At 58.7% G+C, this 61,896-nt stretch overlaps 4 protein-coding genes and 1 pseudogene across 10 annotated transcripts; 4 read left to right on the forward strand and 1 right to left on the reverse strand.

The window, feature by feature from the left end:
• Positions 1-10,278: 10,278 nt before the first annotated feature.
• Positions 10,279-12,211, forward strand: LOC308508173 (homeobox protein MSX-3-like; the record flags this gene model as incomplete). The annotated part of the gene is made up of 2 exons (XM_081074549.1): positions 10,279-10,492; positions 11,085-12,211. 2 exons carry the CDS (start codon positions 10,279-10,281, stop codon positions 11,495-11,497), a joined length of 627 nt encoding a protein of 208 aa, XP_080930675.1. The 3' UTR covers positions 11,498-12,211.
• Positions 12,212-19,982: 7,771 nt separating this feature from the next.
• ZNF511 (zinc finger protein 511) lies at positions 19,983-23,653 on the reverse strand. The gene is made up of 6 exons (XM_081073857.1): positions 23,485-23,653; positions 23,222-23,295; positions 22,717-22,918; positions 22,401-22,525; positions 21,113-21,259; positions 19,983-20,380 (listed from the first exon to the last, which is right to left on the reverse strand). The coding sequence occupies exons 1-6, from the start codon at positions 23,635-23,637 to the stop codon at positions 20,302-20,304; spliced, it is 780 nt and encodes a 259-aa protein (XP_080929983.1). The 5' UTR covers positions 23,638-23,653; the 3' UTR covers positions 19,983-20,301.
• Positions 23,643-41,456, forward strand: TUBGCP2 (tubulin gamma complex component 2). Of its 2 annotated transcripts, XM_081073855.1 has the most exons (18): positions 23,643-23,737; positions 26,845-27,030; positions 27,894-28,022; positions 28,744-28,920; positions 30,034-30,193; positions 31,102-31,309; positions 31,486-31,685; positions 31,981-32,170; positions 32,572-32,717; positions 34,068-34,248; positions 34,555-34,735; positions 36,776-36,948; positions 37,155-37,283; positions 37,546-37,666; positions 38,249-38,392; positions 38,880-39,008; positions 39,554-39,717; positions 41,027-41,456. In XM_081073855.1, exons 2-18 carry the CDS (start codon positions 26,881-26,883, stop codon positions 41,160-41,162), a joined length of 2,718 nt encoding a protein of 905 aa, XP_080929981.1. In that variant the 5' UTR covers positions 23,643-23,737; positions 26,845-26,880; the 3' UTR covers positions 41,163-41,456. The 2 variants fall into 2 exon arrangements, with proteins under 2 accessions (XP_080929981.1, XP_080929982.1); XM_081073856.1 differs by lacking the exon at positions 23,643-23,737 and having other exon boundaries at positions 27,925-28,022.
• A 1,941-nt stretch (positions 41,457-43,397) lies between these two features.
• Positions 43,398-55,255, forward strand: ADAM8 (ADAM metallopeptidase domain 8). 5 transcript variants are annotated; one of them, XM_081074554.1, is made up of 24 exons: positions 43,431-43,719; positions 44,529-44,632; positions 45,642-45,718; positions 45,865-45,943; positions 46,022-46,098; positions 46,379-46,562; positions 46,827-46,889; positions 47,090-47,158; positions 47,408-47,577; positions 47,680-47,761; positions 48,043-48,194; positions 48,308-48,485; positions 48,790-48,879; positions 49,041-49,230; positions 49,321-49,402; positions 49,732-49,894; positions 50,336-50,413; positions 50,880-50,964; positions 51,412-51,526; positions 52,050-52,245; positions 52,619-52,684; positions 52,847-52,897; positions 54,008-54,085; positions 54,501-55,255. In XM_081074554.1, the coding sequence occupies exons 1-24, from the start codon at positions 43,674-43,676 to the stop codon at positions 54,549-54,551; spliced, it is 2,526 nt and encodes an 841-aa protein (XP_080930680.1). In that variant the 5' UTR covers positions 43,431-43,673; the 3' UTR covers positions 54,552-55,255. The 5 variants fall into 5 exon arrangements, with proteins under 5 accessions (XP_080930681.1, XP_080930680.1, XP_080930678.1 ...); XM_081074555.1 differs by lacking the exon at positions 54,501-55,255 and having other exon boundaries at positions 43,398-43,719; positions 54,008-54,272; XM_081074552.1 differs by lacking the exons at positions 43,431-43,719; positions 44,529-44,632 and having other exon boundaries at positions 45,399-45,943.
• Positions 55,256-55,781: 526 nt separating this feature from the next.
• LOC308508211 (sperm flagellar protein 1-like) lies at positions 55,782-60,086 on the forward strand (annotated as a pseudogene). Its single transcript has 6 exons — positions 55,782-56,175; positions 57,216-57,369; positions 57,637-57,706; positions 57,989-58,073; positions 58,161-58,263; positions 59,928-60,086. The product of its transcript is annotated as a sperm flagellar protein 1-like (transcript).
• Positions 60,087-61,896: the final 1,810 nt, after the last annotated feature.

Consider the following 61,896-nt stretch of genomic DNA (forward strand, 5'->3'; position numbering starts at 1 on the left):
ACTCAGTAGCCTTCCACCCCCAGGCCTGGGGAAGGAATGCAGCGGGCGAGCAGATGGGCAGACATAGCGTTAAAGTGTCCGCTCAGCTGCTCGGTGTTAAGTGGTCTTTTATACCAGGATTAAATTAGACACTTGACTGTTAATGTCCCTGTGTCTTAGATTGTTTTCAAATGTAGCAAGTCCTGGCCATGACCCATCCCAGGTGCACACCACTGCCTGTGGTCTTTGATCAAGAGGCATTTCCCAGGACCCCATCAGGTCCTAATTGGCCCCTACATCTCTGCAGAGCTCCTGATTGCAGCTCCCCACCTCCCACCCACTGGGGAGTAGTGGGGGGCACTGGGTCAGGTGTCATAGTCCTGAGGACACTCCAGCTGCTGAATGACCTGTTAGGCAAGAGCAGATAACATCCCTCTGATCTGAGCACCAGAGTGATCACCTCATACACACATACACGTACACACACATACATACATGCACACATACATGCACATGCACATACACACATACACACACATACACACACATACACACACACACACAACCATTTAGAATGAAACCCAAAGTCCCAACCATGGGTTTCATGACCCTGTGGTCCTTGCTGTTATTTCCCTCTCCGGCCTCACCTCCTCCCACTGTGTGGCCCTGCTGGCCTTGTCTCTGTCCCCATGGCACTTCTGCGTCAGAGGCTCTGCTCAGATTTCACTTGGGTGCTACCAGCCTAGCGTCTCCCCAAATGTGGGAATGCACTGGTGTAACCACCTGGCTCCTTGCCACTCTCATTTACTCTGTCCCTAGAAAGGTCAAGGCACTTGCCCAGAAGCCGCTGTGGAGATGGACAGGGCCCAAGTGGCCTGAGGCCCTCCTTCCCCTGGACCAGGCCTGGGGGGACCGTGAGGGGCTAGCTGTGGGGCTGACCCTCTGGGGCTGGCCTATGTGGCTCTCACACCAAGTTATCACCTGAGCTTGGCCATCAGCTCAGAGACACACTTCCTCATGGACTTCTCGAGGCAGGGTCCACATTCAGCGTGGATGGAAACACCAGAACCCCCTAAGGTCCCTACCTGGTCCCGACCTGCCCGCCCAAGGTGGCTGGGGAATCACATACTCTGGTTTCTTCAGGTCCTGGACCTCCTGTGTGTGTGGGTCCTGGAGCCAGAACCGCAGGGCCCCGGAGGCCAGGCTCTAGGTCCTGAGGCTTCCCGTGTGGTCTTCTTCCGCCTGCCTGCAGGGATCTGAGGCCTGACAGGATTAGGCCGGATTACAAGCCCCAGAAGCCTCTTGCCTTGGCTCAAGTTTGAGCAGCCCTCCCAGGCAGTGCAGTCCCCGCTGCAGGGAGGGCCAGAGAGGATGGAGGGCGCCTCTGGGACCCCACTCATCAGTGGGCGGGGGCCTCTGTCTGCAGGGCAGACTTGTCAGTCTTCTGACCCAGAGCCCCGCCACTGGCACCCTCCCCACTCAGGGCCCAGGCAGCCAGAGCGGGCAGCATGGGCTCCGAGGCTCAGGACAGGGATGGCCACGCCCCTCCTGCCCTGGGAGCAGCCGGACCTTTTCTGTGAGGCTACCCACCCTCCCCAGTGCCTCTGGGCCTGGCTGCCTGGGGAGGTGGGGAAGTGGGCAGGGGCCCTGATGGCCAGAGAGATGGACTGCTTTGTAAATTTGCTTCCGCTTATGTAGGGGAGACCAAAAAGGAAACTGAGACCCAGAGACATTAAGATGCCAGGTCAGGCGTCACCACCCCGCAGCAGAACTCGGCCTAGAAGCAGGAATGCAAGTCCCAGTCTGGAGGCTGCATGCACGAGCCCTGACCCCCTTCAGCCCCCTAGAGTCCTGTGTGTGACCAGCGCTTGGGACGTGTCTGTTGTCCTCAGCTCTGAGCTCCAGGAAGGTGGGGAGACCAGAGGCTGCACAGGGCTGGGCGATGCAGGGGAGTGGAGCTCGGGGTGGACAGGGCTGAGCCTTGGGCACCCTCTCCAATGCCACCTCATGCCCACAGACCTCAGCATCTAGAACCTTCCACCTGTTCCAGGTGTGACGCGCTGGGCTATCCAGGCATCTGCCCTGAGGCCTGGACAGGTGGGTGTTCAGCATCCCTGTGGGGTGGGGTCTCCCAGGCACCCTCCCCCCACCTCAGGCTTCTTACCACAGGTTCACAGTCTGATGTTGCTAAATTACTGGGGAAAAGGAGGTCTTCCCTTGGGATGGAGAGAGAAGATAACAGAAGACCTTGGAAGGAAAGGGAAATTACCCGTGTTGAGGCTGTATCTGTTCTGAAACTCCGCGGTTTTGAAAGTCAGTGCACTAATAGTGAGAATTCACCCAGGAACTAGTTTGGCCCTCAGGCTGTGGGTTTCTTCTCTTCCCAAGCTAGAGAACTCTGAAGGGACACACTCCCTGTGTGTCACTGCCCGGCCGCCCTGCTCAGGCCAGCACCCCTGTGAACCACTCTGTCCTGAGACCCTGCCCTGGCCTTCCATGAATCACTTCTAGCTTCTCTGGACTCTGGAAACCACAGGAGTGAGGATTTCAGCTCCAAATTCCAGGCCCAACTAGAAAACTACCAAGAGGCCCTCTGAAGTCCACATGGAGATGCGAGCTGAGTGCCTGCGGTGGCCCCTCTGTGGCGTGGTCCCGGCATCTGGCCGCTCTGCAGCAGAGAGCCGTGAAGCCCGTGGACTCCCCAGCACAGCCCACCACCCAGGCTCAGCCAGACCATGAAGAGAACTCTGAGGCCGACTGCCCAGCCCACGTGGTGAGCACAGACAGGTCTCCTGAACACGTTCTTTCGCAGCACCCACAGAAGCTTCATAAACATCTGAAGCCGAACGCTGAGTCAGACTGAAAGGTTGAAGAAAAAGGCTACAAAAGTGCCACTTTCTGCTCAGAAATCTGCGACGTGTCCACGACCTCCTCTGGGATCCGTCCAGAGCAGCCCAGCCCACACACCTGGGACAGTCATACCACAGTGAATATGGTGTTTGGGCGACCCAGGGGTAAGGGGGCAAGTGACATCCTTCTTCTGGGGCCTCTTGGGTGGGGCTGGCCCAGCTGACCTCCTTGGGAAGTGGCCAGGCTGCCTGGGCACCTGCCTCAGTGTCCACACCAGGGGCTGCAGCAGGAGGAGCCAAGAGGAACCGTTGTCCTCTCCACATGAGCCCTGCCAAGCCCCACTGTGGTGGGGGGGGGCATGTTACTCCAGTTTAAAAAATCCAGGTGGGTGGGGTGGAAACAGAGGCAGGAGAAAGGCGCCTGCTGCTTTGTTTGTTTTCTGAGCCTTCTCTGTGCTGGAGTTGCTGGTTGAATCCAGAGTCCTTCCAAGTCTGGGCTTTTACGCTCTTTCTGCAGGAGGCTCAGCCCTGGCCTCAGCTTTACCAGGATGTGCTGGGCACTTGGGACAAAAGAAATCAATTCTGGGTTCTCCTAGCAGCTAAGCAATCCACTGCCCTGAAGCGATTTTCACAGCCGGCCAAGAGCAATTGTATTTTCCAGCTCATTAACCGGGTGCTTTGTGCACACAAAGCAGGGGCAGTCCCCAGGCCCCAGCCAGATGCCTCCACCAGGAGTGCTGGCCTCCCACCGGATTCCACAGGTCCTCCCGCTTGGAGACCAGGCCGCCTATTGTCCCCAGAGGTACTGACTGTTTACTCAGGCCTTCTGAACACTCCTCCTACATTGAGGGCATTGTGGGGTGCCCAGATGACACCCTAAACATGATTAAAGAGGCCGGGTGCACAGCAGAAATGAGGATGTAAACTTCCTAGTAAAGCTGCCCTGGGTGTGTGGGGGGGGGGCAGGGGCTGCAGGCAAAGCAGGGAGAAAGCCTTCCGGAGGGCAGCACGTGGCCCAGCTAATGACCCTCTCCCTTCCCAGGGGTGGGGTCAGGCCCAGGAAGGCCCCTCTGTGTATCCCGCAGGTGGGGTTTGGAGTGTCGGGCACGCAAGTTCTGTCATGAGAGTCCTCTCAACAGTTAGACAGCTGGGGGGCGAGCAAACGGCTGCCTCAGGTGGGCCAGGGCAGCCCCACCCAACCCAATCGCTCCCCTTCCCCTCTCCAGAGAAGCAGCTGCCCATTTCCATCCAGACCCAGGACCAGCCCTCACCCACGGGGCTGAGGTGGGAGGTGAGCCCTGGTACCTGGCAGCAGGGGAGGGGTCCCTGCCAGTTTTCTCTGCAGCACCAAGGAAAGCAGTGAGAGCCTGAACCAGGTTAGCCTTCTGCCTTCCCTCTGCCTCAGGACTCCTGGCTGGGACCCCAAGCTCCAGCTGTCACTTCCTCTACTGTTGACATGGGCCACACCATCCCTCAGCCCAGGTGTCACACGCATATGTCCATGGACTTCCCAGAGTCCTTGTAGTAGGCTTGAAGGTGACAGGGAGGCAAGACGGGCCCCGGGACACCCCTGTCCCTCCTCATGCTGCCAGAATCAAAGCCTGACCCCAGCCCCAGCCCACAGCCCCAGCACCTCCCCTCACCTGCTTTCCCATCACGCCCTACAAGGGCCCCCGCTGCCTGCCGTCTTCACCTTTCTGGGCAACTCCCACCAGCTCCTTCTCAGCCAGAGGTTCCTGACAAAGGACTCTTGCCCAGAGAGACCTTCTGTGTGGACTGCATATTCCAGAAATGGCCGTAACAACACACATTCTTCTGTTCCCTAGGCTCTGGGTAGGTCTTTGTAACGCCCAGGAGAATGGTGATGGAGAGACACTGAGGGCTTCTGAGGCTTCCACCTGGATCACTCTGGGCACCATGGACCCCCTACCCCACCCCAAGTTCTGTGGCCCCCTCCTGTAAGCATGGAGGCCCTGGTCTCTGATCTCAAAATCTCTCACTCTCCCAGTCTTCCCTTTCCTCCTTGCAAGTCAAGGGCTGTACAAAGACTGCCCTGCACAGCCTGCCCCCAGGATGGACCCTGAGCCTGGGCCCAGGCGCGAGAGAGCACCATCTTGCTGGCCTCCCTGTCGTTTCTGCTCCGAGCGGTGCAGGTGCACCAAAACTTGTAACTACATGGAGAAACAGAAAAGACGCTTTCCATATTATTTAAATCTCTTTAAAGATAACTGACCGTTTAAACAAATGATATCAATGTAGTGTGGGTTCATAGCAGGCAGAAGTAAAACATCTGACAACAAGAGCACCAGGGTCTGGAGGCAGAAATGGAGCTCCCGGCACCACTGGGACGTTCTGGTGCTAGGCACCAAGTGGGATGATCTCACGAGCAGATATGTTTTGGTAAACTGAAGATGGATACTGTCAACCCTAAAGCAATACTGAAAGAATTACAGCTAAATAAGCCAACAAAGGAGATGTGTTGGAATAATAAAAAAACATTCAAGTGACCAAAAAGAAAGAAAAAACTGAACAAAGAACACATGGGAATTTGTAAAATAATTAGTAAAGTGATAAGTACACCAAATGCAAATGGTCTAAATTCCCAATTAAGAAGCAGAGGCTGTCAAAGTGGATAAAAGTGCCAGACCCAACTAAATGCAGCCTACAGGAAGCACTCTTTAATGATAAAGACAGAACAATGTTAAAAGTAAAAACATGAAAAATATATTCAATGCTAACATGTCAAAAGAAAGTTGGAGTTTCTATTCTAATACTAGACAAAGTTGACTTTAGAGCCAAGAAATGACAAAAATGAAGGTCATTCTATATTGATAAAGGAGTCAATCTGTCAAGAGGACATAACAACCGTAACAATTAGGTTCAAATATTTATGAACCTAATAAGACAGGTTCAAAATACATGAAGTGAAAAGTGGTAGAACTGTAAAGAGAAATAGACCAACTCACAGTCACTACTGAAGATTTCAGTAAGTACCTCTCTTTCAATAATTGATTGAACAAGTAGGCAGAAAAATCAGCAATCGTGCAGAAGATGAGAGCATATCAACCAACTGGACCCAATATTTGGGTCCATATTTGGGGCCATAACACAAGTCTCAATAAATGGAAAAAGACTTATGGGAGACAGTGTGTTCTCTGACCACAATACAAGTCAACTGAATATCAACAAAGAAACATCCCTGGGAAATCCCCAAGTACTTGGAGACTGAACACACTTTGACCTGGGGTCAAAGAAGAAATCAAAAGGGAAATTAGTATTTTGAACTGAGTGAAAATGAAAACGTATTAAAATTGTGAGATGCCACTAAAGCAGTACTTGGGGAAAATTTATAGTACTGATTGCTGTATTAGAACAGAAGAAAGGTTTAAAATCCATGACTCAGCTTTCCCATTAAGAAACCTGAGAAAGAAGAGCAAACAGAACCCAAACAAAGGAAACTATAAAGATCACAGTGGAAATCAATAAAATAGAATGCAGGAAACAATAGTTAATGAATCTGAGAGCTGGTCTCTTGCGGTCAATAGCATTGATAAGCCTCAGGCTATTTGGAGAGCGGGCACAAACTGACTCTTGCGTGCCTCTCAGGTCACCTTCACACACAGTCCTGCTGTGTGTAGCCTGTCTGGAGCCCTGAAGCCCTGGGTCTGATTACTGTCCTCTGTGGGGCCTTATTGCTGAGAAGCACCAAGCCTGTAGTGGCAGCTTGACTCCCATTTCCAAAATCATCCTGCATGCTTCTTATCTTCCCTTGAGTGGCATTGCTTTCTCCCACCCCACACCCTCCTTTGTTTCAAGCATCTCCAAAGAAAAGTTGAAAATCCTCAAAATAAAACAAATACTAACAATTCAGTAATCCCAAAATGGCATCCTGTAAGCACCTGTGAAGCTTCAGACTATTCTCCCAGCCACCTGCTCCACCCACACCTGGACCCATGGCAAGCCCTTCCCTTCAGCTGGTCTGCTGCTGTCCTTGTGCCCACTCAAGGCCCTCCAGCCCCACCCAGTCTCTGCAGTTGGAACCCCAACAGCTAGTTCCCCAGGAAACAGCACCCCACCCCCGCTGACACAGCCAATGGGTGCACCAGCCGCCTCTTGGCTCAGCTCTGCAAGGCAAGAGGCCGAGTGGGAGCAGGACAGTTCGCCAACCTTAGGACCTCATGTCCCACCTACACCCCCTTTAGCACACCTGCCAGCTGATGGAGCTAACATCAAGTGGTCCCTCCCTGGCCAGAGTCATCGGTAAAGTGTTATTTGTGTTTGGAGCAATTTCCCAACAAGTTGAGAAGGAAAAAGTCAAAGACTCCAACACAAATGTCTTGGGGGAGGGGAGTGGCCCCACCTTTCGAGATGAATGGGAAGCTGTCCAGTGCTGCAGCTGACAACAGCGACAGAGAAGGAGGGGTACACTGGTGATGCCCAACGTGCTTCTCGGAGGTTACCGTCTGGGAGGCACAGCCTACGGAAGAGGCCTGGAGCACGTGGCCCTGCTCTGGAGAGAGACCCAGGAGTCAGCTGCCCGCACAGCAGGCCAGCACTGGTCCCATTGTGCACAGACTGCTGATCACCACTGGCCATTAGACAGCAGAGAAAGTCTGCCCAGCTTTTTCCCATCAAGAACTGGACATGAGTCATCCATATCCAAAAGGGGCCAATCGTTTTCTTCCATCCCAGGGCGCTCTCTGGCACAGGCTTTCCATGACCTCACATCCCCAGCATCAAACACCCACCTCCACCAAGATTTAAGAGGAAAGAGGGCATTTCTGTTCTAGTCCTGTCCAGTGGCTGCATAAATCCTATGAAACAAACTCCATTGTCAAGCACCGTCTCATTGCACTGGCTCCACTGTGGAGCCCTAGCCAGGCTCCCAAACATCTCCTGTCTGCAATCGCCACTCATTTCTGGAAGCTGAGGGTCTGTGTGTTCTCTACAAAGACAGTACCAAAAGAGGCCCCGAAACATAGGAAAGAAACACGACTGGGCCTTTGCTTGAACTTCCGTCCCCTCAGGACTCAGAGCCAGCAGCAGCTCACTGTGGGAGATACTGCCACTCAAACTGGGGACAGTATCTGCCAACATGTGGGTGCATGGATCAGTCTTCGGGGTTTGGCCGCCATTTCAGAGGCACACCTGGGACACAGATGGGGAGAGTGGGTCTCAGCACCTCAAGAAGAGGCAGCTGTGCCCAGCCTCCTGTCCACACAGCACACCTGGGCTGTGGGAGGCCAAGTGCCTACAGGCGTGTTTGTCCCTCTTGGTGGCCAGAGACACTATCCAGGCGACCTTCACACATGGGATGTGGGTTTCTGCACCCAAAGCCACCACGCTGACAGAAGTGGGGTCCCTTCTCACCCCTAGCACTACTGGCCGGCCTCCTCTCCCAGGGCCTGTCCTGGCCAGGCCCCCCTGGGGACTGGAGATAGTGCTGTGCTGGAAACCTGTTGGTGTTGAGTGCTGGGATCTGAGTTCTCCCAGCCAAGCTCCCAAGCCTGAGACTCTCCCCTCGCCAGCATCCTCCCTCCCTTCCCCGACCCCCTGCTGGTGCAGGTGCCAGTGGGGGCGCCTGCTCAGCACTGGCCCAGCCTTGCTCTGGTGGGAGGAACAGACACTAGTTCACACACCCTCAGGGAAGGGCAAGGCTGTCCTGAAGGTCGGCACTCAGAACCCCAAGCTTCCCCCAGGCAAGCAAAGCCACAGCTCAGGCCTCCACACACCCACCCAGACACCACCTTGCCAGCGTCCTGAGCGGATGTGGGCCAGGCTGGGGCAGCTGGTTGTCATCCTTATTAAAATTCTTCTTCAAACACTCCCGGTGAGTAGCCTGCTGAAGATAAACTACCAGGAGAAAGGCCTTCAAAGAAAATGCTTTAAAGATGCAATTATCTTCAATCAACCCAGAACATCTTTATTACATTAGAAAGGGGCAATCCATCTTGGAATACAGAAAGAGCTGATCCAGCCAGACACGAAGCCTGGCCGAGGGCGGGTTTCAGGGCCTCTTCCGCCAAGCTTCTAAATTTGCATGGAGAGAAAACTTTCTAATTGAATTTCTCTGGCTGAGCTGGACGGTAAACTGTCCCCCAAAGCTGGATTTCAGTAAAGCAACTTTGGTATTTCAAAAAATAAATATAAATCGATTGAGGTTGCTGTTTCTGTGTTCTGGGATATTAGTAGAACATTGAGTCTTACCGGCAAAACAATCTCATGATTTATTCTAAAACATAGGGAGAGACTGCAGAGCGGCCCCTTGTCTGCAGGACCCAAAAAGGTTTTAAACCAAAGACTGGTCCAGTTTTGGGAAAAGGACCCGAGTGAGCGCAGCTCTCTGCCGGCCTCGGCTCCTCCCCGCGTCCTGGGTGCGCAGGGCGTCTCCGGAGCAGCCCCGTCCGCCCCGGTCTGTCGGGAGCCCTGCGCTGCCAGGCCCTCCTGGCAGTGCTTTTCCCAGGTCCCCGGTCCCACGACGATTTGCGGAACAAGTGCGGAGCGGGGGAGACTGACGGTGAACCCAACACCTGGCGACAGCCTCCGCACTCCTGTCAGGAGCCCCGCCCGTGTCCCGAGCCCTGCGTCCGCGGCGGTAGGAGGTCCGGTGCCGTCGCCATCCCCGCGGCGCCGCCGCTGCCCGGGCACCGGGCCGTGGGATGTCCGGGCAGCGCGAGGGGCAGCCCCCGTCCTGATGACACTCGGCAGCTACAAGTACCTGAAAAGCCACGCGGGGCTAAGGGCACTGCGGACCCACCTCGAGGCGATGGAAGCCGAGTGGCCAGTCCAGGCGCGGGGTCCGTCAAATGCGGCCCCAGGGTTCGGAGCGAGTAGAGTCTGCGCCAAAGCGGGCGCGCGCAGAGGGTTCCGCCTCCGGGCTGGGGCGCCGCGGAGGAGCAGCCGGCGAGCGACAGAGGGGCGACACTGCCAGAAGCGCCGTCGCCACGCCTTTGATCGCGCCAAGCTCTGCGCAGCGAAGGATCCGCGCACGGTCGACGGCGGGTGGTCTGACCGCGACTCTGCCAGACCATGCCCGCCGTGGGCTTCTCCGGGTGGTGCGGCCGGGGCCAGCTCCGCGAGCTCCCGGGGTACCCCAGCGCGTCCTGGACCAGAGGGGAGCCGGCCAGGCTCGCAGCGGTCGGGAGAGGCGGGCGGGCGCTGCGAGCCGGACAGGGGCGCGCCAGAGGGCGGGGGCCGGGGTGCAGGGGGCCAGGCAGCGGCCCCGCCCCTCCCAACCGTTTCGCCCCCTCCACCCCAGCAGCAAAGCCAATGGACGCCTAGGTCCCTAATGCAGCGGCCGCGGCGATTGGACAGCGGCTCATGAAAGGGGCGACGCCTTTTTATAGGGCACAAAGGGCGGGGTCGCCGCCCAAGTCCCCGGCAGTCCCAGGCTCGCTGCGACACTTGGCATCTGCGGGGTCCCGCCAGCCCCGCGCCCGCCGGCCCGCGCATGGCCCCGGCGTCGCTCGTCATGGACCTCTCTGGGCTCAGGACGTGTGACGGGGGCCACGCCGGGCCCGGCCGGCTGCCATTCAGTGTAGAGTCGCTGCTGGAGGCGCAGCGCGGGCTGGCGGCGGAGCCCGCGGGGCCCTGGGAGGAGAGGCCGCGGGACCCTGCGGAGCCCCGGGCCCGGTCCCCGCCGGCCGCCCGCTCGTCCTCCCCACGTAAGTGTCCTGTCGCACGGGCCTGGGCCGCGAGACAGCCCGCCTGGCCCAGGCTCGAAGGACCAGGGCGGGAGGGGCGCTATCGCTTGTACGTTCGGAAAGTAGCCACTGACCGCCCGGCCTGAGTGCGAAGAAAGAAGCCAACCCACCTGAGGTCACCCGAAGCCTTGGGTGCGCGCAAGCCCTGCAGCCGCTTCGCGAGCAGCCATGCTGCCACCCTATTCTGGGGGGCAGTCGCCACCCCACGGTCCCGCGGCTTCTTGGCGCCCCTCTCCCCGGGTGCGTCTCTGCGATGGTGAACTTCGGCTCCGCGGAGCCCTGGCCGCTGCGCTCACCGCTCAGTTCTCGCGGCGGCCTCCAGCCCAAGCTTCCCGCTTCTCCAAGTGGGCCGAGTTCCCTCCTCCCTGGGGTGCTCCTCCCCCATGCCCGCGCCGTCTCCCGGTGCCTTGCTTCTCTTACTCCTGTGGCGTTTGGGGTGTCCTCTCCTCGGAGGGCCGCGGTCACAGAGCCGCGAAGGGGATCCGGGAGTATCGGAAAGCGGAGCGCACTGCCAGCATCTGAGCGCACGCTTTGTGCTTCCTTTTCCTTCCAGGCGCCCCCAGCCCTCCACCCTGCGCCCTCCGAAAACACAAGAACAACCGCAAGCCCCGGACGCCCTTCACCACCGCACAGCTCCTGGCGTTGGAGCGCAAGTTCCGCCAGAAGCAGTACCTGTCCATCGCCGAGCGCGCCGAGTTCTCCCACAGCCTGAGCCTCACTGAGACGCAGGTCAAGATCTGGTTTCAGAACCGCCGGGCCAAGGCCAAGAGGCTGCAGGAAGCCGAGCTGGAGAAGCTGAAGCTGGCGGCCAAGCCGCTGCTGCCCGCGTTCGCCCTGCCCTTCCCGGTGGGCACCCACCTGCACGGCTCCCCGGACGCTTACGGCGGCGCTGCGGGCACCCTGCCGCAGGTGCCCGGACTCCTCGCCCGACCGGTCACCGCCTACGGCGTGTATTACCTCTCCTAGGGCGGCCTGGACACACGCCGCGACCCGGCGGTGGCCTGGGGTCCGCCGGGCGGGCGGGCGCAGGGCGGGGAGATGGGTCCCGCCGAGGAGCTAAGTCCTGGCCGCGCCTCGGTCCTCGCGGAATCTGCCGCGTCTCGTCGGTTTTTTTGTTTTGTTTTCCAGAGTTTTTTCAGTTTTTGTTTTTGTTGATACAATGTTGTAACTGATGCCTAGAGCCTATTTGCGGGTGTCTTACAAATATTTAAAAACTTTAAAAATCAAGTTCCTACTAGACAAACTTTCCTTGAAGACTGAGAACCTAGCTTCGTACAGCACCCGCGGAATGGGCCGAGGTAGAGCTTCGTCCTTTGCGCACAGCAGCCGCGAAAGCGTTTCGGAGGGCGCTGTGCGGGTCGCCTCCGTCCCTTCCCGCCTGGAACCACCGGCTCTGAGACCTCCCGGAATCGTTTGCAACAAAGAAGTGAGAAAGACCCTTTGGTGCCAGGACGCCCAAGCGAAACGCGCGGAGTGCTTTCGCTAAGCTTGTTACTGTCGTGGCAGAATGCGAACGTCGACGTTTATTTTAGGGAATTTTTCCCGCGTTCATTTAGTTTTTATTTACTAGAGAACATTGGGGAGCCTGAGGCAGACGCTGTCTATGGAGCCTGTGTCTAGTGCAGTGTGTGGGGGGCGTCTCTGAGTGTGTGTGGGGTTTGAAGTGTGAGTGTGGGGGCTGTCCACGCAGGGAGGCCGGCGGCAGAGGCGCGGACTGGGGCTGGAGCGCGACCGCTTAGCTCCGCGGGCCCCAGACCCGGAGAGACGCCGCGGGCGGGCGGGCTGGGGGGAGGCGCCGGCGTGGTCCCGAGGGCCTCGCGCCGCCTCGGCTGTTTCCTGGGCGCCGAAAGAGGAAAACGGCGGTCTGCCTTTCCGGAGGTTCCGCCGGCCGACCCCAGCCCCGCTGCTCAGGACGGGGACAGTCAACGTCCCAGCGGATGGATGGATGGATGGATCGCAGGGCTTCGGCCCCTGCGCCCGCCCGCACCCGCGTCCGAGCTGCAGCGAGGACGGGGACTCGCAGCTTTTCTCTGAGGTGCTGCCCCACAGGAAACAGCTTAGAAAAGTCCGTAAGTCAAGGTCTTGTTGCACTAACTGGCCTGTTAGTAGCCATCCTTCTCCCTGTGTTTCCTGGAAAAATGAACATTCAGTGGAGCTTAGAGGGAAACTGATCCAGTTCTTGAAGTGCAAGCTGCGGAAAGTGAAGGCTGGTGATGAGCAGGGCCAAGGGGGCAGCAGCTGCCCGTCCTCCCCAGGTGTGCAGGCATGTCCCAAAGCAGTGCTGTTTAAACTCAGAGCCCAACTCCAGTCACAATCATCACCAGGGGGACAGAGCCACCCTGAAAAAATGCCAGAGAGGGCGGGCAGGGCCGAGGGGATCGGAGAGTCACAACCCACCATCAGCCGGCCATCGTCTGCACCTGCCAGACCTTGTCTGTTGCTTTTTAAAGCCACACAATACTTTGATCTTCTTCTCACACCTGAGGTTCCTGAGAGATGCCCACCAGGAAAGTCAGGATCAACTTGTGCAGCCAGGACAATGCTCCCTTTAAAATAGTCTGAGGACTGCTGATCTCCATTTCTGACCAAGACACCCCCCCACCCATGTCCCCCACTGGCTGAGCTGGTTGGCCACCCGAGGGTGAGTGAGGCCTGTGGGGGCCCCTGACGTGTGACAGCCCCCAGCAGAGCGCTCTTGTGGTTGTGTCTGGCTGAAGTAAACTTGTCTAGATGAGGCCTCTCCCACCCTTTCAACCCCCTTCTTCCTGCACGGTTGCTGCCTGTCCTCCTCTGATTGGGTCCCTGAACACCTTGGGCCAGACTCCGGACTCTGCCCACATACCAGCCATCTCCTTCAGCCAATGTGTTTCCGAATGGAAGGTCTCCAAAGCCCCGAGGTTGCCAGGAGCTACCAGAGCCATTCACACACCACGACCCTCGTCAGAGGACAGACACCTCTAATTACAGAGTCCTGCCCCCCTCCAGGCCCTTTCATCTGCTGCTAGTGGACTTGGAGACCCCAGCCCTGTCCCTGGGAAACCACCTGGACCAGGGGACGGGAGAGCAGTTCAGGGCAGACCACACCTCTTTGGGGGTGCAGGGGCCACTTGGTCTGGAAAGGATAAGGACGGCGTTGTGCAATGAGGGCCCTGGGTGACCCCTGGTAGGACCAAAGTGGGGAGAGTGGGACGGTGGAGGACCCCAGAGAGAGGACACGTGCCAATTGGGTTTCTTATCAGTCTCATTAAGTGAGTCACATAACAAGTAGGCCTTGCTGGTGTGGGTGACCAGAACCCTACCCGAGCCCTGGAACACAACCCTGGGATCCTACGTCAGTGTCACGCTGGAGAAGGGAGCAGGGCTAGGCTTGGTCAGGCTCCTTCACTCGGTTCCTGGGTGAGGATTGGGCTGGGCCCCTAGGGTCCCTTCGTGGCACAGCGTCAGCCCTCACTAGCCGCAGTTCCTCCCGTGCCAGCCTTGCCTCCAGTCCGGGTGTATCTTAGCCCACTCCAGGTGTGGACCCCAGGCCATAGGTCCTGGGCCTGTGGACCACTCAGAGGGTGGGGCCAGCTCAGTCTCGGTCAGTATTTCTGGAGGAGGGTCAGACTGCCAAGGTCTGACTAGAGTTCAGCTGGTCATAAAGAAGCAGTTGTCTGGAGGAAGGGGAATTCCTCGTGTGACTTCTAAAAATGAGACACTGGGGGCTTTTTAAGCTGGGTGTTGGGGATGCGGTGCCCACCAGGAGATATGGTTTTGCAGACGCTTTTGTACGCATGAAGTATTTCACGACAAGAATGCACTACAGGGCAGAACTTCATGCCAACTGACTAAAGGCCATTTCTGCATCACTGGCTCTCGGCTGGGCTCTTCGGCCCCAGTGCCTCCCCGTCCTAAATCTGAGTGCCCTCAGGAAGTGTTTCTGTACAACTGGGCCACACTGTGCCTTCCTGGTGTGATGACACATAACGCTATCCAGACGGACTAAAGTTGTGGTACTTTCATCTTAACTTTTAAAGCATTGTCTCCTTTACCTCAACATACACTGTTTTTGCTATGTCTGATATTCTGTACTGTAGGCTGTATTTCCATCAATTAGACCATTAAGAAAAATAACCTTGGGGCTGGTCCAGTGGCACAGGCTGGCGGAGCGCCGTGCTCCTAAGGCTGAGGTCAATTCCCACACGGGCCGGTGAGCTGCGCCCTCTCCAGGTAGGATTGTGAACACCGGCTCTCCCTGGAGCTGGGCTGCCGTGAGCAGCTGGAGGTTGGTGTGGGCTGCTGTGTGCTGCCATGGGCGACCATGAGTGGCCAGCAGCCGGGGAGAGCTGCCGTGAGCTGCTGTGAGCGGCCAACTGACAACTGGCAACTGACTGCCTCAGCCAGGGGGAGCACAAGGCTCATAATACCAGCATGGGCCGGGGAGCTGGTTCTAAAGAAAAAGAACCATGTGGCATAAGCTGATGTGGCCAGTGGTGCCAACATTTAGATGCTGTTTTTTTCCAGGTCGTACTTGAAATTTTGTACAATGAGGAACCACATACTCACCCCTTCCCCAGTGAGCCTATTTTCATGTGGGTTGGTGAAAGCTGCAGGGGTGTGGCGGGTGGGGGGCAGAGCCCTAGGACCTGCAGGAGGCAGGGGAGGCCTCGCCTTCTTCTAACCTCGGTGAGCAGTCCTTTGGGTTTTCTGTTAAATGGAGCCAAAACTGAACAGTGACACACACTTATCTCTCGTTCTTGTCTTCACTGCCCGCAAACCTGGAAGTGGGAGGGAGGATGCCCCCTGGGGCAACAGTCTATGAGCCTCGTCCTCTCCATCTTGGGTGGACACTTGAGGCACGTGCTACAAGGCTCCTCACAGGTTTCCAGTGGACGGACGGAGCCGCACCTGCCCACAGAGGGGCCACTCAAACTATGTACCCCTGGGCACACCGCCTTCCTTCTTTCACTCTCCCCAACTCCCCACGCCTATTACATAGGATCGGTTCTCAGAACAAACCACCTAAGCTCGGGCTCAGCTTCTGCAGGGAGTCTACTGAGTCAATCAGACCAGCCTCAGTACCTGGCTGTGGGGCACACTTCCGTCAGGAAACGCCCAGCGCCTGGGTCACTCTTTTGCCATCAGCACGTGCTTTGACACCACGACTCAGTTACCACTCCTACAGTTCTTGCAGAAAAAGTAGGAGAAATTCTTTATTTTTCTTGATCTCCCAGTTTTAATATGATATCTGTTCCTGATGTCCTCCCAAAGGTAGACAATGAGGTTTTAGCTTTTTTTTTTTTAAGGGGAACAGGACTTTATTGGGGAACCGTGTGTGCTTCCAGGATTTTTTTTCCAAGTCAAGTTGTCCTTTCAGGCTTAGTTGTGGAGGGCGCAGCTCAGCTCCAGGTCCAGTTGCTGTTGTTAGTTGCAGGGGGCACAGCCCACCATCCCTTGCGGGACTCGAGGAGATGAACCAGCAACCTTATGGTTGAGAGCCCACTGGCCCATGTGGGAATCGAACCGGCAGCCTTTGGAGTTAGGAGCACGGAGCTCTAACCGCCTGAGCCACCGGGCCGGCCCTGAGGTTTTAGTTGTAAACATATTTGACACATTTTGTTTGAGTGTAGTTATTATTCTTAATGCTCCAGCTGTGTGGCCTTTGGCCGGCGACCGCCTGACAATGGCTCCCAAGCTCGCCCAGAGCTTTCTTCACTGACTCCTGATTTCTGAAGTCTAACCCAGGCTTTCAGTAGAGCTATTGATTTAGCAAATGTGGAATATGCATTATGACTTCATAGCAACACTTCTAATTCAAATTTAGGACTACAGGGTTTTTATTTGCTTCACGGATCTTAAATCTACATCTTTTTCCCATGCCAAAGAATGTCAGTCTCAACACTACTCGGCTGTCCTGGGACTTGGGACACTTGAGTGGTTTTCAGTCTTTAGCTATTAAACATGTTACTGAATAAACGACCTTTTGAGTAGGTCTTTTGCATTTTCACCACAGCATGTTCAGGACACATCCCTAGAAGCAAGGTGTCTGGCTCAGGGTGAGTGCAGAAATGACTTTGTTGGCTTTGTGACACTCTCCTCGGGCTGCAGCATTCAGCCTCCCTACTAACAGTGGATGGCATGCCGTGTCCCCACAGCCGAGACAACAGAGTGCCATCAAACCCAGGATTTTTGTCAACTGGATGTATAAGAAAGGGTGTCTTGGTGCATTTTCTATTTCTCTTGCTGTGAGTGAAAGGAGGGGTCTGTTTCTATCACTCAGATGTTCTGCTTTGGCTAAACGTTGTGTTAAGGCAACACATTATGGATAACATGGGTTGGTAGTGAAAACTTACACCTAGTAATTTATTTTAAAGTGGTCGTAGTTTGGGAGCACCTCCAGTCACATGTCAGACGCCAATACTAATATTTTTGGTTAGATCCCAGAAGTGACAGGAAATTCTAGAGGTAAAGTTCCAAGAAATATAAACTCACAGCCAAAAATCATAAATTCACTAGGAAACAAGGTACCACGAGTGAGTCAGCAGAAAAAAAAAGAAGAGTCCAACCCACTGTCTTCAGATACTGATACTATTAATCGGATACTATAAGTTTAATATGCTTAAAAAATAAAATGGATTGAAAATGTAATGAAAGTAAGCTATAAAAATCCAGCAAATTAGGGGCGGCCCATCAGCTCAGTGGGTTAGAGCGCAAGCTCTTAACAACAAGGTTGGCAGTACGATCCCCACATGGGCCACTGAGCTGCACCCTCCACAACTAGGTTGAAACAACTACTTGACTTGGAGCTGATGGGTCCTAGAAAAACACGCTTAAAAAAAATCCAACAAATTAAAAAAAGCAACATAGAACTTATGTAATTGAAAATCATAATTACAGTAATTAAATGTTAAAAACTTCAACAGCACATTTGATTCAGCTGATAAGAAAATCAGTTAACTGAAAAGTAGATCTGAAGAAATTATCCAAAATGTAGCAAAGACACATAAGGAATGGAAAATACAAAAGAGCTAATAAGAAACACAGAAGACAGATTAAGAATGGATAACGTAGAGTTAGTTGTTGTGGAAGGAGAAGGAACAAAGAATGGGTAGAGGCAACATCTGAAAAGATAAAAACCTAGATAAAAAGCCAGTGAAGAGCGACCAGGGTGGCCAGGTACCCCACCACGGCAGAAAGACAAACCGTCCGCTCAAGAACGAGACTGACGGCTGAGTTCTCGCAGCTGCGATGGAAGCCGAAGGCAGTGGGATGACACCGGTCCATGCTTGGGGACAACACTGTGGCCAATCCTGCATCTTTCAAGAACAAGACCGTAAAACACTGTCGGGCAAACAGAATTGAGAATATTTGTTACTCCTGATTGTCACTATAGGAAATTCTAAAGATACCTGGTAGGCAGAGGAAAGTGTTTCCATATGGAGGGTCTCAGAGGCAAGAAGACATGACCGGCAAAGGACATGCTGACACGGGTAGAGCTACATAACACTGACAGCAGGGAACCACAGCACTGGCGTCTTGTGGGGTCAAGGACAGAATCTAGGGGACAATGCACGACTCTCAGAGTGCACATGCCATGAGAGGTGGGGCCTGAGGGTCTATGGTCGTCCCATTTGGGGAAAGAAAGGTGTTGATGGATCTTAGACCCCAACACGTTAAGTATTCCCATTACAATTTTGTGATGACTACTGAAATAGTAACTAGAGGAAGCCTAACTTCCCAAATAACGGAATGAGAAGAGTAGCGCTGCCATCTGAGATCAGGCACACAGGGACAGAGAGAGAAGGCCTGACGGGGCACGGAGCGTTTGCAGCACAGACCTCAGAGGACACCCGGGGACACGGACTCTAGGTCCAAGGGAGACTCTGAGGAACTCAGCACGTGTTGGTGGGACCCACGCTCACTGTGTGAAAGCTGACACCCACGTCCTGCCACTCCCACTCCCGCTCCCGCGGGGACCGAGCACTGCACACACTAGCTAGAGAACTTGGGTCACCCCGACGGGTCCTGGTCTCCACATAAGTGGTGAGTTTCACATAACCCCAAGGATGCTGAGCATGCGTCCCAAGGTGAGCAGACCAGCGCCAACTTAGTAACCTCAAGTGCTGCGAGCACATGCCGGCCAGCCCTGCAGTGTGACCCATGCCCTGCAGACCAGCTCCTGTCCCCGTCCTCAGAGACCCCAACACTGTGACCCGTAAACCAGGCCCAGGTTTTGCAGCAGGTTTTGTAGGCACCTCCTCAGAACTGGTGTTTCATCGCTAACATTCTTCACACTGAAGTTTTCCATTCCTTGCTTTTCAGAATAACGGAGACATTAAACAAGTAGCTTCCTAGGTAGGGGTGACGCTACCATTGAGCCCACGACTAGCAGTGGAACAGCCTGTGAGATGGCGAGCACACATGTGGACAGCGGAACTTGAGCGGCATGTGCTGCCATAAAAGGAGACTGCGGTGTGCAGGAGGGGGTGCCAGGGACACGAGCGAGGTCTCCGAGGGAACATGCACAGAGGAGCAGTGTTCCAAACATCAGCGTTCTCCTCAAGCACCAAAGATAGGACCCAGGCAGCCGAGGCTGGTCCTTGCGCACCCTAGAAAGTCCTCTAGGTTGTCCTTGGTACCAGGACCTCTACTTAAGATTTGGGCTGTTTCCTCGATCACTTGGTCAGCCCAAGAGTCGAGTGCGTGAAGCTGCTGGTGTGATGGGCACCGCCCTCCACACTCCTTCTCTCCGGGTCTCGGCGGCTCTGGATGTGGCTCAGCACTGGGGCAGCAGCCTTTGTGCCCAGACACACCAATGATCCAAACGCAGGGCCCAGAACAGGAGAGGCTGGTGACATGGGAGGGGGGCCATGCTCCTGCTGGTTGGGCCGGAGCCCTCAGGATGGCACAGCAGGGAAGCACCACAGGGGATGAGGCCTCGGGAGGGAGATCCTGCCGGGGGTCCCCACTCCATCAGGCCTGGTCCCGAGAGCCCTTCCTTTAGCAAAACAGCTGGTCCCACCATTTCTGCTTTCCCCGCCATAGCTCGGTGTGTCTCTGGCAGTGTGCTCTCTCTAGCTACCCTGTGATCACCGATGAGGGGACTGCACAACTCAGAACGCTGCTGTTCCTGCCAGCCAGGCAGCCAAGCTCTGGCGTGGGCCCCCTTCCTGGGGCTGGGGCAGGGGGATACCCCAGCTGGCATTCCTCTTTCCAGCACTGAGTGCCCTGCCTGAGGGCCTGGGAGGCAGCCTTCTCAGGCTCTCACTGCCCCCAGTTGGGGTTCTGTGTGGGGAAGGGTGGCCTGGAATCTCTCCAAAAGCCATGAGCTCTCAATGCGGTATCCGGCATCCTGCCCAGCCACCCCACCAGAGACACCACAACTTCATCATCAATCTTGCTGAAAATGTGCAGCCACCGCTCGTTTCCCTGTCTAGTCCAACAACACAGAAATGACGAGAAAGAGACCATTAATGAAAAACCTTTGCTTTACATGCTTAGAAATGACACTTGTGGGGTGGTTCCTGTAAAGGGAGCTGGGCTGGTCTGCACATCTCAGCCACCGGAGCATGACTCAGCGTCGTCAGGAACCCATGTCTCTCACTGCTGACAATGGCTATCGGCGTCATCGGCCATCCCCAGGGGACTGAGACACAGACACGACTGCAGAGGCCTCGTCTTGAGGTGGCCGCGGCAGGTGAGAAACAGAGCTCGCCACTGACACCACGTCCACAAAGGGTACCTGTCCTGCCTCGGGCTGCGCTCAGGCCTGCGGGTTTGTGTCTCGGTCGTCACTGCTGATTATTTCTTTTCTTGGTGCTTTTAAATCCTCGTGCTGCGCCTTGCCCAAAACAGATGGTTGAAGGGATCCTGAAATGGAGAAAACCGTCGTACTAAAGTGGATCATACCCTGTGCAATAAGCAGCCAATTCATAAGCAGCCTGTGCGTGTTTGCTTCTTGCTCGGGAATGCTCCCTCTGTGGAACATTCCAGACAGTAGCTCTTCCTCTGTGCAGACTCTGCTCCCTTCAGCTGGCGGGCTGCCTCTGACCTGCGTCCTGTGGGAGACTGGCTGGGACGGCATCACTTGGAGAACGTGGTGTGGAGGCCAGCTCCAGCCAAGCTCCTAGCACTGACGCCCTGTCACCCTCCATGTGGTGACACCCTATCTAATCACCGTACTCACTTGCTGGCCAAAGTCCAGGCAGCTGAGGACGTAAGTGCATCTTCCTGTCGGTTTGGATTCGTTAGCAATTTTTTCATTTGTCCAATATTTTTCCCCAAATTAGATTTGAAATCAAGTTTATCCCAATAAAAGCAGAGTTAAGAGCAGAAAGACAGACTCGCAGGTTGTAACTGGAGTGTTACAACTGAGATTCTCTCTATCCCAATTTAGGCGAAAGGGGGCCGTGCTTTGCATGCCTGAGCTGAGGGCATCGGAAAGCAGTCTGCAGGCACAACTGCCCCAGACAACAGGGAAAGTCAGGCTGCCCACACCCTAGGCAGGGTCGTGTCTCCTGAGAGCACAACGGCCGCTCACACCCAGAATTCTCCCCGTAAAGCAAACATGCAGACCTGGCTCCAGAGACACCAGCTACTGACCTGTGGCCGTGGGTCCGCCTCTCACCCCTGGGTTCTGCAGGGGGCGCGGTGTGTTCAGAGCAGACTTCCATGTCTTCCCCTTCCAAAGGCAAGCCGCCCTCCCCCAGGGCTCCTGCCGACTCCTGCAGGGCAGCGGGTGGGCCTGGGCTGCGGGAGGTAGAGGGTGAGCGGTGGCCACGCCTGTCCCCAGAAATGAACTTACCAGGAAGAAACTATTTTTTTTTGCAAAGATATTTCAGAACTATTTTGGCATAGTGTAATTTTTAGGCTATCAGGACAAGGACAAAGGCTATAGCAACATTTTAAGTGAATGTTTATATGATAAATGCCACACGTTGTGAGTTTAAGTAGAACAATTACACTTTGCTTTTTAGAAATAGTATTTTTACGGTGCCATGTGGCAAATACCAACAACAGATGCCAAGTATCTTTTCATAACAATCAGTGAGAAATTTTCTAAAATTAACTACTATAGTGCGAGTCCCCTCCCTACTATGAGTGTCTCAACCCAGCATTACTGGGTGTTTCTTCTTAAAATGACCCCTCAGAAAGGAGTGCATTCCCTTATACTCAAGACCTTATAACAATCTCTCACATTGCAGAGGGTTCTCACAATTACTTAACTTTAAACAGCAAAGTCCAGTTTGCAGAAAACAAGTTAGTCTGAAAAGACTTCAATTAATGTAATTTTAGATAGTTACGAAAGTTCACGTGAAAGAATCAGTTTAAAAAACAGGCAAAGAAATGTGACAAAAATTTAAGAATTATTCCTGGAGGCATTTCCCCACAGTGCTGAACAGTAAGAGTAATAAATGGCTTTGTTGTCACGTTAATCAACATACCAACAGGACAAATGAAACACCAGAGGGCCTCACAATGGTGGGGAGCGGGGGAGAGGGGTGCTGGTACAAATTCCCAAAGGCCCACATCAGCATGTGATGTGGGAGCAGAGCTGATGTGTGGGTGCAACTGAGGTATCACCTTGTGCAGTGAGTGCAGACAAACAGCGATGCCTCTGTCCCAGGAAGACACTGTGAGGGCGCCCGACAGGCCCAGTACAGAGCCCACGAAGCCAGGCTCTCCCCTTTCTGCCCTCCCTCTAGCAGGGGTGGCCATGCATAACCTGCCTCTATTTGTTTAACCCACATTGATTAACAACTTGTCAGGGTTTCCATTACCTGCAGCCAAGCATGACACTAAAATGACCCTGATGCTGGACTAAGGCGTCGCTTCCTTGAAGTCTAGACACTCAGAAAGCTCTTCTGAGCTCAGTGGTGGCCACACGTACCCCCTGCTTTTCTTTGGTTTATCAAAGCGGAAGTCTGCAGGGTAGAGGTGACGTCTCACCAGGTGATCCTTCCTGTCTTTGCTGGTCTTGAACTTCTCTGTGCAGCCTTCCACCAAGCACTGATACTAAAACAGAAATGGTGTCACCGCCATCCTGACCCCCAGCACCCTCCCCCCACATCCGGAAGGGCACAGGGCTGGGGGCCAGGGGCGGGGAAGGTGCCCCCAGCCTTGCCCCCGACACGGAGAGCTGGGAGCTCTGACCCACCCAGGCAGACAGCTTCAGTGCAAGCCCCTGGGATGACTGCCTCACCCACCATGGCCTGCCTCTCAGCCAGGATCTGGAACAAGGAGTCATGCCACTCCAGGATGTGGACGTCCAGCAGGTGTCCCGAGGGGAAGGCCCGCTTGCAAAAGGAGCACACATTTCTGTGCACAGCATGGTAGTGGTGCTCATAGGCCTCCAGGACGTCGAACACCTGGCAGCAGCCCGCCACCTGACAGGTGAACTCAGGCACCCTGGCAAAGGACACGGCTGCTGACAAAGAACGGTAGGCTTCCTGTCCACAACTTCCCTTTAAGTGGCCTTATAAAGCTCTGGATGATTCTCATGCAACCTCGTATCTTACTTTTTTAAAAATTAAAACTCCACAGGTCAGCTAGGAGGTGGGGAGACCAAGCAAGCGGGGCTTGGACCGCGGTCCTGGCAGAGGGCGCGGGGGCAGGTCACCAGGGAAGGGCAGGCTTGAGGGACGGGTGGCCCGGCCCAGAAAGGGGTGAGGTGGGGGACCAAGTGGGGTGGCGCTGCCCAGAGCCGCTCACCTGGGCCTCTCGGGGGGCCCCGCCACCTGCGTGAGCACGTCCTGGAGGTAGAGGTGCCGCTGCACGTCCCCGTCCTGTGGAACAGACGTGTCCCGGACCCACAACTACAGGCCCCGCGCCCCCAGACCCCGCCCCCTCAGCCTTAGCCCCGCCCCGCGCACCCAGACCCCGCCTCCCTCGGTCGTAGCCCCGCCCAGTACCCGCCCCCACGGCTGTATGCCCCGCCCCTCGACAGCGGCCCTCGGCTTCCTCGGCCCACGCACCTCGAAGAACTCGTGCTCGCGCGGGAAGCGCACCCCACGCGCCGCGAAGCGGAAGGGGGCGGCCCCGGCCGAGGGGTCCCGCTGCACGGGAAGCGGCTCCGTCGCCCCGGGTCCCGCCAGGAGGCGGGCGTGCAGCGCGGGCGGCAGCTGCATCTCCAGGCGCCGGCGACGCCCCGGGCGGAAGCGGACGTGACGCAGCGGCACTTCCGGGCTGCGCGGCGGCTTTGGGCGGGCGCGGGCGGCGGCGGCGGCGGTGAGTCGGGGCCCGGGCTGCGCGGGCAGGGCCGCGCGTGGGGCGCCGCGCTCCCCAGGTCCCCACGGTGCGGGCTCCTCCGCGGGGAGGCCCGCGCCCCTCGCGCCGCGCACGGCGGCCTGTGTCGTCCCGGGCGCGGAGCGGCCCCGGCCGGAGCCCGGGCCTTCGCAGGACTCGCGCCTCCGGTGCCGCTCGGCGCCCGCCGTGTGGCGGCCTCCGCTGACCGCGCGGCCGTCGCTGCGTCCCGCCTTGCGCCCGGGGTCCCGACGGCCGGGGCCGGGGCCGGGGCCGCGCGGGAGGCGGGGTGGCTGCGCGCCGGAGGCCGGACGCCTGGCGACACGGTGCCCCAGTCGGTGGGCGCGCGGCACGGCCCCGGGGCCCGCCCCCCGCCGTGGACGGGGAGCGCGCGGCGGCGGGGAAGCCGGGGGTCTGTTTCTTTGAGAAACGAAAGTACGGTCATTAAACACCGCGCTTCGTTCCGGCGGTGGGGGGCTGGTGGCTCCGTCCCCGCCCGGCTCCTCGCGCCCGGAGGACGTCGGGGCAGAGCCACTCTGTTTTCGTCTCTTGGCTTTCCTGTCTCTGGAAAAGCCTTGGAGCTCTTGACGCTTTTCACAAGTTCTGAAACGTTTCTCAAGGCGGGGAGACCGTGAGCGCCGAGCTCTCCACGAAGACTCGGTCCCTTTGCTCCGCGCGCCCCGCGCAGCCCCGGGGAGCTGTGACTGCCCCGCACGCCCGCCCCCACTCGCGCGGGGACAGGTGACCTCTGCGCAGGCAGAGTCCGTGTGTCTGGTAGGGTCACCGTCCGACGGTCAGGCGAGCTGTTGCGAGGAAGCGTCCCGAGTTGTTTTGGGGGGTGCCGTCGGCGGTCTGGGCGGGACCCCTGGCGGGGGCTGGCTCCCCTGGCCCCCTGCCCGCTGACTTCCAGGCGGCGTGACAACCACAAGTTACTGGTGCCCACTCCCCGGGCCCTGAGGGCGGGCACTGCCTGCTGGGGAGAGCCACAGCTCGTGCGGGCGGCGGCCGAACCCACAGGGGACAGCAGGCCCTTGTGCTGTCACGTGTGCTGTGGGTGTCTGCTTTTCAAGACAAATGTAAAGTTTCATGAAGGTAGTTTTTAAACATTCACTTACGTGATCTGTCTTCAGGAGGGCTCTCTCCACCTACTCGTGTCTGGGGGAGGGGTTTTTCTTCTGGAGGCAAATGCAGTGTCTTTGCCACCTGTGTGACTGAGTGGTCCTCTGTCCAGTTTTGCAGGACAGCCTGCAGCCCTTGGGAAACCTCCTAGGACGTGGGGGAAACCGGTTGGTTGCCCTTGGATTCAAGGGACCATCAGTGGGGACGTCCTGTATTGTCTTTGTGTTTTGCCGGTAGTTGGCACAGCCTCGTTCAGGGCCCTCTGACGGTGGTTTAGGGTGCCGTGGGAGGCAGATCGTTTTCCTTCTGTAAAAGCATTTCTCAGGTAACAACGGACGGACGGACGGCCAGGTGGTTGGCCTTTTGTAGCAACAGCAGCAACTACTGACCCGCTTTTCTAGTAACAGCGCAGCAACGCTCTGTGTGCAGGCTTTGTAAGAATGGTGGTGCTCGCTCCCCGCAGCAGCGTTGTGGTAGGGCTCACCACTCCTCACCCCTCCTCGGGGAGCTTAGGGAGGACCCGCCCCCCGGGCCCTGCTGCACCTCACTCCACACCTGCAGTTGCTGTCAGCACCTCCTGTGAAAACTGCGTGTGCTCGAGACACACACGGGCTCGTGCCTACCGCTCTGCCTTCTGTGTGGAGACGCCCTGCGTCTGGCCAGTATGTGGCCGTTCTGTGCCGTGCAATGTGATGCTTATGTTCAGGGAATGTATTTTCCACCCACAGGATTGTGGGGTGTGTGCTGCGTCTTCTCCACCTGACGTGGCTCGTCTTCACTGGAGCTGTTAGCATAGGGGTTCATTGCCTTTTTTGGGTCCCAGAGCCTTTGAGAATCTGTTGAAAGACCCTCAGGAAATTCACAAATTATTTTGCTTATGGTTCCACGGGTTCGTGGGTCCTAAATTAATAACCGTGTGTGGATACCTTGAAACGTGTGTGAAGCATGTGCAGTTTGCTCGTGTTTATTTTTTGACTGGCTAATTGCCTGTGTATGTCTGGCTACTCCCCTTTTACCGGAGCTGTTGATGATAATGGCTAACTGGCCCAGTCACCAGTGGGAGAGCAGAAGCCTGTGCAGGCCACTGCTGTCCCCTTGGGGACATGGGTGTGGAAGTCCCCTTGCAGTCTGCTGCTGTCCGCTTACTGGGACCTCAGTTGTGGCTTTGACTCCACAGGGTTATGTATGCAGTGGTGAGACCTGGGGTATCTGTCTGGTCAGCAGGGCAGATTGAGCTGAAGTGGAACCCCACCCAACTCAAATGCACAGGAAATGTATAGCGATTTTACCAAAAGCATCTGCATAGAGAGTCAACCTTAGGCAAGAAAAGGAAATGTCCTGGGTGCCAGAGAGCAGAGAGTACACAAAACCAGAGGTGCAGGGACCTGCAGCAGAACAGCAGGCTCTGAGAACCAGGTGTGGGCCTAATGGGCTGGAGCTGGGGTCTTAATATCCATGCTCGGATGGGGACAGTGGCTTAGGCTGTGCAGAGCTCCCTGCAAGACCAGGACCCTGAAGGGCCAGGACCACTGTGTCTGCGTAGCTGGGACTAGAAAGCTCTGTCTCCCAGCCAAGGGGAGCACCTCCCCGCTGGCTCGTCACCCACGATGAGGTGGGCCCAGGCCTGCGAGTCCACACTCTCTGCCTCCACCGGCTCCCCGAGCTGAGGCGTGGGCCTGGAAGCTGGCCCGAGCGAGGGAGACCAAGGGTCCCAAAGGGAGCATGCCACTGCAGACTGTTCCCAGTAAGAAATGTCAGACCACACGAGTGCGCGCCACCTGGAGGGAACAAAGCCTCCGAGGAGACTGTCAGCCAGAGGCCCTGACGGCGGCGTGGTGTCCAGGAGGCAGGTCCTGCAGCCCGCGGGATGACCTGGTTTCTCAAAGGCCTGATATGGGCCAACTTGGATTCCTTTCAACATTTTTTTATTTGTAAGGTTTAGTTTTTATAAACGGCTTTCCTCTGACCTTTAGGAGAACACAGTGTGATGTTGTCTCGCAGCCACGACAATGAGTGAGTTTCGCATTCACCACGATGTCAACGAGCTGCTCAGCCTCCTCCGTGTCCATGGAGGGGATGGGGCCGAGGTTTACATCGACCTGCTGCAGAAGAACAGGACCCCGTATGTCACCACCACCGTGTCAGCACACAGTGCCAAGGTGAGGGCCCCTGCCTGGTGGTGTGCTCCACACACAGCTCCTCTACCCGAGCAGTGGCCACGGCGGCGCCCGTGATGGTGTCGACGGGCCAGCATTTGCCAGATGCTCCCTGGGGGCCGCGTGTCCCGCTCAGCGCAGTGGCTTTGTCCCCTCGTCGTCCCTGTTGTCCGTCAGCCTCATACCCTGAGTGGACGGGGCTCGGGGAGCCCTGCTGTCGGGCCCTCCTCAGCGCCCAGACTTGGCACCTCAGTTCTCTGACAGCTGTTCCCACCGTGACATAGACGTCCCTTGGGATGAGAAAGGAAACTCCTGGATTAACCGCACTAATCCCTTTAAAGTGGATTTTTTCTTTATTTAAAATATATGTAACTCAAAATTATAAATCTGCAATAAAAGCTAGTTTTAGAACCTATTTTAAAACACATTGTGAAGTTTCATTTATTTGAACAGCCTCTCAATGGCACGAGCATGATTAGAAAAATTCAGAGTGGAATAGAGTTTAGGACACAAAGTTGTATTTAATTTATTGTAATAGGGGGCATTATAAATCGGCGAGAAAACACAGCCCCTGAACCTGTACATATTAATAAATGGGAGCAGGGTGAAATAAGTGTGTAAACTACTAGGAAAAATAAAAGTGGTTATCACGTGACCTACAGCTTAGGAAGTGTGGACTGAGAGAAAGCATGTGGTTTACGTGTTCTGTGCGGGAAACGTGTCTGACGAGTCTTCTCTGTCTTGTCTCGGAGAGAGAGGCTTATTTAGCCTCCTGGATTTCACTCGGTTTTGGGGTTAATTTTCTGGGATATATTTTTAAAGTTCTATACTGTTGTCACTAAATCACTTGTGTTTGTGCTTTTGAGGTTAAAATAGCAGAATTTTCTCGTACTCCAGAAGACTTCCTAAAGAAATACGATGAACTGAAATCTAAAAACACACGGAACCTTGACCCACTAGTGTACCTGTTGTCGAAGCTGACAGAAGACAAGGAGGTGGGTTCTTGCGCTTGATGTCGGGGGCTTCCTTGCAGTTGTTCTGACAGGTGTGGCACAGGTGAGGGTCACCTCCAGGTCGGCTGTCACTGGTGCCACTTCCTGGCGTGGCCACGTCCACTCTTAGGGATGCGTTCCCTGCTTCACACCAGCATGTAGGCTGGCACCTAGGGATGTATTTACGGTGCGTCAGCGTGAGACTAACAGTGACAAATACGAGAAGTACTGACGATATTCACGAGGGCGCTGCTCTTTTTGTTGGCTCATGCTGTGCTTTTTGTGGTACGTGTGACACTGAGGAAAGCACGTGTGGGTCTGGAGGAGCCGGGCCCTTGGGAATGTCCAGGAACGCATCAGGTCCTCCCGCGTCACGAGCCCAGAGGCTGTTCAGAATGAGGGCGCGAGTAGGCGCATGTTGGCTGCCAGCACTGGGGACAGACAAAAGGGACCAATCAAGTGTAGAGAAAAGGCAGTGCCCTTGGGAACAGAGTTTGGGAATTGATGTTAGGACAGCCATAGGGTTTCCCGCCTTGCAAGTGGGGAACATGGCCCCTTGTGGCAGGAAGTGCTGGGAGACCAGATCGCAGCTTGAGGACTGAAGGGGAGCTCTGCTCTGACCCTCCACATCATCCCTGGCGGTGGGGGAAAGCAGTGGGGTGGCCGTGGCTGGCCCAGTGCACCAGCACACAGCCAAGGGTGACTCAGGGTTTTGTGTGTTCAGACTCTGCAGTATTTACAGCAGAATGCCAAAGAAAGAGCCGAGCTCGCAGCCGCCACTGCAGCCAGCAGCACCCCCAGCTTCAGCGCCCCAGCCACGGCCTCCAAGATCTCCATGCAGGAGCTTGAGGAGCTGAGGAAGCAGCTTGGCAGTGTGGCCACGGGCCCCACAGTGCAGCAGGTATCACACCCCGCTGTCCACGGGCCCCGCGGGGCAGTGGGTGCCAGTGGGAGGTGCGTGTCTCGTGGTTGTGTGTTAAAGATAAGTGTGAACGTGGAGACGCTGACCAGGATTAGCTGCATGTGGTAAGGACCCTAGACACGAGGTGGACAAACAGGGAGGTTCTGAGTCGCCCAGGGCAGTCTAGTGAGTTCAGCCAATGCAACCGTGACTCCCCATTTTCCTCCGTTAGTTTTTGACTATTTTGTCTTTTTACGACTATACGTTAGAGATAATTTTCCCTAGGTCATTTTCTTTTTCCTGTTTGTACTGCTTTTTCTTGGTTTTGATTTCTCGTGCTGTCTTCTTCTCTGGGTGCACGTCTGCCTTCTCATGGCACGGCCTCTGTGGCCTTCCAGCCCCCGCACAGCTGTGTCCTCGTGAGGGTCTGAGCTTAGCTTGTGCTTTTCGAGCGGGACAGCTTTGACAAGGACCAGCCATCACTGGTTAGGCATGTCCTGTGTCCCGCACCTCACGCAGTCCTCACACCGCTCCCTTCCCTCCCCGTGTGATGGACGAAAGCACGTTTGCACCTGCCTGTCTCACCACTCCTGAGCTGGTGCTTCTGAAGGCCAGGCTGCCCTGATGGCCCCAGGCAGCCTCTCACCGCCAGTCCCGCGGGGACCACTGCTCCATGCGTGTGCCCAGGGCCCACCTTTCTTGCTGCCGTTCTTTCGATCTGTCCCTTGTCCCTCGAGGGGCACCCCCTTCTCCAAGGCTGTCACTGGGGCCGTGTCTTCACCCAGCAGGTCACGTCTAGATTTCAAGCCACCAGGAAAAAGCAGCTGAAATTCTAGGTGTCCCCAAGGAGGGGCCTACTCTGGCCAGGTGCACCCTGTTGCTGCTCCTGACGTGCTGTGGACCCCGCACACAGAGGACCTGTCGAGGGGCAGTCCCCACCTCTCTTGTCCCCAGTCCCTGGCATATGCCGGGCACGGAGACGTTCGTTTCGACGCGTCTTTCTTGACCCTCACTGTGAGCTCAGGGACGGACCTTTCCAATGCCGTTGTTAGTCTCACGTACTTAAACTAAAAGTGTATCTTTCTTTCTTTGTTTTTTAAATATTCTCACCAGTCTCTGGAACTTACAAGAAAGATGCTTCGAGACAAGCAGAACAAAAAAAACTCGGGCCAGCTCCTCCCCGTCTTCCCCGCGTGGGTATACGAGCGGCCCACGCTGGTCGGGGATTTCCTGATTGGCTCAGGCGTGAGCACGGACACAGCTGTGCCCATAGGTATGCGGAACGTTTAGTTCTAACTGCCTGCGTGGTGACGCCAGGGACAGATGGCCCTGTGCTCAGAGCCCGTCCTGCGTCAGCAGGCAGATGTGTGAATGGGGGGGGGGGCGGTGCTACCAGCAGCGTTTTGCAAACTGCAAAGTGTGTGGTGCAGTGTCAGCCCACATTGCCAGGCCTTGATGTCAGGGTGCCCTGGGCTGAGCCAGGTGCCCTGTGAGGCTGGGCTGGGGGGCCGTTTCTTGGAGACACCTTTCTCTGTGCTGCATCCCCACGGCTCCCCATGCACTGCCATCTGTCCCAGCGGGTGTGGGGAGGACAGCAAGTGTCAGTCTAGGGCTGATTGCTGCCTGGGCCAGGAAGCCTTTGGTGGCAACCCTGCTCAGTAACCCGTGACTGTCCACAGGTCCATTGGGTGGTCATAAGGGAACCACTTCGCATTGTGTTTATGATAGAAATTGTCCGCAATTTAAAGTTGTGAAAGGAAAACTTTGTATCCCAGAGACACCCGGCCTCACAAGTTGTACCAAACACTCCCAAAATATGACTCCCATTGGAAGTGTCTTTCGATCCTGACTGTATTCTGTCGGTGTCAGGTGTCCCCCTGCGTGCAGTGGGCGTCTTTTGCTCTGCGGCTCTGATAAGCTGGTCTAGGCCCCGCCTGGCCTGCCGGTGTCAGCACCTTTCCTCCTGGTGACTTTAGAATCCGAGCCTTTGGTGCCCCGATGGGGTCGATCAAGGCCACATGAATGATTTAGTTTTATGTCCACACGTATTTGTGTAAGTTTCATGGAGGCAGTGAGTGAGTGGGAGTTTCAGCGGGTAGATTACGTCAGGAGAAAGGCCGCGGGAATGCGCAGTTCCTGCCAAGCGAGTGGTCCCCCTTAGCTGGTGTCTGCATCCCACAGGCTCGCTGCCCCTGACCTCCCAGGAGTCGGCCGTCGTGGAGGACCTGCTGTACGTGCTGGTGGGTGTGGACGGCAGGTACATCACTGCCCAGCCCCTCGCCGGGAGGCAGAGTCGCACCTTCCTCGTGGACCCCAGCCTGGACCTGTCCATCAGGGAGCTGGTGAACAGGGTCCTCCCAGTGGCTGCCAGCTATTCCACCGTGACCAGGTGGGCACTGCTTACAGGCACCACAGATGCACTTGGCCCCTGGAGCCCGTTGTGACCCAGCTTCACTGAGTGCTAGAGGCCTGGGCTACAACATGAGTGGGCATTTGCTCTCCTTGGAGGACCGGCTTGCAGTGTCTCCCCTTCTCAGGCCCAGTCCCTCGCTCCCTCCCTCGCAGGTTCATTGAAGAGAAGTCTTCCTTCGAGTATGGACAGGTGAACCACGCGCTGGCGGCCGCCATGCGGACCCTGGTGAAGGAGCACCTGGTGCTAGTGACGCAGCTGGAGCAGCTGCAGAGGCAGGGCCTGCTGTCGCTGCAGAAGCTCTGGTTCTACATCCAGCCGGCCACGCGCACCATGGAGGTCCTGGCCTCCCTTGGTAGGTGCCCGGCCACGAAGCCCACGCGGTCCAGCCCAGGGCTGTGAACAGGAGACTCGGCGAGTCTTGTAGGCGGGAGGGATCTCCCAGGCCAGGGTGCCAGTTGTTCGTGTCTTACTTTGGTCACCAGGGTGGTGAGGCCGAGGCCGGTGTTGCTTCATGTTTTACTAATTTGGGGAGGAAATGTCGAGGCTCTGGTGGCAAAGCCGAGCGAGGTCCTTGGCGTGACAGTTGGAGGTGGGACACGGCTCTGCCAGGGCACCCCTTGTCAAAACTGAGCTGCTCCTCCTCACAGCCAGCTCGGTGGACAAAGGCGAGTGTGTCGGGGGGTCCACGCTGAGCCTTCTCCACGACCGGAGTGTCAACTACACGGGGGACAGCCAGGCGCAGGAGCTGTGCCTGTACCTCACCAAGGCCGCCAGTGTGCCCTACTTCGAGATCCTGGAGAAGTGGATCTACAGAGGGACAGTCAACGACCCGTACGGGTAGGGCTGAGGGCCTGGGGGACACCCCAAGTGCCCTGTCACATTCGGGTTCATCTGTCGGTGTTTCAGAGTAAATCTGGGGGCCAGCACAGTGCTCCCCGGTGACCGGGCATCAGAGTGCAGTGTGGTGGGTGTGGGGGGCACATTTAGTCACAGGGCTCAGAGGTGAGAGTGGAAACACGACGTGAAGATGGGCACACGTTCTCGTGGACGTCGTTCTGTTGCCCGCTCCCATAAGGGGATGAAAATAGAGACCCAGTTGCCCTCCAGTTGTGTGGCCCGAGTTCTCTCTGAGACTCGGGTACAGCCTTGTCCCGAGGGAGGGGGCAGGGACATAGCAGCAGCTCAGCCCGCGGAAGGTGCTGGCTGCCGGCGGCCTGAGCAGCCCCCGTGCTTCTCAGCGAGTTCATGGTCGAGGAGCACGAGCTGCGCAAGGAGAAGATCCAGGAGGATTACAATGACAAGTACTGGGACCAGCGCTACACCGTGGTGCAGAGGCACATCCCGTCGTTCCTGCAGAAGATGGCGGGCAAGGTCCTCAGCACAGGTGACGCCTGGCCGACCCCGCCCGCCAGCTGTGCGCGCGTGTCGTCCTCTCCCTGGCGCCGGGCAGATGCCCCTGCTGTGCCATCTGCTTCCTGGACGCTCTGCTTTCCTGGCCCTTGTCTCACAGGGCCCTTTCCTTCCGCTTTACTGTTTAATTTCTAGAACTCTTGCTACTTACAGGAAAACTGTTCTCTGCTCCCAGCACATGTGGCGCCAGATGTCTGGGTTTTCCACACCAGCACCCCGCTGTCCGGCTGTCTGTGACACCAGCTGGTGGCCCACAGCCCTCCTCAGCCCTGACACCGGCTGCCCCGAGGTAGCACACGGGGAAGGAAGGGGCTCGGGCCCCTGAGACGGCCCCCACCGCACACTCCACTCACAAGCCCTGGCCAGCCAGCTATAAATCGGGGGTTCCCACACTCCCCTCAGGTTCGATCATTTGTTGTAAGGCTCACAGAACTCAGGGTACTCAGCTACTAGAATGACCGGTTTATTACAAAGGACACAGGTGAGCGGCCAGATGACGAGGCCTGCGGGATGAGGTCGGGAGGGTCCCGAGTGCAGGGGCTTCTGTCCCGGTGGAGCTGGGGGCGCCCCCTCCCGCTGTGGGGTGTCCACCATGCCGGAAGCCCCAAAACCTTCCTGTGGGGCGTGTGGAGGCCCCATCAGGTAGGTGTGGCTGACGGAGTCCTTGGCCGCTGGTGAGGAGTCCACCCCACCCAGTGCCTCCCCTCCCCCGGCCATGTCGGGGGTCAGCTGCAAGTTCCAACCCTCTGATCTCCTGGCTGCTTCCTCTGGCCACCAGCCCCCCCCCCCATTAGCATAAACTGAGGTGTGCTTGGCAGGGGCTTCGGAAAAACAAAATTCCGAGGGTGTTAGGGGCTGGGTGCCAGGAATGGGACGAAGACCAAATTCATGTTTCTCGTTATGTCACAGGATCACACACACCACAAGGGCAAAACCATCAAGGTCACAGGCCCCACTGGGCAGACACTGTGATTGTAGCCACTGTGGGAAGTTACTCGAAGACAGGCTGCCAGCCAGGGTGTGGCAGTTTGGTTCTGAGAGACCAGCTTTGTGGGACAGGGTCGCAGGATGGCTTAGAATCTGGTGCTCACAAGGCCTCTTGAAATTGTCTCTGTGCCCTTGACTAGGAAAGTCCTCTGCAGAGTTGCACTGCTTCCGTCTTGTGTAGGTGCTGGTTGTGTTCCTGTGTGTGGGGAGAGCGGTTTCCAGAACTGGCTGCAGTCTTCTGCCTGCGGTCCTCCAGCCGTGTTGGGGCCACGACGTCTGTGCCTCAGGCCTGTGATTTGCTGTAACACATTTTAATCTGCCCTCCATCCCTCTTCAGGAAAATACCTAAATGTGGTCAGAGAGTGTGGTCACGATGTCACCTGCCCAGTGGCCAAAGAGGTCATCTACACGTTGAAGGAGCGGGCGTACGTGGAGCAGATCGAGAAGGCCTTCAGCTACGCCAGCAAGGTGCTGCTGGACTTCCTGATGGAGGGGCAGGAGCTCCTGGCCCACCTCAGGTGAGGTGCGGTGCGCGCACGCCAGACCCACGCTCCCTGTGGCGCCGGCTCCTGCCTCACCGCCCCGCCACTGCACTGGCTCCTCTTTGGCAGCGCGTCCCGCCTCAGCCTGGCACGGAGGACCTGTGCCCCGCCGTCTGGGCTCAGGTTCAGCTGACCACTGGTTGCCTCTTTGAAAGGCAGCTCTTGGCACCGGGCCTAGCTCCCTGGCCTCATCACAGCACCGCTGGCCGGAGCCTCGGCGAGCTCGCCGCTTTTGTCCTCCAGTGTTCGGCAGCCTCGCCCACGCGTGCCCTTCTCCTGCAGGTCCATCAAGCGCTACTTCCTGATGGACCAGGGCGACTTCTTCGTGCACTTCATGGACCTCACGGAGGAGGAGCTGAAGAAGCCGGTGGACGACATCACGCCGCCCCGCCTGGAGGCGCTGCTGGAGCTGGCCCTGCGCATGAGCACTGCCAACACCGACCCCTTCAAGGACGACCTCAAGGTGGGCAGTCGCTGGGCACACCGGAGGGCTAGGCGGGATGCTGTGGCGCTTTCCTTCGTCGGGTGTTGGGTATGGAGCAGCCTGGGGCCGTGCTGTGTGACCCTTTTTAACGAGCTGCTGGAGTCCGTGTGCTGCCTTCTGAGGGCTTCCCTGCCACTGTTTCTCAGGAGTGCTGGCCTTCCCTTCTCCGGGGTGTCTGGCTTCCGCTCGGGGTTTTACTGGCCTTGTCAGGATTGGTGTTAATTCTTTAAAGGTTTGGTGCAATCCATAGTGAAGTCATCTGGTCACTGGATTTTCTTTCTTGGGAGGTTTTCGATGATTTCTTCAGTGTCCATACTAGTGACAGGTCTGCCGATTTCCTGTGTCGTCTGAGTCAGTTTGGTGGTTTGTGTACGTGGAGCCACGCGCTGGACCCGGTCGTCGTAATCCTTGTCACTCTGTAAGGCCGGCAGGAATGTCCCTGCTTTCACTCCTAAGCTTAGTATTTGAGTTTTTGCTCTCCTTTTTGTAGTTAATTTAGCTGAAATTTGTCAATTTTGTTGATCTTTCAAAGAACCGACTTCTGGTTTCACTGATTTTCTCTGTTGTTTTTGTTCTCTATTTATCGCTGCTCTTACTTTTATTATTTCCTTCTTTCTGCTTCCCTGCGTTTAGTTTCTTCTGTGTCCGGTTCCTTAAATTGTAAAGTTAGGCTGTTGACTTGGCAGTGCCGTCGTTTTAACGCAGCGCTTACAGCTGTAATTGCCCTCTGCACACTGAGTTCACTGCGTCCCATCATTTGTTGGGTTTCCGTCTCCACTTGTCTCAAGGTGTTCCCTAATCTCCTTTGTGATTTCTCCTTTGACCCGTTGGTTTTAAGTTGAATTTTCACATGTGTGTGAGTTTCCGATTTTTCTTCTATGCCGATTTCTGCCTTCACCACTGTGGTCAGAGAACAAACACTCTGTGTGATCTCGGTTTTGTGAACTTGACCAAGGCTCGTTGTTTGGTGGCCTCACGTGTGGTTCCAGCCTGGAGGGTCCTGGTGCTGTTTGGGGACATGCTCTGTGGATGCCTCGTGGGTCTCATCTTCTGTCCGCTTACGTGTTCACCGTTATTGAAAGGAGAGTGTGAAGTCTCCCACTATTACTGTAGGACTGCCTCCTTTTAAGTCTGTCAGTTTTTGCTTCCTATGTGTTGGGGTCTGTTGTTAGGTGCGAGAGTACTTTGGTAGGACACATTCCTGGAAGTGCAGTTTCTAGAAAATGTCTGGCCCTCGTACAACTCGACTGCCCTCAGGGGCCTCTGGCTGAGGGTCTGCGCCCCCAAGGAGAGGCTGTCCTCTGACCTTCGCCACCTCCACTCTGGGCGTTCTCACCTCTTTGTTAACTGCGTGTTCCTTTATCCTTTGTCCTTCATGGAGGTCCTTGTCCTTTATGTCCCATCGCGTTCCTTTTACCAGTTTATAGGAACTCTGTCACACTGTCCCTGGCACGTAGTTGGCACTTAATAAATATTTGAATAAAGTTGTGCTGTGAACTGTACTAGCCTGTAATGACTATTGTGTGTTTCACCAAGTGTGCTTTCTCCTTTGGCCTGCGCCTGCTGCTTATTGTGGGAAAAGGCTTAAATCATAAGGAATTCAGGTTTATCGGACTTGCCTTCATGGTTTCTCATTTATGCCATCAGGATATTTTTAAAAATAATTTCTCTGTGATTTTCTTTTTCTGCTTTCATGGGAAGTGGTTTAATTTTAGAATTAGGATTTATCAGATGGTTGGGTTTTCCCAAGCCAGCCCCTGAGATTTAGAATGTGCGTTTAGAGGAACTTACCTCAGCCCTGGGTTTGTTTCTCTAGCTCATGACACAGGGTGTGGTGGGGGTCAGGGCTTGATGCCTTTTTTCCTTAATGATACATTTTAAATTTTAAAAAATGAAAAACGTTCACTGACAGTTGACATACAGCATTGTGTTAGTTCCAGGGGTACGACGCAATGGTTAGACATTTATCCACCTCACCAGGTGGCCATACTTGGTGCTTTTTGTTTCTCTTTCCCCAAGATCGAGCTCATGCCTCACGACCTGATCACTCAGCTCCTGCGGGTCCTGGCCATTGAGACCAAGCAGGAGAAGGCGATGGTCCACGCCGACCCCACCGAGTTGGCCCTCAGTGGCCTGGAGGCCTTCTCTTTTGACTACGTCGTCAAGTGGCCCCTGTCGCTGATTATCAACAGGTGAGTCCGGGTCCCCTGGCGCCACCTCAGTCAGTCGTTAACTCAGGTTTGTCGGGGAGGGAGGGGACTCCTCCGGCAGCTGCCTTCTCTGCATCTCCTCGTGCGGTGGGCTTCCCAGCTGCCTGGAGGGCCATGGCTACCGGGCTGGGCCCCTGCCTGTGCCCCGAGTCTCCCGGACAGTGGCTGGTGGTGTGCCTCCCCTGCAGGAAAGCCCTCACCCGCTACCAGATGCTCTTCCGGCACCTCTTCTACTGCAAGCACGTGGAGCGGCGGCTGTGCGGCGTGTGGCTCAGCAACAAGGCCGCCAAGCAGCACTCGCCTCACAGTGCCCAGGGGTACGTGTGCGCTCGTCCTTGAGTGCGGCTTGGGCACACACATGGCCGTGCAGGGCCGTTACCGGCCACAGGGGACGCTGGCTCAGCCCCGCAGGCGGCCAAGTCTGAGCAAGGCCCCTGGAGGACCTCAGTGGCTCCCAGGGTCCTCGCGGCCGTGGCCGACCCCCTTGTGCGCCGCAGCTCTCTGCATGCTGGGCCTGTGTCTGAGCCACTGCGGCCTCTCGGGATCCTGTGGCATCTCGGACGCCCTCGCCCCACCCAGGTTCGCTGGCGCCTTCACGCTGCGGCAGCGGATGTTGAACTTTGTCCAGAACATCCAGTGCTACATGATGTTCGAGGTGTTGGAGCCAACCTGGCACGTGCTCGAGAAAAACCTGAAATCCGTGAGTTTTAACTGGATGTGCCATCCAGGACGTGTTTCAGAGGGGACGTGAGGGCCAGGTGACAGGGCGTGACTGCCAGGACAAATCCTCTTGCCGAGGCGGCTGACAGCCTCCGTAGGAGGAAGCCACACCTTCTGCAGAGGCTTGATGGGGGGTGGGTGTCAGCATGGGTGGGTGTGGGCGTGGGTGGGAGTGTGAACGTGTGATGGAGAGTATGGGGGCTGCTCCTACCCACCGCCCCAGCACCCGGCTGTGGGAACAGCGCGGTGCCTGGCCCTCTGATGGAGTTCCAAGCCCCTCAGAGCTGGGGGATGGCTGGCGCCCCCCCAGCACATCTTGGGTCTCTGGGGCCTTTCAGCCAGAAATCCCAACCGGACCAAGTTCCGGAAGCAGGAAGTACCCCGTAGCAGTGTTTGTTTCCTTCCTGCTTCCTGTCTAGGTGCCTGTTCAGTATTACTGTCACTGGCACTGTGCTGTTTCCCCCAAAGGCCACAGGGCATTGAAGCGGGAAATGCCAGGCTGTGTGAGGCGGGGGGGGCTGCCCCCACTGGCAGCATGAGGAGGGTGGTGCCCTGTCCCCAGGCCTCCAACATTGACGATGTGCTGGGACACCACACCAGCTTCCTGGACACCTGCCTGAAGGACTGCATGCTGACCAACCCTGAGCTGCTCAAGGTCTTCTCCAAGCTCATGTCCGTATGCGTCATGTTTACCAACTGCATGCAGGTGCGTGTCCGCCGAGCCTGCCCGCCACGGGCCGGATAGGGGCCACCGGCTGCACGGTCTGTCCTGGCCACTCTCGGAACACTGTGCATCCTTTTTGTCAACTTGAGTTACTTGATTCAGTTTTTATTGGTCACCTGTCACCAGCAGCTGCCCAAAAGCTGTGGTACAGGAAATCAGTGTCAGGCAGCAGGAAGGGCGACGTGGGGGCTTGCCAGGGCTCAGGGCACTGCGCGCTTGTGGCCTGGTGGCTGGTGACGGGAGGAGTATGTGAACCCGATTCCTTAGACATTTCGGAGCCATACTGCATTGCGGATGGGAACACCAGGAAAAGAAACTTGAGAAAAATCAGTCCGTAAGCCCTGGATGGCCGACTGGAAATGGTGTCGGCCCATCCATAGCCCTCTGCCGGGCAGTTGCCGACGTTCTATGGGAAGCATTTCACTGGGGATGACTTGGTTTTAACGAAAACGTTTCTTCCTGCCCCAAGAGGTTTACACAAAGCATGAAATTGGACGGTGAGCTGAGCCGTCTGGCGCTGGAGCATGGCACCATGCTGGGGCCGCCCACCGAGGTCGAGCGGGCCGAGGAACGCGTCCGGAAGGAGCGGGCCAGGAAGGTGCGTGGCCCGGTGGCTGGGGCACAGACCCTCTGTTTTCCTGGGAGAGCTGACAGTGCCAGGATTCCAACACTTAAAACCAAACTTGCTAACCTCATTTCCACCTTCCCTTTGATTGAAAAACAACCATCTTAAAATTAGGTTCCAAAAACAAGCCACAGAAATCTCCTTCCCATCTCACCCGAACCTCAGCCCAAACGTGCTCCAGGGCGAGGCCACTCTTACCTGCAGAGCAGGTGTTGCGTTCTGGGGTGAGCAAGGGGACATGTGCCATGGGTCCTGGTTACAGTCTGTCCTTAACTGGACAGTCACGCTCGGTGGGTGCCGGCGTATGAGGGGTCGAGGTGGGGCGAGCACCAGCTGACAAGCGCAAGCGTGTCTGACCTATGGTCTCTTACTTTATACCTTGTGTCACTTGAAGACTTCCTGAAACCCGTTCATCTATCTAAAAAAGAAAAAGGAAGGGAAAGTCAAGTTAGGCTGCTAGAGAGGAGGGCTGGGCCAGCGTCCTGGCCGGGTCCATGGTGCCCGACTGTGTCTTCCAGCACCTGGCCGAGCATGTGGACACACCTCAGCTGGCCTCCAGCTTTGAGGCCACCATCAGTAAGTTCGATAAGAACTTCTCAGCCCATCTGCTTGACCTCCTGGCCCGCTTGAGCATCTACAGCACCAGTGACTGTGAGCACGGCATGGCCAGCGTCATCTCCAGGTGGGTGTGGCAGCTGTCCCTGGCCCCTCGTGCCTGCGAGGCCCAGGCTGCCCCGCCGGCCCCCTGCCCTGCTGCCTTCTCTCAGCTTCACCCCGTGAGGCTGGGTCTGCTCATGCGCGAGGGCAGCTGTTGAGGCCTCCTTATGCCAATCACTCATCTCTCCCTGAAGTGACAGCGCACATGTGTCCCCTGGTGTGCGTTCACTGGCGTGTGCCTTCACCAATGCGTGGTCGGCTCCCTGCAGCAGCCCCCACCGTTGGTCCCTGTCCGTGGGCCAGGCCTGGGTCAGCCTCACTCACACTGTGCTCCGAGCCAGGACCCTGGTAGAGCACCTTCCTGGCCCCCCGCTCTGGGGGTGCACAGCAGCAACGTCACCCCCATTTTCAAATGAGCAGTGAGGAAGCGGCTGGGGGAGGATGGCGCCCAGGGTGCTGCCGCGCCTCCTGCTGCTGCCTGGGTGAGGGCAATGGGCCAGGAAGGCCTGGGACCAGTGCCATGGAGGCAGCGCTTACTAATCCTGCAGGGTGTGGGCGCTTGGGTCTGGCAGCACCACCTGTCACCACCCTCGTGGGTATGACAGGACACCCCTGGGGTGCCTGCCCCCTGACTAGTGGCCAGCGTGTGGGTCCCATGGGCAAGTGGGAGTTGACAGAGTCCAGGGGCTTGTGGGGAGTACTGCACAGAAGCGGGGAGGACAGACTTTTGGTGGCCACCGGGCAGGTGGGCCAGTGGGTGGGGTGGTGGCTCTGGGGCTGGTGGGTTCCCGTAGTGTCCTGGACACCTGGCTCCTCCGAGGGGAAGCAGTGGGTCTGCCAGGCCCAGCTTTTCACAGAGAAGGGCTGTCCTCACCCCCTGGGAAGGTGCCACCACAGGCGTCTGGATGTCCCGGGCAGTGGGATTCAGAGGTACCCCCAGCCTGTGCCACCCTTGGGCCCCTGCTGCTGAGCATGGCTGGGTGACAGGAGAGCCCAGGATCTGGGGCTGTGAGAGGGGAGACCAGTGCTCTGGGCATGGGTCCACTTAACCATCTAGTTAAAGGTCTCGGTTGTCTTGTTTTTAATTTCGTGGGTGTTTTTATTCCGATACCAGTATTGCTTGAACCAGTGAAGGCTGTAGGACCAGAGGCTTGTGTGTGCACACGTGTGTGTGTGCACGTGTGTGTGCACTTGTGTGTGCATGTGCTGGTGGCTCAAGTGCCCCTTGCACCCAGTGCAGAGCTCCCGACGGGTTGGGAGTGGAGTCCCAGCATGACCTCCCCCAGAGACAGCACCCCTGCAGGAGGAACCACAGCCCCGCCCCCACCCTGCAGGCTAGACTTCAACGGCTTCTACGCGGAGCGCCTGGAACGCCTGTCTGCAGAGAGGAGCCAGAAGGCGGCCCCCCAACTGCCGGCCCCACGCGGAATCCCTGCACCAGCACCCAGAGTCGCTGTCACGGCCCAGTGAGGCCCTCGGGCCTGGTACCTGCCACAAAGGAGGAAAGGAAGTGCTGGGTGCTGCAGACAGCTGAGTTCCAGGTTCTCAATCAGACGTCCCTGAAATGTGTGTGCTGTGTGAGCGTTCATCAAGACTGAACGGTGCTTGCTCGGCTCCCCTTTGTCGGCTGGTTTCTCCTGGTACTGACCGTCTGGACCACAGCACATCTCCACAGGTAGCTGACCTGTGAGCTCTCTTAGCTGGAGCAGGAGTGCTTTTTTGGCTTTTGGTTTGGGGCTTCAAATAAAGACAAAGTAAAAGCAGCATTCGCACAACTGGAAGGTAATTGCCAAGGTGCCGAGGGGGCATCAGACCCCGCCTGCACGTCCACACCTGGTCCTGGCTGGGGGCTGGGGGTTGCTCCTGGCACTAGGGGGCAGCAGTTCCCCATCCTGCACAGGCCGAGGGAGGGTAGAGGTCCTGAGACACGCCCAGGAAGGGCCTTGGGCTGGCTGAGGCTGCTGGCCCAGACAGGACAGGGCGCCCTGCTCCACAGGTGTGTGGCTTCCCCCTCAGGCAGCAGGTGGCACGCCAGCCCTAGGTGGGACGCTGTCACGAGCACCTCCGTGCCAGTCTGCTGGTGCTCCCAGCCAAGCTGCCCCTTCCTGCTGGATTTCATGTGTGTCATTTTCAAAATGCAGTTCCCATCACCTGCTCCAAGTGGCCTTGGCAGATGAGAACCAGAAGCAGCCGGGTGCACACACAGGGTCCCCTGGGGCCTGGATGTCAGCCTGGCTGCTGCCTCGCGGCACTGAGCAAACCACAGATGGACTGCTCCCCCTTCTGATTTGCAGTGTTTGCAGCTTGGATCTGTGCACTTACCTGCCAACCCAGGTTGCCAGTCATGGTGTTTGTTCTGCGTGGGGGGCCTGAGCAGAGGAAGCCACTGACTGTCAGTGAGGGGGCGCCTCCTGCACGGCCCCGAGGCCAGAAACCCTGTCCCTGTCCTGGGCTCAGGGCAGCAGACTTTCGCCCACTCCTCCAGGCTTCGGGTGTTGACAGCAGGGGATGGCATCCAGCAGCACCTGTGGGGGGGGTGGTCCTGTGGGCTACCTGGGGGTTCCTGCATCGTAGCAGGGGCTCTGGGTCCATGTCGGTCCTGGCTGCTAATGGGGTCCTGGTTGGTGAGTTACAAACGGCTCTGGTCAGCTCTCTGGAGCCGCCTGTTCACAGCAGCTTGTTTCTGCCTGTACAGGACACACTGCCTTTGAACTTTTGCTGTCAAGTGACTTGGTCACAGGACTAAGGAACAGAAGTAAAACTGCCAGGAGGGGTTTTGGGTTCGTGTGGCACTTTTTTGATACCAAGTCATGCACAGGCTCGGACAGGAGCCCTCACGGGGCAGCACCAGCCCTCCCCAGGACCCCCACAGTGGACCCAGGCCCAGCTGCTGCACCCACACTACTGGCTGCAGCCAGGGTTTGGGGTGCTGCCTGTCACCCCAGAATCCCTGCCTTTTTCTTTTTATGCCATTTACTTTGGTGGAAATCATGTTCACTGAACTTTGACCTCTGGTCTGGAACCACCTGTGGTGTCCACCACACCCTCTCACCTTCGGCCATCCCTGGGGGGGTGTCAGGAACGTGGCTCAGGCCCCACAGGCCGCACAGGGCAAACCCACTTGGTTCCGCCATAGGAGGCCTGGCACCCCAGGTGAAGGCTGATGTCAGGCCCTGGAGAGCAGAAAGCAGGGAGAGGTACCGGAGGGGAGTTGCAGACCGTGGGCCCTGCGAGGTGCCCCTGTGCACACGATAGGGTCTGTGGCCAGTTATCCCACACACAACCCCCAGGCCTAAGGAGCCTGGTGGAGCGCCCCCCCACAGGGCTGGTCCTGTGCTGCAGGAGCTTTCTGTTCCCCAGGAAGTCGCACCCCACCCTCCAGAGCATTTCACAAGTCACTTCCCCTCCAAGGCACGCCTGGCCAGCCACCTCCCCACTGCGGGCCCAGCCTCGTCTTCTCACCTGCGCAGAGGGGAGGGCTGAAATATAGAGAGGGCTGCAAGTTAGGCCGTTCGCCTCCCTCTCCGTTCATTCGGCCCACATGTATGAAGCTTTGCCATGTGTTGGACAGCGCAGAAGTAGCCACGGGAACACGGAGGAGCGACCCGATGGGGGGGGGGGCGACACAAGGGAAGGGCGGGGCGCGCACCCCCAGGTGTCCCAGGCCCCGCCCCTCCCCGCGTCCCGGGCCAATTGGCGGTGTGCGTGTGGGGGGTGGCTGGTGGCCTGGGCGGGGCGCCAGGACTAGACCCAACGCACAGAGCCGCGTCCCCACACTGCTCCTTGGGACCCAGACTCCTGTATCCTCGACCGAATCCCCAGACTGCGAGTCCTGGACCCACATCCGCGCCCCCGGACTCCAGGTCTTCGGATCGCTGTCCGTGCCCCCAAACGATTCTCATCGCGCTCCCGGACCCCAGGCGACCGGATCCCCGACCGCGCCCCCAGACTCGGAACCGTGGCCCCCATCCGTGCCTGGCAATGCGCCGTCTCGGGCTCTGGCTGCTGGGCGCGCTGTGGCTGCAGGGTGAGTGCTGGGCATGGGGCTCTGGCCGAGACCAGCCCGGGGAGGGCTGGTCGGCTGGTCAGCTGGCCTGCATCCGCGCTGTGCTCTGTCTGGGCTGGTCCCTGGAGGTCACTCAGCGTGGAGGACCCCCGCTTTGGACAGACTGACCTTCAAAAGACAACGGAGTGAAAACCGTGCCTGGGGCGTTCCCTTGGCTCCTACTCGAAATGGGCTGGGACAGCAGGGCTCCGGGATGGTCCTTGGGCCTTGGGGTGATTGACCACCCCCATCCCCTAAACACCCCCCCTCAGGCAGGCAGGGAAAGGAGGAGGACTGACGAGGTGGGGCCTGGAGTTGAGGGCTAGTAGTCTAGCCACAGGGGGGTCCCACTTCCCACCTGAGGAGGCCGGAACGCCACTCTGCCCTACCCCACCTCCGGTGGGTCCCTGCTGTCTTGGAACCGAGGGTGCTTTGAGATCCCAGATGAGTGCACCACCGGCCGTCCAGGCAGTTCCCCAGTTAGATGCAGTTCTGTGATTAGTTGAGATGGAAAGTGCCGGCCAGCCGTCCCCTTCCCCAGCGCCCCTCCTCAGGGCTTGTGTGGTCCTGGGTCCCAGGAGGGGAAGGGACCATCTGGGAGCAGGTTGTGGGCTCCTGGGAGGGCTGGCTTGGGGCAGAGTCTGCTGGCCCCACACGGGGCAAGTATCCTGTGGTCCTAATGCCATATCTGAGTCTGGTCCCCACACCGTCCTACCAGGGCCTGGGAAGGGGCCCCCCCAGGGCATGAGGGTGGGTGCCCTGCATACCTGCTGATCCCCTCCCTTCCCCAGTGGTCACCTCCAGTGCCCCCCTGCCCCACGTGGAGCAGTACGAGGTGGTGTGGCCCCAGCGCCTGCCAGGACCCCGTACCCGCCGAGCCCTGCCCTCCCACTTGGTAAGTCTGGTCTGGAAGCTGGCTTGGAGGGGCCCCAATCTGGCCCCTCAGAGCTGGTTTGTTAAAGGATTGTACTTCCTCTGTGTCCAGCCTGTTGTGAGGGGCCATTGTTGGGGCTGAGGCCCAGGTGGGCTTCTGGGCTTCTGAGTAGATTAGGGGGTGTCTCTGCTCCTGGAGGGTTTCCTCCTTTCCTCCTCTCGTCCCACCTTCCCCCTCCCTCCTCTCCCCCCTCACCTTCCTGCCTCCTGCCTTGCCCTGTGGGCAGGGCCACCGGCTGTCTTACGCTCTGAGGGCCTGGCCTCCGCTGAGGGTAGGCTGCTCCCTGTCTCCCTTCCAGGAGCCCTGCGGGTACTGGCCACTCCCTAGTCTCACTCAAATTCCTCCCTTGACTAGAGGGCGAGATGGCTCACCAGGAGCCTGTTGCGTTGCGTTTCGTGTTTGCTGTGACACACCTTTCTGGCGATTTAGGGGCTGGGCTGGGATTCCCCACAGCTGCCTGGGGGCAGTTCTGGAACCCACGTGGGTGTGTGTGAATGCACATGGGCGAATGTGTTAGGGAAGAGCCCTGTTCTCACCTCGGTGTCCCCCCTGGGCCCTCACCCCACCCTGCTGTTAAGGTGCATACCATCCCCGGGGTCAGGAGGGCAGGGAGGGGCAGGGCCTGGGGGGAGGGCACCTGGCATTGGAGTGGCTGCCCCACCCCCACTCTTTTGCTGCCTGTTGGGTTATGTGCCCCCTCCTTGCTTTCTGGGGAAGGAATGTCATCATCGTCCCTTTGTGGACAGATGGGGAAACTGAGGCCTGCCCTGGATCCTTTAGTACATCCCGGTATCCTTCACTAGCCTGATGCTGAGCAAACCCCAGGTCCTCTAAGAGCCTTTCAGGATGGGGTTCCCTGGCCTTGGGCTACACCGCTGCCCAGCCGAGCCACCCTTCACCTCCAGGTTTGAGGTGGGTGTGGCCTGGGCCAGAGACCCTCACTCTGGACCCCTCCCTTTTCCTGGCTCAGAGCCAGTACCCAGAGAGTGTGAGTTATGTCCTGGAGGCCCGAGCACACACCTTCACCCTGCACCTGCGGAAGAACAGGTAAGCAGGGGCCTAGGCCCGCCCAGCACACTGTGTCCTGGGCATCCAACTCTCTGGCCCAACCTCTTCTCCATGCCAGTCATGGCCTCTGGGGGTGGGGGAGGCAGGTGGGGCCCAGGGTGTAACAGTGGTTCAAAATTTTCCAGGGACCTGGTGGGCTCCGGCTACACCGAGACCTATACAGCCGCTAATGGCTCTCAGGTGACAGAGCAGCTGCAGAGTCAGGTAGGGACCTGGGCGGCCCTCCCAGGGTGGCTGGGCACCAGGAGTGGGCCTGCAGAGTTGTCCTGCCACCTCCCACAGGACCACTGCTTCTACCAGGGCCACGTGGAGGGCCACCCGCAGTCTGCCGCCAGCCTCAGCACCTGTGACGGCCTCAGGTGGGTGCTACAGATCCGGGAAGGGCACCCCTCACCTTCCGGAGCAGTGAACAGAGGCTAAGAAAGGGCCACATCTGGGGACCCCTTTCTGCACCTGGGTGTCTGGGCTCCTTTTAGAAGTGACAAGTGTCTGGACCTGTGAGGTGCCCACTGGGCAGGGGGCACTGTCCCCAGCACATGCCACTGTAGAGCGAGCCTCATACCTTCCAGTCCTTCTGTTCCTCCCCATGGGGAGGAGGGGTGCACTGGTTCTGAGCCACCTGCTCCCGCCTACCCTCAGGGGCTTCTTCCGGGCGGGCGCGGCCATCCGCTTGATTGAGCCCCTGGACGGAGGCAGTGAGGGGGCGCAGCACGCACTCTACGAGGCACAGCACCTGCGGCAGAAGGCGTGGACCTGCGGGGTCAGCAACACCAGCCTGGAGAGCATCCTGGGCCCCCGGACCTCCGCAGCCTTCAGGCCCCGGGTGAGGGGTCCCCACCCAGCTTCATCCCTGCCCCCCAGACTCCCCATGTGTTCGGGGCCAGTGGGTCTGGCTCTGCCCAGCAGCTGCAGAGACTGCTTCTTAGTCTGTACTGGTGCCTCCTGGACAGCCCCCGTCCCCCACACTGAGCTGCCGGGCCGGGCGCCAGCTCTTGGGCCCTGAAAGATGGTCAGTGTTTGGAGATGGGCCGAGGCCAGGAGGGCTGTGGCTGGGGGCACCAACTAGCTTCTTATCCCTGCGTTACAGAACTTGCCGCTGTCCCAGGAGACCCGCTATGTGGAGCTGTATGTGGTCACCGACAGCAGATTGGTGCGAGATCGGCGGAGGCGTGGCCGAGGGGCGGGGCGTGGCCGAGGGGCGGGGCGGGGCCGAGGGGCGGGGCGGGGCCGAGGGGCGAGGCGGGGCCGAGGGGCTGGGGCGGAGCCGAGGGGCGGGGCCGAGGGCGGGGCGGGGCCAAGGCCTGGCCCTCCCAGAGGCTGCAGGCTGAGCGAGGGCTGTCCTCCATCCAGTTCCAGCAGCTGGGGAGCAGAGAGGCTGTGCGCAAGCGGGTGCTTGAGGTGGTGAACCACGTGGACAAGGTGGGAACCGCTTCCCCACTGGGGGGGCCCCTAGGGGCTGCCAGGACCCTTGGCTCAAAGGTCCCTTCCAGACCAGGCATCACCCAGTTGGATATAGAAACCCTGATTGAGGAGGTGGGGGGCACCTGGAGAGGGGGTGTCAGCAGGTGAGGAGGGAGCTGGGACTCCCCCCAGGCTGTGTCCACACTGTGGTGGTCTCCTGGCCTCACTGTCCGGAGCCTGACCGGGGAGATCCCTGTCTTCTCGCAGCTTTATCAGGAACTCAAGTTCCGCGTGGTCCTGGTGGGCCTGGACATCTGGAACGGGCAGGACAAGATCCACATCAGCCCCGAGGCCAGCATCACACTGGACAACTTCCTGGCCTGGCGGGCGCAGCACCTGGTGGGACGACACCCTCACGATAACGTGCAGCTCATCACGTGAGTGGCGGCTGGCACACAGCATGGCCATCACTAGGGAGGGCTGCGTGGGGTCGAGGCAGCTTCCGGGGTGCCACCTGCAGACACTGCTCTTGTTTCCAGCCGGGTTGACTTCACCGGGAATACCGTGGGACTCGCCAGGATATCCTCCATGTGCTCCCGAGACTCGGGGGCTGTGAACCAGGTACGGGGGCATGGGCCTGCTTTGCCGCACTGGCTGGAGCTGCAGCCAGGGGCGGGCCAGACTTGGAGCTGAGCTGGACGCGTGAGGGGGTGGCCACGGGACTCCAGTCCACCTGCTGGTCCCCAGGCTGTCCCCATGAACTCCCGAATGGGTGCTTCCTTGGGAGGGTGCGTTGATGCTTTTGTGTTTTAAGAAGCGGTGCTGCAGGAAGGCCTTGCCTGGGGAGGTGAGGGCCGAGGGCGGCACGAGGGCGGCACCGGCCACACTGCTTCTCCCTGCAGGACCACAGCCCCCACCCCGTTGGCGTGGCATGCACCATGGCCCACGAGATGGGCCACAACCTGGGTATGGACCACGACGACAACGACATCCAGGGCTGCTACTGTCCCATGTCTCGTGATAGCGGCGGCTGCATCATGGCGGCCACATTTGGGTGAGGCTTATCCCAGATCAGCCTGACTGAGGGCCACCAGCAGAGCAGGGCGTCCTGCTGGACAAGGGGCCTGTACACCGGCCCGCCCCCTGATAGGCGCACCCCCCCCCCAGCTCTGTATTCCCCAGGAGGTTCAGCCATTGCAGCCGGGCCAATCTGGAGACGTTTGTGGAAAAGCCCCATATAACCTGCCTGACGAATGCCCCAGACCTCGACCGCCTGGTGGGCGGCCCTGTGTGTGGAAATGGCTTCGTGGAGCGCGGGGAGCAGTGTGACTGCGGCCAGCCCCAGGTACAGGGCCCAGCACCTGCCGCCACCCTCGGTCTTTTACCAACATAAGGGTGCCACGGGTCTCTGTCCTGCAGGTTAGGACGTCCATTCCTCACCCACCAGGCACCCTGCATACCCCCCTGTCTTCTGACACCTGCAACGAGCCATAGGGGACCGGAGGGAGGAAGCAACAAAGGCCTGCTTGTGGGAAGGCCCCAGCCCAAGTGAGGGCTGGTCATGGAGGGTGTGGGGCCCCGGGGTCGGCTCTGGAGCCTGGTGCTGGCCCAGCCCCCTGAGACCCTCCCCATTGCCCCCTGCTCCCCAGGACTGTCAGAACCACTGCTGCAACGCTACCACCTGCCGGCTGGTGGAGGGGGCCGAGTGTGCCCATGGCACCTGTTGTCATGAATGCAGGGTGAGCACGGGGCCCCCAGGCACCCCTCAGGTCTCCAACCCTCCTGTGCCCCACAGTCAGTGGGTGGGAAGGGGCCCAGGGAGGACCGATGACAAAGCAGCAGGTGTGGGTCTGCTTGGGCGCCTGCTGTTCCCTTGGTGAGCTTCACTGTGCTGGGCCAGGTGAAGCCGGCTGGCACGCTGTGCCGTGCCGCCAAGAACCTGTGTGACCTGGAGGACTACTGTGATGGCCGGCAGCCCGCGTGCCCAGAAGACGCCTTCCAGGAGAATGGCACGCCTTGCCTGGGTGGCTACTGCTACAACGGGGCCTGCCCTACGCTGGCCCAGAGATGCCAGGATTTGTGGGGACCAGGTAAGGTGGGCATGAGCCTGGCAGGAGAGCCACAGGCCTGCAGGGTGGTTTCGGGCCCAAGCCAGACGACTGACTGCTCCTGGCCCACAGGCACACGGGCTGCTGTGGAAACATGCTACAGCTACACCATCTCGTCAGACTGCAGGGGCCAGGTGCCCCTCGGCTCCCGCAGGTCAGTGTCCAGCCATGGCCCGCCTGCCCTGGCTCCAGGGCACAGGGTGTCCCTATAGGCAGGGCCGCCCAAGAGAGTCCTCTGCACAGAGGAGTCGGGGGTTCAGGCATCTCTCCGGGGGCCCATCCTGCTGTCCAGGACCCCCAGGCCTGAATGTGTTGCCCACTGCGGCTGGGGTGGTGGACATCCCGCTGTGGACCCCACAGCCTGTCCAAGTGTCCTAGGCCTTGTCTCCTGGCCACTCCCTGCGTCCCCCCTGAGCATGGTCAGTGTGCAAGGAACAGGAGACCTGGTTGAGCTGGCACCACAGCAAGTCCCTCTGTCCACAGAGTCAACAGGTGTGGTGTCCTGTTCTGCGAGGGCGGGCAGAAGTCCCCAGAGCAGCACTCCTGCACCCTGACCTCCTTCTCAGCTACTTGCCAGGCTCTTGTCCTGAGTGGCGGCCCCGGCTACGAGCCAGTGCCCGAAGGCACCAGGTGCGGCGAGAAGAGGGTGAGTGACAACAGCACCTACCATGCACACACGTCGGTCAGTTGCAGCTCTTGGGCTCCCGAGGGCTGTGGCCAGACACGAGCCTGGACCCGCCCCTGAGGCAGTCAGGCTGCTGGACCCCCAGGTCCCGGACAAGCGTCCCACGTGGCAAGCAGGGCGGTGCAGGTGGACCCCTGTGTTCTCAGCAGAAACTCAGGTGCAGGGGGAGGAGCCAGGAAAGCCCTCGCTCAGCTCACGTGATCCAGAAACCTCTCCATTGTGCAAGTCCCCACAGGGGACAGCTGGGGCCGGTCCTCTGTGGCCCTGGTAGCAGTGGTGGGCTGGGTGGCCACCGCCTGCCCCCTTAAAGCTCGCCCTGCAGGTTTTGGGTCGGCTTCAGCGGACACACAAGAGGGGGGCAGTGGTGCAGGCAGCTGCCTAAGGAGACCCCCTGCCCGCCAGGTTTGCTGGAAAGGACTCTGCGAGGACTTGCAAGTTTACAGAGATGCGAACTGCTCCGCCAAGTGCAACGGGCATGGGGTACGTGGCCTTGGGATGACGGAGAGTTGTAGGACAAGCCCAGGGGACAGGGCAGCGGCCTGGGCCCCGGGGACGCACCCTGCGTGTGACCTGCGGCCCACTGGGCTGGGGCTGCTCTGAGCGGGGCTGCGCTCAGCTCTTAGTGACACATCAGTGACGAGGGACCATTAGGTCACTGAGAGCTTGAAATAAAGGGGCTGGAGCAGCCCTTCTGAGCCCTGTTTCGGGGACGGGGTGTGTGTTCCTGGGACAGGCCACCACGGAGCTTAGAAAGCCCTTGTGTTCGGTCAGCACCCTCCTTTGGGCCCCAGGCGAAGGGCTGCTGCTGTCTGTGTGACGGAGCCCTGCACACCCGGCTCAGGGATGAGTCCAACCTGTCCCGGTCAGGGGGTCACAGCAGAACCCCTCACAGGCCTGAGGCTGGGCCTGGTAACTGCTGTGCAGGTGACGCCTGGTTGTCCCGCAGGTGTGCAACCACAAGAGGCAGTGCCACTGCCAGCCGGGCTGGGCCCCTCCCCACTGCACAGAGCTGCTGGCTGACATGCGCATAGGTAGGGCCCGCGTGCCCCCAACCCATTGGGGTGTTGTTAAAGATTCAGGCTTGGAGTCCCTGGGCATCCTGACCCTACAGGTCCAGGGCAGGGCCCACGATTCCATGTCCCCACCTCAGCCCCACATGAGGAGGGAGGTCCTGTCCTGGGGGAGGGACATGGGAAGTGCCGGGTTCCCAGCCCCTCCTGGGCCACCCACCCCCAATGTGTGTGGCTGGGCACAGCACCACAGCCTCTGGGGCCACCGTCACCAAAAGCCTGGACCACTGGTGTGACGTCCCGGGTCTCTGTGCCAAGCGTCCTCAGGTGGGCATTTGTCTGCAAGGAAGGGCGCAGGGGTCCCAGGAAGGCGCCAGTGCCAGGTGCCAGGTCCCAGGCAGTGTCTGTCGCCCGCGGGCCCTCCCAGCCCCTGCTGCCCATTGACGCCTGGCCTCGTGTGCCCCACAGCGTCCGAGAGCCTCCCGATGGGCGTGCTGGTGCCTATGTTGCTCTTGGGGGTGCTAGTGCTCGCCGTGGCAGGTGTGGTCGTCTACCGCAAGGCCGGGAGGCCCGCCTGGTGGAGGTGAGGGAGCACTGGGTGCAGGACGTGTGCAGGAGGCAGGGCCGCTCTCGCACTGCTGGGAAGCGGCCGCTGTCGCTCCAGGAGGAAGGGAGACCCCACTCCATGTAGCATGTCCGGGGGCCTTTGCTCCAGGCAGGTGACAGGTTGGTGACAGGTTGGTGACGTGGTGGCCCAGAGAGAGGTCAGCACTGGGATGACGTGGGCTCGGGGAAGCTGCCCCACCTGCCACCTGCTCTCAGTGGTGACCTTGCCCCCTGTGCCAGCTGCAGCACAACACACTTGCCCAGCGGCCTCAGACTTCCCGCCTGGACAACTGGACCCCAGAGCCGATGGGGCCCGGGACACATGAGGCCATGTCTCCTTTTTTGCCTGTTTGTGACTGATGAACCCTGTGGCGGGTGGCAAGGCACTGCAGCTGAGAGGTCCCCTGGTCAAGCCAGGGGATGCCATGCCCAGCGGCCCTCAAGTCCCTGGGTCAGACACTGAGGCCAGGACGCCCAGAACCGCCTTACTTTCTCCACAGGAACGTGGTCCCCAAGGCCGCCATGGGACTCTCCAACCCCCTGTTCCACGAGGGGGACAGCATGCCAGCTACAGGCAGGGCTCCAGTGCACACCGTGAGCCCCCCAAAGCCAGTCCCTACCATGCATGCCATCCACCCCAGCCAGCCCCCCAGGTCCACAGCTGCCACAGTGACGCCTAAACGACCACCCCCTGCTGTAAGCACCAGCCGGTTCCCCAGACCTTGGGGCCACCACGATGACGCTTAGAGGCGGGAATGGGTCAGGGCTGCAGGTCTGAGCACCTGTGGGAACGGGTGATAGAATTGGAGTTTCCACTTGCATCTGAGTCTTGGGGCCTCACAGGGTCTTTCTGAGGATGGTGTGCGGCCCAGACGCCCACCACTGCAGCCCCACACTCTTAGGGAACGGAAGTTGGAGGTCACATTTGGGTTTGGGGGCCTGCCAGATGGTGGGACAGAGTCCCCATGCACACACGTGGGAGGGCAGGAACCTTGGGTCCTGAGCTGGGGGGGCAGCTCCTGGAGGCAGCCACCAGGTGAGGTCCAGGCTCACGCCCCGTTTCCTGCAGCCTCCAGTCGCCATGTCCAGCCCACCCTTCCCAGTTCCTATGTACACCCAGCAGGCACCAGCCCAGGTGAGCAGTGGTGGGGGCTGCAGCCAGGCCATGAAGGTGGTGAAAAGCAGGTCCCGGGAGGCAAAGCCCAGGGGCTGGATTTGGAGGGCTGGGGAGCCCAGGCCAGTGAGGACATTAGCTGGTCCCAGGGCCCAAGGTCCTGACTGCACTTTCTCCTTCCAGCTCCCACCTGCTCCTCCCACCAAGCCCCTCCCAGAGCTGAAGCCCAGGCAGGTGAGAGCACATGGCCACTCGGCCACTCAGAACACTCCCGTGGCTGTTTCTGTGCCCTTCCTCCCCCTCCGTCTAGACCCCCAGCCTCCCCCACAACCCAAACCCCACAGAAGGGGGGGGCTCACCTGCAGACCTGCCCCCTTTGGGCTTACCCTGGAGCTCCTTTGCGGGCCACAAGGTCTGGCCCTGGCAGCACTGCTGCAGGGCCTGCCGACTGGCCACCTCGGCCCTTGACGAACACTGGCTCCCGCAGGCGGTTGCCTCAGCTGCTTCTGGCAAACGGGACAGCAGGAAGGGCCAGGCTTTCTCACCAAGCTGGGGTCCCTCCTGGGACAGGCTCCACCCACCTGATGCCCCCCTGTGTGTCACCAGTGTTGCTGACTCGTGCCAACCCCTCCCTGTAGAGCCCTGACTTCCCTTTGTATTCGTGTCTGAGATGGGACCCCTACCACCTCTTAAACTGTCACCCATGTGGGTTTTCCTGCAACAAACATTTACTGCTGTGCTCTTTTAATAGCCGTTCTTTATTTCTTTTTAACTTTTTATTTCAAACTAAGTTTAGACCTACAGAAAAGCTGCAAAACTGGTCATAGGAGGGTCTGACCAGCCAGATGGGGGAGAGTGGGCGGGCAGAGAGCTTTCTGACCCAGGAAGTGGTGGCAGGCTGTCCAAGGCTGCAGGGGAATCATGCTGGAGGCCCGCGGCTGCTCACGAGGGTCCTTCTGGGGTATCGAAAACGACACCTACCAGGCCCCAGCCAGGAATCCTGGGCCAAGGCTGAGCATGGCTGCTCGAGGCTGGGGCAGCCTCCAGCTCTGCCCTGGCTTCTCCCTGGGAAAGCGGAAATGAAAACAATGGCAAATTCCCACAGTGACTTCTTGGCTTTTGAACTTCCAAGATCCACATTCTGGCAATTTAAGAGCTTTCCATGGGCTAGGTTGGGGTGGTGTGGGGGCATTGGGTTGAGGGTGACGGGTGCCTAGGGGAGCACTTCTCGTTAGAGATCTCAGCAGAAAATCCTGCAGGCTGGTCAGAGCACAGCAGAGCCCTTAGGAAGATGGTTAGGGACGGTTAGGTGGCACCCCTGTCACTGTGTCTGCCTCCTCCCAGGTGGTCAAGCCTAGCTCTGCGCCTCCAATACCACCGGTCAAGCCCAAGGCTGGAATGGCCAACCCTGGACCCGCTCAGGTGAGCCCCTTACCCAGGGCAGTGTCCACCCGCAGGGGTGGTGGAGTGAGCTCTTTCCCCAGCAGGCCGGCTGGGCCACTGCCCTGAGACGGCTGCGTTCTCCCAGGAAGGAGAAATGTCAGCTGCAGGTTAGTTTTACCATCTGGTTGATACTTTGACAGAGGGCTTTTCAATGACTGCCCCTTCCACTGGCTGTTCGGTTGTCTTCACCTACTCGTGTAAGTACGAAAGTCTGTGTTTATGGGTGTTAGCTGTGGGTATTGTGGCCGGCACAGCTGCCATTCTCTGTGTGCACAGGCCCATCGTATTGTGGGCCAAAGGAAGAGTCTACATTTTACAAGATGGAGAAGGAACTCTCAGTTGTGTTCCTTGTAGCAGCTGCTTGTTAATATTAGTTTGTTTTTCCTCCTCCAAGGGAGCTGCTGGCCCAAAGGTTGCACTGAAACCCCCCATCCAGAGGAGGTGATGGGCCGCTCACAGCATCCCGGGGGCACCAGCACACCTGCCTGGAAGTTGCCTGTTGTTCAGGTTGAAAGAGCCACGTGAGCCTTGCACCAGCCGACACACAGCTCTGCCCAGGCCTTTGGTGCCCCCTGATGTGCTGGGTCCACTGTGAGACATCCTGGCTGAAGAGCCAGCTTCTCGCAGCCAAGGTCACGGTCAGCATGGTAGGGTCACAGCCCGGCCTCCAGGCTCAGGGCTCCTGGGCTGGACCCTCGGTCGCTGTGCTGAGCTCTCAGCCTCACTGACCACACTTAGCTCAGTGTGTCTGCAGTCGCCAGGCTGCGGGTGCGTGCTCAGCTCCTTGTGGCATGTGTGTGAGTGTGTCCCCACAGCCGCTGGCCGCCCTCACCATGTTGAGGCCAGGATCTCACTCCACCAGCTCGCAGGCCTCCCGTCCAGGCAGGACGGCGCTGTGTGTGCACCGCCCCCAGGGTCAGCTGGGCACAGGGCGGCAGCCAGTGCATTGCATGTATACCCAGACTGCAAGCCCCTCAATTTTCGGAGCTGTTTCCCTGCGATTTAAGAAAGCAAGCTTGTTTTTACTAATAAATTATTGATCAAGTTATGACTGACAGATTTGTATTGGATGAGTGGAAAATGGCGCATGCTAAATAATGTGAAATTCACCTTAATTTAAGGGTCCAAAGCTTCTTAAAATGTGTACTGTACATGGACGTCAACTTTTAACCTTATTTTCTGCCTAGATTTTGTCATAGACCCCCCCCCCCAACTGAGCCGTCCTGGTCCACCAGGCCCCACACCCCACCCCGCACCTGGAAACGCCAGCCCGGTCTCCGGGCAACGGCCCCAGGCCCCTTCGGGTCGACCCGTAGGGCCCCAAGCCTTTCCAGCTCCGGCTCCCGGCAACCGGCCCGACAACCAGCCCCGCCGCCATGCAGAGCCCCCTTACCGAGCCCCCGGCCTCCACGTTGGGCTGGACGGGCTCCCGCGTGGCTGCCCCAAGCGTCCCCGAGCCCGGGGCTTCAGCGACGGCGGGGAGGGCGGCGAGGGCCCCGAGGCGGAGATGGATGTGGCTGGCCAGGCGGACGACCAGGGAAGGGCCAGCGTCTCGGGAAGGGACCCAGGTCCCCAGCTCCCTGCAAAGTGCTGAGGATCCCGGAGCAGGAGTGAGGGGCGCGCTGGAGGGGATGGCAGGACGCGAGAAAGGAGAGGAGGCCAAGATGGGGCACTGATGCCCCAGAAGCAGGAATGTGGCTGCATTCAGTCCGGCTCCTGGGGAATTCCCTGCCCAGCTCTCCCTGGGGAGGGCGAGGCAGACTCGGGGTTCCCTCCAGCACCGCCTGTGACCCCAGCAGGCCTCCTACAGCCTTCTCCCCGGGGCAACCGCACCCTGGGCCCAGCAGTCGCTTCCCCAGTGCTCCTCATCCACCTCGGGGGCCACGGGAGACTGACGATGTTGGGGAAACCGGCACTCGGCTTCCGAGCAGCTCACCTTGCGCCCCTGCCCCCCCCAGTGATGCTGGCCGAGATCCTGAAGCACTTCCACCCCCAGCTCGTGACCTGCACAGCTATGTGCCCACCTGCAACACTGACCAGAAGCTCAGCAACCGGAGCGTGCTGAGCAGGCAGCCACCACCCTGCAGGCTCCCCTCCCTGCCCTCCTGGAGCCCCCCCAACTCCCGTCTGTGAGGGCCCGCCCTCCACAGCGGGTCTGTGTGGGCAGCCTCTTCCCAGCCCCTCCTGGTCTCTGGGACGTGTTCTCAGGCTGTCTCCTTGCTCTGGGTTTCCCCCACACCCTCCTCAGTGTCTGTTCCTGTCCCCTGGAATCTCCCCGTCAAGAGGACAACAGCGGTCACCCTGCCAACCCACTCGCTGTGTGTCCAGCCCACTCCAGCCACACCTCTCACTCGCTCACTCAACAGTAATTGTGGAGCCAGGGTGCTCCAGGTGCAGCAGACAGCAGCCCCTGCCTTTGTGGGACTGAGAATCTCCAGCGGAGATGTAAATAGGACAGGTGTTGAGTGTGATGAGTTCCATGAAGGACAAGGCAGAGTCCCTGAGTGAAGCGGGGTGACCTGTGGGTGCAAAAGGAGGCAGTGGGGGGAGGGGAAGCAGAATGCAGAGTCCCTGAGCCCCTGTGGGGGAGCTGGGGGGACGGGCCTTTAGAACCACCAAGGGTCCCTGGAGGCCATGCTGAGAACCGGCTCCTTGCCTGGGCAGGTTCTGACAGCACTTGTTTCAGAGGGCCGTGAGGGGAGGCCAGGGGAGGTGGCTGCCCTAACCCCCAGGGGCGACAGGGTGGCCATGGCAGGCCCATGTGGGGTGTAGTGGCAGTAAGACGTCAGATTCTGGGTGCTGGAGCAAAGCGTGGCTCAGGCAGGACGATGGGGTCTGTCGCAGAGAGCCCTGCCACACTTACTAAGGAGATGGTGGCCCTGGCTGGAACATGCTGAGCCTGAGCGCACAGGGCAGTGCCTGTCACCCTGATGAGGTGGCTGGGAACAAGATGGCCGCTAGGCCTCCACAGGTGCAGGGACAAGAAGCCCCCCCCCCCCCCCCCCCCCCCGTGCCAGCCTCCCCCTCTGAGGAAAGCTCGGCTCACCACCTGGCCCCACCAGGCTGACTGCTGAAGGCTGCATGCCCCCACCCCCTGCTTCCTTCACAGGAAAGGCTTTCACAAGTTGCGTTTCTGTGTCTCAGAGGCGGATATCCGAAAGGTGGTGGCCATCATGCCTGGGGCCATCGAGCCCATCTTGTGTGCGCTTCGGGAAAAGGTGGTGGATTGCAGCACTGGCCCACAGGACCCAGCACAGCCGTAAGTGCTGGTGCGATCACGTGGGCCAGGTCCCTTTACCTGCCACTGAGAGGGAAACCGGGACATCAGTGGTGATGAAGTCCCTGGTCCCGGTACTGGGCCACGCAAATTTCACAATGGCTCCTTCCCAGGCCTGCGCAGGCTGCACCCTCTCCCCTCCCCTCGCCCCCTCCAGTCTGTGACTGGGAGATGCAGGGAGGCCGGTGCCTGATGAGGTGGGGAGTAAGGCCCTGCTGGCCACATCTCACTACAACCTCCCAAATCTGTGCAGGACCCACGAGTCTCCAGGCCTGATGTTGACGGAGTATGCGTGGGGCTCACCACCCCTCCACACGCTGGTAGTATCTGAACCTCCTGGGGGGAAACGTAAGGGGCAGCACCAGGGGACAGGCACGTGGGGCTCTCATGTTAGGGGCCACGCAGGGTGGTTGTTGTTCAGGGGACATCTCCAAACTGGGGGCCGCTTGGCGACATCTAGGGCTGCGCCCGCGCGTCAATGTCAGCCAGGCTGTGCCCACATGGTACTTACTGCCCGTATGGGCTCTGCCCCTACCCCCACGTGCTGTTGCCAGGCTAGGCTCCTCTCAAGGCAGGTACCTGAGCTGACATGCCCACTTGCCCACTGCTGAGCTCCCCAGTACCCTCCAGCGTGAAGACCCTCCTGAGTCAGAGGGCTCCGGAGAAGATGGGCCCCTGTATTTGCAGAGGGTGGGCCCGTCTCCCAGCCCGCTGCTGGCCCCCAGCCACCCTTCTCCTCCAGCCCACAGGGTTTAAGGCCAGGTGTTTGCCTTTCAGTCGGGACCCAGCTGGTGGGCCCTGGGAGCACCTGGAGCCTGGAGTGCAGCAAAGGCTGGAGGAAAAGGAGCAGGCGCTGGCCGTTCTGCAGGAGATGGTCCAGGTACCGTTCCCAGGGCTCCCTCAATGCCTGCGCACCCCAGGAAGCGGAGGGACTGGCTGTAGGTGTCGGGGGAGGCTCAGACCCAGTGTGGGGTGTGGCAGTGGATGGGGCAGGCAGGGTCCTTGACCAGGGAGAACCACATCTCGTTTGGTTATTTAAAAAACAATTTAACGATGGAATATTCCAAACACACCCAGAAACAGAACTCACCACCTAGCCTCACCAGATACCAAACCCCGGGGCCCATGTCCCAGAGGCTACAGTCAGTCACAGGCGTCACCCAGGCGTGCTGGACAGCAGGCCCAGGGTTGTGGGAGCCAAGTCAGGGAGCAGAGACTCCCACAAGGTGCCGGCCCCTCGACTCCTTCACCAAGGGTCTGCAGCGGTCCAGAGTTCAGGAAGAGCTCAGGCCCCTCACTGCCGTAGCAAATGACCACCCTGTGCCCCCCAAACCCTGTGGGGGCACTGGCTGCAGCTTCAGACCCCAGATGGGAGTTGCAGGCTGCACAGTGGGGCTCAGGGCCAAAGGCGTTGGCGGAACCGTGGTAACGGTGGTTCCTGGGTGGGTGCCCTGGTCCTGGTGAGCTGTTTTCTTGAGGAAGCAGCAAAGTGATATCATCGTGTGGTTTGCGTGTGCTGGAGGAGAGCAGACGGAAGTGATGAGGCGGCTCAAAGCTGCTGTCTCAGCGAGGGCTCTGGGAGCCCCTTGCACCCACACCTATGCTGTCCGTGCACTAACCAAGTGAACCTTCACTGTTGTGTTTTACGAAACCCCGAGAGGAAAACAGCTCCACCTGGTGTCCGGTGATTGTCACTGATGTGGGTGGGTACTGGGCAGGGGTGACCACTGCTCAGGGACCGTGGGGAAATTCCTCGGTTTTGTCGAGGAAGCCAGCGTGCAGGGGCAGGCGCCTTCTGTGTCGCCGAAATAGGAAGTGCAGCACTCAGTGTACGCTTTGCAGCTTGGTACTGAGGAGTGGGCATGGGGAAGGGCGTGGCCAGGATGGCCCCCTGTGGTGGCTGACCCGTGCCACCCAGGGTTCAGGAGAGGGTCTGTGTGCTGATGCTGCCTGCCTCGGCCAGCTGGTCTGGAGGGCTCTGTCGTCAGCTGGCGTCGGCCGTCACACTGTGGCTTCACTGTGGACATGGTGTTTGGGGCATGTGAGACTTCAAATTCCACTCCTCCAGTTTTCTTGCTGGAGTGTGGCAGGGTCTCTGGCTCCAGTAGGGGACAGTCTGTGACACAGCTGGATGTCCTCCATGCAGAAGGTGAGGGTGACGAGCTGGGTGGCCCCCACTGCACCATCATTTTTCAGGATAGCGTTTTCTTGGCAATTAACTTTTAGAAGTGAACTTGGCACATACTGTCCAGCCACAGTGATTGCATTCCATCAGCATTAACACACAGGTGCTGAGCAGGCTGCAGAGGGGCCCAGGGGAGCCGGCCCTCCGGTGACCTTCCCTCTCTGACTATCATGCTGGTCCCCAGGACCTTTCCTGAGGGCCCCAAGTCCACCTCCCCCCACGGTGTCCCAGTCGAGGGCCTGGGGTCTGACCGCTGGCCATCCTGCCTCGCCGTGGGCTGGCTGTAACTGGCTGGTGCTGGCAGATGGACAGGGCGTCAGGGTGCCTGATGTTAGTCAGAGATGTGTGTTTTCCTGAAGATTTTGCAGATGAAGGTGGTGAGGCTGGAGCATCTGGTCAGGCTGACGGAACAGCGGATTGCGGAGCTGACGAGACGCCGGGATGAGCTGATGAACGAGTCCACAGAGAAAGGCTCCTCTGAGAGGGTGGCCACCCTGCCCGAGTCAGCCAGACCCTGAACTAACTACTTGGGACTCCGCCGGACCAGGGCTTCCAGATGTGGCTACACACCGTCCAGCAGGCTCGGAGGGAACACTGCAAAGGGCTGGGGTCGGGGCTCAGCGTGTGGCATTCACGCGCGTCCTGGCAGTTCCCAGCTGGTGTCTCCTGAGCTTTATATCCCCACCAGCCACTCTGGATGTGAAGACCTGCGTCTGGTTCCCCTGAGCCCGGAGGAGTCTTGTCGTCCTTTTCTGTGTGTTGCTTATAGGACCCACCCTCGCTGCCTGGCCGGCAGTGTCCTGCGTCAGCCAACCCGAGTCCTGTGGGAAAATGGTTCCTTGGGGACACGTCTCTCCACTTTGCTCTGGGATTTTGAGGTTCATGGTGCAGCTGGGACCAAGGGAAGGGTCCCTCCCAGTCCACAGGGGGTCCCTGGCCCTGGGGAGGAGCCTTGCCTCGGGCCCTGCCCGGAGGGTGGGCAGGAAGGCCCCAGGCAGGCAGTCGCTGGCCCTAGGTTGGGGGCGTTAGGGGCGGGGTGCTGGCGTGGCCGGGACGCCCCCAGACACGGAGGGTGGCTGTAGGGACAGGCAGGGGCTGTGGCCTGCTGGCTCCTCTGGCCTGGCACCAGCCTCCCCTGCTCCCCAGTCCATGGGGGCTGGAGCACAGCCCGAGCCCTGGTTCTACTCCCACTCCCAGGCCTCCTGGGCTGAGGGGGTGGGGGAACAACCCAGGAAGCAGTGTAACAGCCACAGACTCAGGGTTTCAGCCTGAGTCAGACAGCCACATGCTCCCTGAGTCAGACAGCGTGTCCGGTGGCCCCCCAGCAGCACAGGATGGGTCTGAGGCCCATGGTGAGAGAACTGGGGCTTAAGCCCCTAAGAGGCACCATGGAGCCAGGTGACCTGCTGGTCAGCCTGTACTCTGGGGCGAGAAGGCTCCCATGGGCCTGGCGGGGGGCTCCAGACCCGCTGGTGTGGGAACTGGGGCTATAAGCAGCACACGCCTGGCCCTGTGTGGGGAGCGGGAAGATCTGCCCAGAGATGGGGGCTCCCAGCAGCTGGGGGAGGGGCAGGAAATAGCTGGGAAGGGCCTGGCTCGGAGGCTGAGTCAGGACAGGCCTGGGCGGCTTCAGACCTGGCCAAGGGCCTGGGTGGGGCTGCAGGAACCAGGACTCGGTGGGGGTGGTCTTCATGGTACAGCAAGGGGGCTGCCGCTCTGCTCTGGGGCCCAGACACACACAGACACACATGCACACGCGTGTGGAAGCAGGAGGACTCACCCCTGGCCACACTGGGCCTGCTGCTGAGCAGAGGCTGCTGCGTGTGTGTGTGTGTGTGCGCGCGCGCGCGCGCGCGCATGCACGTGCTTCCACTTTGGGGTGGAGACAGGACGGAGTTTGGGAATTGGCCAGGGTGACGGTGCCACCTGGCAGGGACGGGGAGCAGGTGCTGAGTATCAGGTGCCTGGAGGCCAGGGATGACCCCAGGGGAGGAGCGCCACACCTGGCGGGCTGTGTGGGGGAGGGTCCAGCCACAGCCCCGCCTGCCGCCAGCCAGCTCGAAGGCCCAGGCCTGGCCTCGCTCCAGACAGAATCCTGTTTCAGCAGTAGGACTCATCTGTGACGCAGGTGCCCTGTTTAACGTCATGCTGTGAGTCACACCAGCCAGCTGTTCCCCTCGTCACTGTCACCATGGGAAGAACTTGGACTCAAGGTTAAATTTAGGACAAAACCTGAAGCCAGGCCAGTCCCATCCTGTGATGGGAAGTGAAGGCGCTCCCAGCTCAGCCACCTTGGTCCAGCTCAGCGTTGACTTTCTGTTGAGGCAG

The sequence above is a fragment of the Rhinolophus hipposideros genome (genome assembly GCF_964194185.1).
Source record: "Rhinolophus hipposideros genome assembly, chromosome: 15".
Classification (NCBI taxonomy): Eukaryota; Metazoa; Chordata; class Mammalia; order Chiroptera; family Rhinolophidae; genus Rhinolophus; species Rhinolophus hipposideros.

Coding starts and splice junctions, on each gene's coding strand:
- ZNF511 (XM_081073857.1), bottom strand. CDS start 23,637: ATGCAGCTGCCGCCCGCGCTGCACGCCCGCCTCCTGGCGGGACCCGGG. Junction 22,526..22,716: donor TGGCTGAGAGGCAGGCCATG/GTGGGTGAGGCA, acceptor TTTCTGTTTTAG/TATCAGTGCTTGGTGGAAGG. Junction 20,381..21,112: donor AGGCGGACCCACGGCCACAG/GTCAGTAGCTGG, acceptor TCTCCATTTCAG/GATCCCTTCAACCATCTGTT.
- TUBGCP2 (XM_081073855.1), top strand. CDS start 26,881: ATGAGTGAGTTTCGCATTCACCACGATGTCAACGAGCTGCTCAGCCTC. Junction 36,949..37,154: donor CTGTCGCTGATTATCAACAG/GTGAGTCCGGGT, acceptor CCTCCCCTGCAG/GAAAGCCCTCACCCGCTACC. Junction 39,718..41,026: donor ATGGCCAGCGTCATCTCCAG/GTGGGTGTGGCA, acceptor CCCACCCTGCAG/GCTAGACTTCAACGGCTTCT.
- ADAM8 (XM_081074551.1), top strand. CDS start 45,518: ATGGGGTTCCCTGGCCTTGGGCTACACCGCTGCCCAGCCGAGCCACCC. Junction 49,231..49,320: donor CCAGGATTTGTGGGGACCAG/GTAAGGTGGGCA, acceptor CCTGGCCCACAG/GCACACGGGCTGCTGTGGAA. Junction 50,414..50,879: donor CCAAGTGCAACGGGCATGGG/GTACGTGGCCTT, acceptor GTTGTCCCGCAG/GTGTGCAACCACAAGAGGCA.